The sequence below is a fragment of the Zingiber officinale genome, chromosome 5B, assembly GCF_018446385.1.
Source record: "Zingiber officinale cultivar Zhangliang chromosome 5B, Zo_v1.1, whole genome shotgun sequence".
NCBI classification, from domain to species: Eukaryota; Viridiplantae; Streptophyta; class Magnoliopsida; order Zingiberales; family Zingiberaceae; genus Zingiber; species Zingiber officinale.
This window is the reverse complement of record NC_055995.1, coordinates 137,056,253-137,128,341: the sequence shown is the minus strand read 5'-3', so window position 1 is coordinate 137,128,341 and position 72,089 is coordinate 137,056,253. Positions and strand designations below refer to the sequence as shown.

Here is a 72,089-nt window from a genome sequence, read left to right as displayed (position 1 = left end):
TCAATTCCTCCTTTCGGTCCCTATCGTAGCCTCTTATTTATAAAACCTTATATCCACCAAATACCCATTTCCTACCCACCTTAAGGTTGCCAGCCAAGCTAGCTTGGAACCCAAGCTAGGGCCAACCAAAACAAGGCTCATGGGTGCAAGTTAGTGGCCGACCCTAGCTTGGAGCCCAAGCTTGGTGTGGCCAGCCATATAAAATAAAAGGATTTTTATTTTTTTTAAATCTTTCATTATGTGGAAGCCACGATTTTAAAAGAGAGTTTAAAATTTAAATCTTTCCTTTTATAGCTTTCTACAAAAGATTAAGAGAAAGATTAGATATCTTTCCTTATTTGTAGTTGAAAGGAAGATTTTAATTTTGGTAAAAACTTTTCTTTTTTGTAATCATCCACATATTTTAAAAAAGATATTTTAATTTATAAAATTTCCTTTTATATTCAACCATGAAGGGATTTTAAAAGAAAAATTTTTATTTTAAAAATTTCTGGAAATAAATAAGGTAGTTTTAATTTTGTGTTTAAAACTTGCCTTATTTGGAGCTCTTGTAGGGGTCGGCCATAAGAAGGGTTTAAAGGAATTTTAATTAAATTTTCTTTATTAACCAATAACAAAGAAAATAAGGAAGTTTTAATTATAATTAAATTTTCTTATTTTCCATGACCAAGGATTATAAAAGAAAGGGAGGGGTTGCCCCATGAAAAGGGACATCCTCTATTCCTCTCCTCTCTTCCTTGGTGTGACCGACCTTCTTACTCTTCCTCTTCCTTTTTCTTTCTTCTCCTTGGCCGAACCTCATCATCTCTTGGAGTTTGGAAGGTGGCCGGATCTTGCTTGGAGAAGAAGGAGAGAAAGGAAGCATCCCTTGGAGCTTGGTTAGTGGCCGAAATTTGCAAGGAAAAGGAGGCTTGGTGGTTCTCATCTCGGTAGATCGTCGCCTACACGACATCCGAGATAAGAAGAGGAATACAATAGAAGATCAAGAGGTTGTTGCTTACAAAGAAAGGTATAATTAGTCATTCTATTCCGCATCATACTAGTTTTCTTTGTATGAATTCCAAACACAAAAGGCTAATGATTCTAGGTTTCGAATTTACGATTCATTTTTGTGTTTCTTTTCTTTTTTGATCTTGTGATTTGATTGTTCTTAGTGGTTAAACCTAGGGTTACTATAAAGAGATTAAATATTGAATTTCTTAGAAAGGCTTTACCTAGGCAGTGGTGGATGCTCCAATACCCAAGAAGGCCTAGTGCCTCGCCACGTTTTATCCTGGAAGCCAATCTTAGAAATATATATTTAATCAACTTTGTATCATGGGTGGACTTGGATCAATAATGTTAAGCATCGTTTGCGATCCAAGTCTAAATCTATAAGAACAGATAAGTTGAACTTGGAATCAATAATGTTAAGTTCCATTTGCGATCCAAGTTTAACTTCTAAAGAACACAATAAGTTGTTAGGAAAGGTTTGACACTTGTATAAAATTTTTGTACAATGGAACCGGTAAGATGTTCCGAGTAGCAACCAACACCATCTTCACTCACCGGGACTTCCACCTGCCTGGCTTCACTCACCATAACTTTCAACTACCTAACCTCTAATTAGGACTTTCCCAGTTAAGTATCCGGTCAACCCTTCGACCTACTTGACTCTTCTTCACTTCTAACTGGTCAACTATGACCAAAGGGGAATTGTAACAACAATCTCCCCAACCGGACGATTGCACCTGTAATCTCCACATATTATTAGTCTCCATGTATTGTCAAACATCGAAACTCAAACATCAAGACTCAAGCTTGAGCCAACTCAAGCTTAGTCAACCTGGTCAACCTGACCCTGGGGATATTGCACCAACATTTTGCTTAGTGCCCGATGCTCCAGGACTTTCTACTGGACGTCTGCTCCACAACCAGCCCAGTCTTTCACCTGTTTCACGAATCCAGAACTTTCCACCTAGAGTCCCCGACTTTAGGACTTTTGCCCCAAGCCCTCGACCGTTAAGACTTTCTGCCTAGGGTTACCATCTCTTAGGACCTAGGGTTACTACCCTCTAGGGTTTTCTGTTGGGATGTATACTAAAAGCCTAACTTTTTGTATGAACTTTTATTTTGAAATGAGAATCACATTGGTTAAATGTCTGTATTTATATGCAGTTGTTCATTTAATTTATATTGTAGATAACATAGTGTGTGGTGTCACACAGAAAATCATGTTATCGGTTCCTTATAAATTATAAATAGTAGCTCACAACCAAAGATAGAATGGGACAAACTATTGGAACGGTTGTAGTGTGATTTGGTATTAGTCTATCTTGACTATAAAATCACACTAATACACTATGTGTGTATTGAGCAGGACCATTTGAGATAGTTCCTTTTATACTGACTACATAAAAGGACAGAGCCTCTGATATTATGGATGTACGTACTCTTAATCCCGATATAATAACAAAGCACATATACTTAGTATTTATTTCTTTGACTTATCAATGGGTGAGATTTATTCGTTAAATCAATAGGACTGATAAGTGTTGGATCGAAAGCGCTAGAGGGGGGGGGTGAATAGTGCTCGTGGCTTTCACAAATTTTTTTTGAAAATCGTTGAGTAAATGCAGCGGAAAGTGAAATCACAAACAGACACAGAAGACAGTCAAATTACTTCGTTCGGAGCCTAGCTCGACTCCTACTCGAAGGCCCGCGGTCGTTGACCGCTTTCGATGGGCAACAATTATAGAATCGATGATTACAAGATTAATTACAATTAAGTGTAGTAAGAAAAATTATACCAACGAACAGTAAATAAGGAACTTTGGAGCTTTAAGTCGTTGGAGTAGCAAGGCCTTGTTGAAGCGTACGAAGCAGCACACAAGAGCACAGGTTCTTCTGTCTGAGAGTTGTTGTTTCGAAGCTGCATCCTAAGCCTCCTTTTATAGCCTCTGCAAGTCTGATCCAGATCCCCAAGTCTCGGGATCAGCTTTGACCCGAAGCGGATCGGTCGACAGATCCTCATGTTCGGTCGACCGATCAGATGATCTCCACCGCATCTGATCCATCGATCCATCGCTCCGCTTCGATCTGGTCAAGCTCTATCCCCGGGTTCGGTCGACTGATCCCAAGGTCCGGTCGACCGATCAGTCTCCTCTGACCCGCTCACCTCGGCCTGATCCAGTCGACACTTATCCCAGGTTCGGTCGACCGATCCCAAGTTCTGGTCGACCGATCCCTGGTCGAGCCCGGTCCAACTTCTGAAATCCTGATCTATTAGCTTGGGGGTTCGGTCGATCGATCCCAAGGTTCGGTCGACCGATCCCGGTCAGTTCTAACCCTGCACAAAAATATTAGTTTCCTGCAAAATAGAGTTAGAACATAAAAGATAATATATATTTGACAGTCCCCCAACTATCCGGGTCTGACTTCGGGTTTCCTACTGGAAACCCTAGGTCGACTCGACGCCTACTGTTCCCTCTACGGGGAACGCGCCCTCACCTACTCCACTCAGGAGATTTACCTGTTGCCAGTACGATCCTCCAGATCGATTGGACTTTTGCTCGGTGCTCGATGCTTCCGAACTTTCTACTGGACGTCCGCTTCCCGGCTGGTCCAGTCTTTCACCTGGTTCGCGACACTAGGACTTTCCACCTAGGGTTACCCCCCTCCTAGGACTTTTGCCTGAAGCACTCGACCCACCAAGACTTTTTGCATAGGGTTACCACCCCTTATGACCTAGGGTTACCACCCCCTAGGGTTTTCACCTTGCCTAACCACAATTAGGGCTTTTGCCTAAGTACACTTAGGACTTTCCTGCAATCTCATTCAGACCATTAGATCACCAACCACCATAACTTTGAATCCTTTTCCATTATCAAAACTCAGGTTCGATCGTCGGATGCTTCCCGCACCAACAATAAGTTGGAAGATAGTACCATTTATATGGGGTGTTGTTGATTATAGAAGGAAACTGTGTCCTAAACATTTAGGTTGATGATGTCCCCTTGAGGAGCTCATAAGGATTGTCATGTAAACCCTGCAGGTGGACTTAGTCCGACATGATAATAAAGTTGAGTGGTACTACTCTTGGAGTTAAATGTTAATTAAGTGAGTTGTCAGTAACTCATTTAATTAATAAACATACGATATCTTAAACACAGGGAGATTAACACACTCATGATAAGAAGGAGCCCATAATGTAATATGAGATTGGTGTGGTAGTTCAATAATAACTCTTTAGTGGTATGAGTTATTATTGATGAACTTGAGTTGGGTGTTCGGGTTGAACACAGGAAGCTCAAGTCCATTAGGAGGCCAAAACAAATTCCTCCTCTAGGTCCCTGTTGTAGCCTCTATATATATAAGTCTCGCATCCACCCAAGCCCTGCTTCTTACCCAAGCTAGGGGTCGGCCACATCCTTACTTGGAGCCCAAGCAAGGGGCAGGCCAAGCCTTGCTTAGTGTCCAAGGTCGGGCAGCCACAACCTTGCTTGGTGCCCAAACAAGGGGCCGACCACTAGAGGAATAAAAGCAAGATTTTATTTTTGTTAAAATCTTTCCTTTTATAGCCATCCATAAAGGGATTTAAAAGAGAAATTTTAATTTTAAAATATTTCCCTTTATAGCTATCCACAAAAGGATTTAAAAGGAAAATTTTAATTTTAAAATCTTTCCTTTTATAGCCATCCACAAAAGGATTTAAAAGGGAGATTTTAATTTTAAAATTTTCCTTTTATAGTCATCCATAAAAGGATTTAAAAGAGAGATTTTAATTTTAAAAATTCCTTTTTTATTGCCCAATGAAGGGCCGACCATAATAGGATTAAAAAGGAAGTTTTAATTTTTGTTAGAAAAACTTTCCTTTTTTTGCATTCACCAAGAATTATAAAAGAGAGGTAGAGGGTGCCTCATGGGATACAACCAAAGCCTCCTCTTCTAATCCCTTGGTAGTCGACCCCTCTTCATTCTCTTCTCCCCTTGTTTCTTCCCTTAGGGCTGGCAGCATCAAGGATGGGAAAATCCTTGTGGTCGGTTGCTTGGAGGGGAAGAAGAAGAGAAGGAGTTTTCCTATTCTAGCATCCCTTGGTGGCCGAAGTCTTGGAAGCAAAGGAGAGGTTCAGATGGTATTGTCTTGGTAGATCATCACCCACACGACGTCCAAGAGGAGGAGAGGAATACAACAGAAGATCAAGAAATCTTTATCTACAAAGAAAGGTATAACTAGTTATTTGTTTCCACTGCATAATTAGTTTATGTTCTTTGTATGGATCCTGAAATACCAACACAAGAGGCTAATGATATTGTGCTTCGATTGTGGTCTCTGAAGTTAAACCTAAGGTTACTGTAAGGAGTTTAAATATTAAATTTCTTTGAAAAGCTTTGTTTAGGAAGTGGTGGATGATCTCATACCCAAGAAGGTCGAGTGTCTCGCCATGTTTAACCTGGAAGCCAATCATTAAAATATATATTTAATCAACTTCTGTAAATTGGTTTAATTTTTAAAGAACACATAAGTTAAACTTGGATTAAGAATATTAAGTTTCGTTTGTAATCCAAGTATAACTTTTAAAGAACACATCGGTTGCTAGGAAAAGTTCTGTGCTTGTACAAATTTTTATACAGGGGGTTTACACAGAACGAAATTCTCAGTGCCAACATTTTCCACCTGCCTAATCACAGCTAGGACTTTTCCTCACCTAGGGTTACCACCCCCTAGGGTTTTCCACCTGCCTAATCGCAGCTAGGACTTTTGCCTAAGTATACTTAGGACTTTCCTGCAAAGCTCATTCAAACACATCAGATAACAAGATAACTTAACTTTGAATCCTTTGACATAATCAAAACATAGGTTTGATCGTCAGATGCTTCCCGTACCAACAATTTCCCCCTTTTTGATTATGACAATATGGTTCAAAGTTAAGTAAAAATATAACACTAAATAAAGAAATTTAAACATGAGCATGAATGTAATAATTTAAAAAAAAAACTTATGCTCCCCCTTTCAAATTCTTAATTTGCTTAACTTTGACTTTTCTATCTCCCTTTGACATAAATAAAAAAGAATAAGTAGAGCGAAGTTTGTAAAAATAGAAAAATATTCTATGTAACTCAAAGCTCCCCCTGAAGGGTAGCACTTAGCTAGATTTAGCTTTAAAAATGTTCGTTGCTACTTGGAAGATCGTACCGGTTTCACTGTACAAAATTTTTTTATACAAGTGTCGAACCTTTCCTAACAACCTATTGTGTTCTTTAAAAATTAAACCTGGAATCACAAACGGAACTTAACATTATTAAAACCAAGTTTAACTTATCTGTTCTTTTAGGTTTAGACTTGGATCGCAAACAGAACTTAACATTATTGATCCAAATCCACCTAGGTTACAAAGTCGATTAAATATTTATTTCTAAAATTGGCTTCCAGTATTGCATGGCGAGGCACTAGGCCTTCTTGGGTATGAGAGCATCCACCACCGACTAGACAAAGCCTTTTAAATAAATTCAATATTTAATCTTCCTACAGTAATCCTAGGTTTAACTAAAAGGAACAATCAAATCACAAGATCGAAAAAGAAAAAAAACACACATCGAAAACTAATTCAAAACCTAGAATCTTTAGCCTCTTGTGTTTGGAATTCTTATAAAGAAAACTAGCATGATGTGGATAAATAATTACTAGTTATACCTTTTTTTGTAATCAACGACCTTTCCAAGCTCCATGGAGGGCACCTCGGGTACTGTTCATCCAAGACAAAGATGTCCAGTTTGCTTCCTGCAAGATACGTTAGTCCAACAAACCAACCATACCATACGAAACAAAGTTAGCACAATATAAACATATAAAATAAATTATTTGACAGTCATCGGACTGTTCGGTTCTGACTTTGGATTCCCGACCGGAAACCCTAGTTCAAACCGACGCCTACTGTTCCCTCACCGAGGAATGCGTCCTCACCTACTCCACTCAGCAGAGTATACCTGTTACTAGACCGGTCCTCCAGACCGACTGGACTTTTGCTCAGCGCCCGAGGCTCCAGGACTTTCTACTGGGAGTTCGCTCTATGGCCCGCCCAGTCTTTCACCTGGTTCGCAACACCAGGACTTTCCACTCAGAGTCCCCGACTCTGGGACTTTTGTCCGAAGCCCTCTACTCGTCAAGACTTTCTGCTTAGAGTTACCATCCCCTAGGACATAGGGTTACCACCTCCTACGATTTTCCACTTGCATAACCGTAGCTAGGACTTTTCCTCACATAGGGTTACCACCCTCTAGGGCTTTCCACCTGCGTAACCGCAGATAGGACTTTTGCCTAAGTACATTTAGAACTTTCCCCATAACTTTGATAATGTGATTATTCAGTAATCATATAATCAAAATTATATATGATAATTTGAACCAAATGCACCCTAATGTCTTATTCCTACTAATCACTAATCTAAATAAACACAAGAAATAAAATGTTAAGTAATATGATTTGATATTAAAGTTTTTTTTTAATATGTTGTAAATCTCAACTCTTTCTTTAATTTATAAAGGCAAAAAAAAATTATAGTGAGCAATATAAGAATCATTAAATAAAATAATAAATAAAAATAATATTACTTGCATATTTTAAATGTGAATATATATATTGTTTAGGTTTAATAAAAAATAAATGGAAGGGAATTTATTATTTCAAGATTAATATAGATACACATACCTTATTTTTGTATAAATTCTAGGATCACATTAATAGAGATATGATTGCTTACATTTTATATAAAATTCAAAATTTATTATTTTAACATTAAAAGAGATAAGTTTACATTATTTTTATATAAATTTTAAGATAGTAATAGAGAGAGATAATTTCTTACATTTTGTACAAATTTAAAATTTATTATCCTGACATTAATGGAAATAAACTTATATTAATTTTATATAAATTTTAAGATTTATTATTTTAACATGATATAGAAAGCTCTTATTAATTTTGTATAAAATTTAAGATTACATTAATAAAGAGATAAGCTTATATTTGTTGTAAATTTTAAAAATTATTATTTTAACATTAATAGAGATAAACTTACATTAATTTTATATCAATTTTAAGATTAAATTAATAGTAAATTACATATTTAAAAAAAATCATTTACCTTTTTTTATAATGATTCTTATATCTTACTAATTATAATTTTTTTTTTTGTGTATTTATAAACTAGAGAATGGACTAAGATTTACAACATATCTCAGTAAGAAACTTTCATATCATTTGAATTTGTACACCATGCTTTTTCGCATTTTATTGTTTATTTTGATTGGTGGAGCACAAGCAAGATCGTGGAGCAAGAAAGCTAAATATTCACTTAAAACCATTCAGGTAGTTGTTAATATTTCTTTTAAGAAATTAGAAATAATACTTTTATTGAAATTGTTATTATTATCTTTTTTTTTGTCAGACAATAACAGGAGATCTATTTGATTGTGTTGATATGTATAAGCAACCAGCATTTGACCACCCTTTGTTGAAAAATCACACTCTTCAGGTATCTAGTGAGCATTAAAAAAATAAGTCAAATTAATATGATATTTTTTTATTGCATGGTATAGTTCCTTTGTCTCTTTAATTGATATGATAATCTTAATTTGTAGTTAAAACCAAGTAATTTTCCCAAAGGGATGAAGCTTGCAAAATCTAAACCAGCTTCTTTTTATGGATTCAATGATACTTGTCCTTCTGGAACTGTTCTTATCCACCGTGCTCGAAAACAAGATTTAATTGACTCTCAACTCTTGAGAAACCAATTTAGAGCACAAGCTGTAACTCACAACCCAACTGCGGATGGAAGTCACAACACAACTGTTGAAGGAAGTCACGTGAGTTATTATTTTTATCATTATTATTAATATTATTATTGCAATTTTAATTTATTATTTATAGAGTTTAAAAATAAATAATATTTATATTATATATAGTACGCAATAATGGAATCAATATATGGTCCATTTTATGGAGCATACGCAAAAATGGCGACTTATAAGCTTCCGGATCTACAAGCTGGTCAAACATCATCCAGCACTATATATCTTTTTGGCGATCCAAAAGTTCCAAATAATGAACTCAATGTGATCCAGGCTGGTTGGCATGTAAGTTAATATAAATTATTTACTAATATTATTTTATATAGTCACTAATTTATATCTAATTTCACAGGTTTCACCGATCATGTATGGTACCAGCTATCCTCGTTTTTTTACTTTTTGGACCGTAAGTATAAATCTTTTATATTTTATTCTTTTAGCTTCATATATATTCTCAGATAACATATTTAATTATGTATTTTCAGATTGATGGGTACGAGAAAACGGGATGTGGAAATTTAGAATGCCCTGGTTTTGTTAGCACCACAAATATTTATGGACCGGGAAGTTTTATTCCTGAATTTTCTACTTATGGCGGCGAACAAAAATATCTACCTATACTAATAGCTAGGGTAATTTCTTTGTCTCTTTTTTTTTTTCCATATGTGTTATTTTATTTTTATTGAAGTTTAATCCTTATTAATAAGTTTTATGTATTTTCATTTATAGGATTCTAACACAGGGAATTGGTGGGTTACCTATAATGATCAGCTACCTCTTGGGTATTTCCCTAAAGAATTGCTTCCGAAGATGAATAAATATGCATCCGCTCTTCAAATGGGTGGGCATGTTTACTCTCCCTTGAATGTACCGAGTCCTCCTATGGGTAGTGGACATCCAAGTACCGAAGGATCTAATAAAGCTGCTTATTTCATTCAAGTTCAGTCAGTGGATTCGTCGAATAACTTGATCATTTTCGATGATGAGTATCTTGAGTTTAGGTTTGATATTAGTGACTATTATAGCACCGCTGATGATCATTATACATATAATGCTGATAAATATGTTTTTGCTTACGGAGGAGCTGGAGGTTTCAAAATAAAGTAATATCAATCTCTTTGTGGAATAAATTGTATTAGGATCATTAATACATATATCAGCTTTCTTTTACTTACGTTCCATCTTGTTCGAGAAAATTTTATTAAATTTCAATCTAAATTTTTCAATGGAATCATTCGGCCCAAAATGGATTCTTATATTATGTATTCGCATCTATGGATTAATTATACTCCAATATTAACTAGGGCATATGCATCCATTTGAACTAGGCTCATAGTTGCAATTATCTGTTGTTCCCTTAGATGGGTCTAATGACTAGCACATGAGGTGTTACCATAATGAGATTTGGGGTTCGAATTTCGACAAATCCGAGGTAAATACTTCTCTTATGTGTTAGTCACTATTCCAAAGGCTAGTAGCCGTCCATGATTTACCTCCTCCGTGTTGGCGCTGTGACAGATTGACGGGAACATTAGGGGCGAACGTATTCGTTTTTTTTTTTTTTCGCCACAATAGTTGCAATTATCTGAGCTAGAGACAGCGGAACTTGCACTTTTCATCGATTATGATAGTTTAGTAGTAATAAGGCCAGTTAGAATTTAACTGTGAGAAAACTATTTGAAATCGAATTAGTCGTTCTTTTTTAGCCTATTGAATTTTGTTATTAAAATTGAAACAACCGAATTGAATTTTTAAAAATAAAAAATGTTTTTTGAAAAATTAATCAGTATAATAAAATTTTAAAATATTAATTTTAAAAATTTTATTATATAATAAAAAATCAATTTAATTGATTTAATTATTTTTCAAAATTAAAAAATTACCGATTTAATCAAAATACTGGATGTTAAAAAACCAAACTTTTTAATAAATGAACCAAATTTATGAATTAATTTGATTATTTCGATTTGATTACTCATTCGGTCATTCCTAATTGCCAGTATCAAATTAATCAATATTTTTCTCCTCCTTATAAAACTTACATGTTTTGATAAATTTCTTTTCAGAATTACATTTTCCCCTAGATTTGGAGGTAAAAATCATGTACAGCAGGAGATGTTTTTTTAGGAAAAAAATTCATCATTAAACATTATTTATCTTTATAGTGGTGTTAATAGCAAATGTAAATCTCTCTTTTTTTTTCAAAAAAAAAATTGTTATTAAAACTAAAGCAACCGAATTATATTTTTTAAATAAATAAATAAAATAAATAAAAATTTAATCAGTTTAATAAAAAAATAAAAAATCTTAATATTTTTTAAAACTTTATTTTATTTTATTATTTAATAAAAAATATTGATTTTATTTAACTATTTTTAAAAATTCAGAATAAAAAACCGAACCGATTTAATTACGTTTTTTTAAAAAAATAACCAAACTTTGTTTTGCAGCATCAAATTAACCCGCTAGAATTGGTCAATTGGAGGTAAAAATCAAATGTTAGCATACATTTTGTAGGAAAAAAATTTATCATTAAATTAACTATTTATCTCTATTGTGGTGTTAATAGCCCAAACAAGAGACTCAATGCATGTGATGGCAGCTGTTTGCCATGTAATTAAACTAATTAAATCATAATTAATAAATGATATAATTTTAATTTATTATTTATAAACTAATTAGTTAGGATTTATTTTATTTTGAAAGTTGCGCCTTTCATATATATATATATATATATATATATATATATATGATTTTGATATAATGCGCGATATGCACAGTGCACGACTGTGCACGTCGCGCAGTATATCATGATTTTTTTGTTTTTTTTTTAAATTTTGATTAAAAAAAATAAATAAAATACATTAATTTTGATTAAATAAATAAATAAAATATATTTTTTAAGATTTTATTAGTAGGGTTCAGACATCCTAATTGGGATATAATTTTTCAGTTAATTTTTTTTTAAGATTTTACCTCTGGGGTTTAGATTTTCTAATTGAATTATAATATTTAGTTAAAAAAATTAAAAATAAAATAAATTTAAGTATTTATGGAGTATTGTAATATGTTAAGGGGATATCTTAACTACTTATATAAAGAAATATTATTTTTTTTAATTCAAAATGTTTGTGTTTTGTTATTTTTTTTATAATTAAATTTTCAATTAAAAAAATAATTAAAATATTTTTTTAAAATTTTATTTATAGGGTTCAGGTTTTGGGTTATAGTATCAAAGTTGTTTTTTTTAAAGATTTTATCTCTAGGGTTCAGGCTTTGGATTATAGTATCAAAGCTATTTAGGGTTCAAGCTTTGGGTTATAGTATCAAAGCTATTTTTTTTTTTATATTTTACCTTAGGATTCAGGCTTTGAGTTATAGTATTAAAGTTATTTTTTTTTAGATTTTCCATCTAGGGTTCAGACTTTGGGTTATAGTATTAATGTTATTTTTTTTTTAGATTTTACCTCTGGGGTTTAGGTTTTCTAATTAGATTATAGTGTTTAATTTTAAAAAGAAATTAAAATAAAATAAATTTAAGTATTTATAGAGTATTGTAATATGTTGAGGGGCTATATTAATTTATTAAAGATTTATATAAAAAAATGTTTATTTTTTTAATTTAAAATATTAAAAAATAAAAAAAAAATCGATTGATATCCTGCGCGCACAGTCATGTACAGGCGCGCAGGATATCACGCCTCTATATATATAATATGACCGTATTTTTCGGTTTTTTTTACCACGACAGTACGTAAATTTTTAATCTTGCTAAATTCTTTATTCATCTACATATTTATGATTATTAAGTATAAGTGGTTATAAATTATAATGGGGAACAAAATTATGCAACTATTGCAAATGTAAATCTCTTTTTCTATATCAATTTTTTAAAATTGTTTTTGACCATTTATAATTAATTATTCAAATAGATGTGTACCTTCTACTTTAATTTTTAGTCGAAGCTGTACTCCGAGGTTACACAAAGTACTGCTGATCAACGTGGTGTCGTCTAAATATTATTTTATTTGATATTTAAATGTTAAATAACTGCTTTTTTATTTTTTTTAGATAATTCAGATATTTATTTTTTTTAATTATTAATTTTGATTTTTGAAGATAATCAATTTGATTTTATGGAAATTTTCTTTGATCATTAAGATAAATTAGAAAGTACTTATAAAAATTCATTTAAACAATCAATATTTTTAGAATTGTCTTTCTATTAGAAGAAAATTCAACCATAAATAATTACTTTTTTTTTGAAATAATCTAGATATGTAATTTTTAAATTTATTTGTTAATTTGATATGAGAATGAATGTGACCATTAACATGTAAAAATCTATCTACAAAGTACAGCTCTCTGCATTCGCTCTCTCGATCAAAATCCAACTCAATTCAACATATCAATAGAAATTTGATTAATTATGAGAATCTTGCTTAATTAATTAACTCTTTGTGTACCTACTGTTGATGTTAAGAAGGACGTTTTGGATTCTAATCCACATGAAGAGTACATTTTGGTTGGTCTACTTATTCAGACAATGACCTTAATTAGTTAGGATCCATTCTATTAGGTCTAGTTACTCGATTTGGTTACCTACTTACTTGGCTAGCCCAATATATATAATTGAATGGATTGGTCGAACTCGGATTGCCACTGATCTTATCCACTCGATCGGTACGACTAACACCGGCCACGTCTTGGAACTTCTTTTCATTAATTGCATCATGACACACAGCAACAGCTAACTGATTTCATTGTAAACCAAGTTCACCCACAAATTTACACCAAACCACTTCGATCCACAAATTTCACGTACCTCATTTTTGCAGCTATTTATTTCTCCTTGTCGTTTGTTAATTTCTTCTATACACTGCCATTGTCCTTCCTGATCAGAAACGAACTGTTTCAATTTTTCTAGCAATTAGAAAAAAAAAAATATATATATATATATATATAGTTAGTTAGTTAGTTAGTTAATAATATGACTATTTTTTTTCTAACATCCTCTCAAATTCACGTTGTTATAACTAGAAGCATTGAGAGTTTATTAAATAAAAATGAAAACATGAAGTGGAATGTGTTTTCGTAAACATATCAATAATTTATAAATTTGAAGAAACGAAAGGTAATATGATGGTGTCAATTTGAAGATGATGACGAGTAATGTGATAATCAATTTCAATATATTTCGTTCACTCATGAAAAATTGAATTGCACGCAATTTGAATAACACTCTGATTATCATAATATAACGGAGTAGGTTAATAAAGAGAGATACTCATATCTGCAAGCAATCAACACAACCAAACTATTTCACAAGTGGTTGAGGTCATGACACGGTACTCAGTTTCTGTGGAAAATTTAGAAATAACATCTTGTTTCTTACTTTTCCGGGAAATGAAAGAATCACCAAGAAAAATGCAGAAGTCAGTTGTAGATTTGTGATCTATAAGATCACCAACCCAATCAGCATCAGAATAGACACGCAGCTCAAGAGATAAAGTAGAAGAAAATAAAAGGCTTTGAAATTGAGTGCCTCAATGATACCTGAGAATACGAAGAATAACAACCTAATGGGTTGTAGTTGGTGCAACAATAAATTGACTAACCACATGAACAACATATGTAATATCTAGACGAATCACTGTGAGATAAACCAAGCTTCCAATAATAATTCGGCACAAACTAGCATTCGACAAAGGTGAGCCATTCGATGAAGAATATCGAGCATTAGTCTCAATAGGAGTATCAATGACTCTATTATCAATAAGAGGTGCACCTTCAAATAGATCAGATATATACTTTGACTAAGATAAAACGATAACTTTTTAGGGAATAGACGACCTCAATACTCAGAAATTAGCGTAGTATACCCAAGTCTTTCATAGCAAAATAACGAACCAACTCAGACTTTAAGGAAGTAATTCTATCATAATAATTATTAGTAATAATCATGTTATCAACATATAACATCTAACAAACAATGTTGAATCATGATTACTAGGATGAAAACTAAGCAAAGTAATTACTGTAGAGAACTTCTCAAACCAAGCACAAGGTGTTTGTTTAAGACCATAAAGTGTTTTATGAAACCTGCAAACTCTATTAGGTTGGTGTGAAATACTAGGAGGAGGTGTTATATAAAGTTATTCATGAAGATCACCATTTAGAAATGCATTCTTGACATTCATATGAGATATTCTCCATCAACAAGTCACCTTAGTCATGAAGACTTATATTTTGACATCTTAAGCAAAGTACCTCCTTAAAAATGTGGACCTGAGATAATTATGTATAAGTCAAAGTGTCCGAAAGTGTTTGAATAGCACACAGAGGATTCACTATTCCCTACAGGGAGACATATATCCAAAAATCACTTGTCAGGGTTGTTACTCAAAGCCTTTGCAAAGCATCACATGTTAAGAGTTTGAGACTCTTAGACACATGATTGGAGTAATTTGAATCCACAGGACAAGTAAATATTACTTGGGCTAGGTGTGACATAGTCAGCCTAGTGAGGACAGATACATATGTTGGTACCCCAAGGTAGTTTTGATGTGACCAAACAAGTTAGGTTAAGTCTTGTTCTGTTTAACCTTGTGTCTAAATGTACAGGAACTTAAGAGCACAGGGCGTCGAGCAAAAGACGCAGCTAGCGAGAAGGACAACACGAGAGAGAGCCGACGGGCTCAGTGCGTTTGAGGGAAGAGTTGCTATGGAAGAGTACGCGGGCGGACAAGAAGGAGGCGCGCGATGTTTCCAAGGGACTAGATGTCACGCCCCAGGAGAGTCCCTGTCCGAAGAAATTTCGGCAGCACCTCCCCTGTACGGGTGACAATCTGAAGCATTTCTACAGGCATAATATACATCAGCCACAGGCGGCTGGAATAAACACACAACCACGCAGTTATATATATATCATCAGCCTACTCGGCTGGAACAAAACCAACACAACATAAAACGATAGAAAACCAAATTACATGACATGCTAGCCGGCTAGGCTTACACCACACCACAAAACAACACTCCGGACACAAAACCGGAACACAAAACTAAGTACACAAATACATATACCATAAATAACAATAAACAAAGACAGAGACAGGTCTTCTGATGTGACGTGAGGACCGGCAAGCAGGATACTCCAAACGACTCCATAAACAACCTGGTACCTGAAAAAGATAGTGTCCACGGGGGTGAGTTCAACAACTCAGCGAATACCTAGCTGACATGTATAGTAAACTATAACAAATAGTAATAACTATGGAGTACAGTCTCCTGAACAAAAGAAGGTAATGCATAATAGAAAAGACTGAAGAGTACTGTACTCACCAGGGCCACCAATCAGAATAATTAGGTCGTCAGATCGGAAGTGTCATAAATCCTGTATGCATGTCAAACATATGCATCCATCCAAATGCAGCATATAAGTGCAGCAAACACAAGCAGTAAATGCATAAATGCGTATGATGCCAATGATGCGTCCTGGTCACCCCTGACGCCAGTCAGTCATCTCACACACAATAGTGAGGCCGAGTGGGTAGGGTTGTGACAACCGTGCACTCTACCATCACTACATCTGATGAGTGAGTGAGTGGACGGGATGCTATCGGAGTACTCCTGTCCTTTGACCCCAAATCATAAATGGGGGAGCTCAATGCTCTCATCTCCCGGTATACGATAACGGGGAGGTATCTCTGCCGGCTACCACGCTGAGTCACCTGACCAACGGAGCCAAACAGAGTCCACCGTCTGCCGGCTACTACGCTTCTACACTAAATGCCAGCGGAGCCAAACAGAGCGGAACTGTCTGCCGGCTTCCACGCTGAGTCACCTGACCAACGAAACCAAACAACAGAACCGCCACACACCTGCCTGATATACCACTAATCCATGAGTGGTGGTGTGTGCAGTATATGTAACTGACGATGTGCTCTACCATAGTGGAGCCGACAATCGCGCAGCATGCAATCATGATGCATGACACTAAGCATAGCAATAAACTGATCAGCATAACCATATCCATATATATAACATGAGTATCGTAGTATCGATGGTCAAATACGAAGAACTAAAGTACACAGGTCAGATAAGATATCAAAAACCTAAGTCCTGAACATAACAAGCATGGTATGTCACTACCTCACTGAGCATATATATAATCATATGGATACTAGCATAAATGCATAACAGGTGAGCAAACAAGCATGTAACGGGTATCCGGTAGTGACGTACCGAAATAAGGACGAACATAATTATTACTAAAGGCTATAACTTACTAGACATATCAACATGACAAATCAAAAAGATAAGTCAAGGTACCCGCCTTTAACTGTAGTCTGTGATAAACAATCCTCACATCAGAACAATCGTCCCGTAATCAGGGTCCTGCATACAAATATTCAATTTAGCTACTCTAACAAGTATCATTTAGCTAACTGAAGATCAGGACCAAATAAATAAACTTATTTCCTTTCCGATTAAGGAAACCCAATTTGAATCAATCCCAAGTGATCCCAATTGTTATAACTCAAGAACAATCTCAACTAATACAATTCATTTTATCAACTCAATTCAACCATCATCCATCTGAACCAACCAACCACCAAATAACCATCATGAATCAAACTAAACTTACCCAATAGTGAGTATCCTTTTATCACCTCGCAGTCAGAGAAATGGTGGTCAGAAAATCCTAGTCGGAGCAACCATGAAGCTACCGCCCTCAATGTAAATCATCCACAATCCGCACCTCAATCACATCTGAAATTCCAACCTAAGACAACTAATTACTCATTAGTCATGTTATCACATATTAACATCTCAAATATAATATGTTACCAATCCATATCAACCTAATACTAACAAGAGATCAACCAAAACAATATACATAGCCTACCTTGAATAAAAAATCTCCAATTCAAATCTAAAACCTTCACATTTCACATGCCAATGAATTTTCAATCCAAGCTCCCTCCAAGGTTCGGCTAGGCACAGCTTGGCACAATAAATCAAGCATATAGCTCGGCACTGGTCTGCGGTCGGAGAAGGTGGCAGTAGTACAGAGGGAAGGGATGTCCGGCGAACCAAATTCAGGGCTCGGCGATGTGTGGAGAGGCTAGGGCACAGCCTCAGTTGCGACGACCGTCGGGGTTCCCCTGTGGCTGGCAGAGGAGATTGCGATTGGCGTAGGGTTCGGCTGTAGGGTGTCAATGGTAGCACAGGGGGGAGATGGCCTCGGCTAGGGCACGACGTCGACGATCAGCGTTGGCGTTGGCGTCGGCGCCACGCAGAGGAGAGGAGAAGAACTCGACACAGAGGAGGCGGTCGGCTGTCGTCGCTAGGGCAGAGGGAGAGGAGGTGACAAGGTGTCGCGGCGGCGCTGTCGGATTGGCGACGGCGATGGTATGGAGAAATAAAGAGAAGAAACCGTGAGGGGAGGAGAAGAGGAAAGAAGAGAAGTTAGGGAAGTGATCGGGCACGGCGTGGAATAAGGGAAAAATAAAAAGGAAATGGAAATAAGAAAAGAAAAGAAAAAGGAAAATTTAACTTTTCCTCGTTTAAATGGGGTAGCCTAAATAGGCTTTTCCCGGGACCCTATTTTATCCCCGTAAACTCGTCTATACGAGCTCCGAAAAATTCCCGAAAAATTTCTAAAAATTCCGGAAAAATCCCTTATCATTATTCGCTAATTTTCAGTATTTTACATTCTCCCCCACTAATAAAAAATTTGGTCCCCAAATTTCGTTATCTACCATCAACAAATACTAGCAACAGGTAAAGAGTATAAATGCTGAACGGTAAATAATATCACACACCTCAAGTGAAAAGATGGGGTATCGAGCTCGGATAATATCCTCGAGCTCCCAAGTAACCTCCTCGTCCAAATGATACTGTCATCCGACTTTAACCAGTCGGATCATCTTGTTCCACAGCTGACGCTCTTTCCGGTCCAGAATCCGTACCGGAATCTCCTCATAAGTGATGTCGAGCTGAACAGAACTGAGATATCTGTCAGCGCATGTGTCGGGTCGGGTAGGTATCTCCTCAACATAGACACGTAGAACACATCGTACACGCCTACCAAGGACAGTGGTAGTGCTAGCCAGTCAGCTACCGCTCCAATCCTCTCCAAGATCTGGAAAGGTCCAATGTATCGCGGAGCTGGCTTACCTCTGAGACCAATCTCTTCACCCCTTTCGTGGGTAAAACCCGCAAAAATACATGGTCGCAAATGGAGAACTTAAAAAAAAAAATCTCCGACTCTGGTCAGCATAACTCTTCTGGCAGTCCTGTGCCTCTGGCATTCTCCGTCTAATAGTACGGACCAACTATGTCCCATACTGAGCTCTATGAGGTCCCAACAATTGAGCCTCCTCAACCTCATCCCAGAAGGTGGGTGTCCGACAAGGCTTACCCTACTACGCTTCAAACGGTGGCATCCGGGTAGCCGAATGCAAACCGTTGTTGTAGGTGAACTCTACCCATGGAAAATGGTCCTCCCAACTGCCTCCATAATCCAATACACAAGACCTCAGCAAGTCCTCTAGAGTCTGAATGGTCCGCTCTAACCGTCCATCTGTCTGCGGATGGAAGTTGTATTGAAAAAGAGCTGCGTGCCCAAGACCTGCTGCAGACTTTGTCAAAAACAAGACGTAAATCGGGGGTCTCTATTCGAAATAACAGTCAACGGAACACCACGTGATCTGATAATCTCCCGACAAAATAGATCTACCAATCGATCCAGGAAATCAGTCTTCCGGATCGCTAACGAATGCGCGGATTTGGATTAATCGATCAACGATTACCCAAATCGCGTCATGACCTCGTCGTGTCCTCGGCAAACCCACCACAAGTTCATGGTAATGTGTTCCCATTTCCATTCGGGAATTGGAATCCGCTGAAGTAACCCTGCAGGTCTCTGGTGCTCAGCCTTCACCTGCTGACAAACAAGACATCTAGCTACGAAATCCGCGATGTCTTTCTTCATGCCGTTCCACCAATAGGAACGCCTCAAGTCTCGATACATACGGGTCTCGCCTGGATGGATCGCAAATCGAGAACGGTGTGCCTCCTGGAGTAGCTCCTGTAAGACCGGATGAGACTGAGGTACGCATAATCTGCCTCGGAAGTATATAATACCCTCCTCGTCTCGTATAAACTCGGTCTGCTGCCCAGAAGCTATCTGACTGCTAATGAACTGCAAATGCTGATCACCAGCCTGGGCCTCACGGATCCTCGTCCTGATCGACGACTGAGCAACCATGGTAACAAGAATACCCCGCTCTGTCTACCCCTGCTCCTCAAGGCCCAACTCGAAGAAACCCTGAATCAAATTCGTGACCACAACTCGGTGGCAAGCTAGAATCCCTCTGGACTTCCTGCCGTGTGCATCGACAACCACATTAGCTTTCTCCGGGTGATAGCTAATGGTACAATCGAAATCCTTCAGAAATTCCCTCCATCTCCTCAGTCGGAGATTAGGTTTCCTTCTAAGTGAACAGATATTTGAGACTCTTATAGTCTGTGAGAATCTCAAATTGTCACGCCCCCAAAGGAGTCCTTACCGAAAAATTTCGGCAACATCTCCCCTGTATGGGTGACAATCTGACACATACATACATACAATATACATCAGCCACATACGGCTAGAATATATCTACACAACCACGCAGTTATATAACCAGCCCACTCGGTTGGAACAGAAATAAACACAACCACACAGTTATATAAATATATGAATCAGCCCACACGGCTGTACTAAAATGAACACAGCGGAAATCACAAACAACGATCACAAAACATAAAGTAACTAACTGTGAGCCGGCTCGGCTTGACACAATAATATCAAACCAAATACAAGAGAATACAAATACATAAACAAATACAAAACCCAAACTACAAATAACGTAAGAAATACCAAAATCGTAAGGTCGTCCTCGAATGTGACGTGGGATTGGCGGACAGGATCTCCAGGCGACTCCATAACTCCTTTACCTGTTACCTGGTGAAATTACCAATATGCGGGGTGGTGAGTATAAAAACTCAGCGGGTAATAGACAGATAGTGCATGAGTATGGTAAAGAACTAGAGATGCAAAGGTATACAGTCTCGTATGGAAATAGCAGATACTACAGTGATATCATAATAAGTGTCCATACCTGAAATCATATCCTAGGCTAGTGGTAGAAGGTAAAGTGTAGCAAAGTCCTGCTACAGTACTGCTCATAACTACATGGTATCATGTGAGGTATATACATGTCAACAGTAAGTAGGCCAGTGTCTAAACACATATCACGGTATAAATCTCAACCTATGTAAGCATATCAGCATAAATAAACAACAACAGTATAATCTAGTAACAACAACATAAGTAAACAACCAGCAGATATAATAACAACAGCGTATGTACGGATGGTCACCCCGCCCACCTCTCTGCACCACGACCCCTGTATGGTCGAGAGGCCGGATCGATGACAAACTGTACCACCCCAAGGCCGCCACTACTCTCGAGTGACCGGATGGACAGGTGCATAGTAGCTGAATAGCTACGTCTGCGACGGGGGTCCCTGCTGTCTCAACTCCAGCCGCCACTACCCATGAGTGACCGAGTGTGGCACGACAGGACAAGCGGCACGCTCCAGCTACCACTACCCATGAGTGGCCGAGCGTGCGGCCCAGGCCAACAACCGCCTCAACCACAAGGGAGACAGGATCGTCGGCAATGCATGCAATGACATGATGCGAACAATGCAACAGTCATCATATATATATAAACAGAAACAGGTATGCTACATGAAGCCAGCATGCTCAGTAAGGAGTGTAAATAAACAGCAACCAAAGCATGTAAACATGGTATCAGGTGTCTATATATCCAATACCTAATATCTAATGTCTGGCATCTGGTAACTGGTATCTGGTATCTGGTATCTGATACCTAGTAATATAGTATCTGCTAAATATCATCGATAGCAACAAGAGACTGTATAGAAACAGACATGAGTAGCTCAAAGATTGAGTGGAAGTATCAAGCGCAGGAAAAATAAGAGTGGAGTCAAGATAGATACAGCAACTATCTGAACATAATGCTCATGCACTAGGATCAAAATACTAAAGAGATAAAGCAAGAAGTACCCGCCTTGATACGTAGATCACGTCCTGAAATCCCACGCCGAGACTCTCGTCCCGAATCCAAGTCCTGCGATCACATAGTATATTTAACTAATTACATACGAAGTAAATAACTAAGTAACTTCCCCCACCTAATTAGAATAATCCTAATCATACATGATTAAGGATTAATCCTCCAACTAACCTTAATCATAATACAACCTAATTAAATTAGGTTATACATGTTACATCTCCAAAACTCCTCCAAGTCACTAACCCAATTTTATCCAACATCGTATCAATATCTCCCAATTCGATAATCATCCAATCAACCTATCAACCAAATCATCAAACCACAATCAACCACAAACTCCAACATGATTCATCTTTAAATTCTCACCCACATCCATAGTTTCCAATCCAAAACCCCCTAATCTAATATCAACATGGATTCAACAATGCACGCTAATATATCTAAGCAAGAACAAAGTCCTACAACCCATAAACAGACCTAATTGAGTAACATACTACTAAGAATCAGAAGTACATCAATGAAATACACTCACCTTGAGATAAGGCAACCAAAACCAGTAGCTCATAGCACCTAGATCCCTGTCCATAAGCTACAAAAGCACCCACACATCTGTTCTTCCAAGAATTAATCCATAGCTCAGTTTGTACAACAGTGTAGATGCTGAAAACCCTAATAATTCATACCTTACCTCAATAGAACCCTCACCTCCTCACCTGCACAGCTTCAAGAAGTGGAGTTGGCAGTGACCGGCAACAAGGAAGACCCACCACATACTGGTCCAATGCTTCCTCAACAAAGCTGGCCAGAGCTACAAAGGGTCAACCAACCTAATTAACACAATCTTCCATTCTAAAATGAGAATCCAAATCTCTACAATCCAAATCAAAATGCCTTACCACAATCTCCTATCGGTAGATACCTTTCTGACCGAAACCAACCGAATGTGATTGTCGAGATGAATGAAGAAAGAATCAACGGTAGCTGACGCAGTGGAAACCGCTCGGTAAAGAGGGCAGATGCAATCCAGAGAAGAGTGATGAGTCAAAACTAGGGCACAACGGCAGTGTGGCATCAACCCAACCAAGCGACGACACCAAGCTTGAATCTGATGAAGAGGAGGTGCTAGATCTCCTCACCGACCCTCAGCCGAGGCCCTGGCTGAAGACTCAAGTGCTTCGCGGATGAAAAGGAAGGCTCAGACGGAGGCGGATTGCACAGCGCTGGCACATCGATTTCCTTGTGGCATCGACGTCGGCTATTGGCTTGTGGCAGCCGGCGCTAGGGCAGGGACGGAAGAGGAGTGGTTCGGAGCCCAGGTTGCTGGCGATCGGCGTCGGGCTGAGGTGGTCGGCATCGACGCGAGAGAGGAGATTGGCGGGCCGGCGATGGATTTGGGGAAGAGGAGAAATGGGGTTTCGGGTAGAGATGTGTGCGGCGATGAGGGGAAGAGTTAGGGCAGGGTTTATAACTTATATACATAGGATTTAATTTATTAAACCCTAAGTTAATTCCTCAATCAACTCCCGCTTAAATGGTGTTTCAAACAGGTTTCCAATTAGCCCCACCGGTTCATCCTCTCAACACGTGTCATACGAACTCCGTTTAAATCCCAGAAAATTCCTAAAAATTCCTGAAAAATCCAATAAGATTATTTATCCAATAACCTTATTATTTAAATATTATTTGGGTGCTGTATTTTACACAAATGTAACATCATACAGGTAATGCTGCCAAATCTTCAAGGCAAACCTAATAACGGCCAACTCCAGATCATGAACTGGGTATTTCTTCTCATGCTCCTTCCACTATCGAGAAGCATATGAGAATACTCTACCGTGCTGCATCAGAATAGCACTCATCCCCTGTTGAGACGCGTCGGTGTAGAGAACAAATCTGTCCTCTCCAGAAGGTAAAACCAAAAATCGAAGCCGACACTAGTCTCCGCTTCAGCTCCTAGATGCTGGTCTTGCAATCCACAGTCCAAGTGAACTTCACGCCTTTCCTGGTCAGGCGTGTAAATAGCATAGCAATCCGTGAGAAATCCTCAACGCATCTCCGGAAATATCGGCCAAACCAAGGAAGTTGCGAGCCTCTTCTATAGACTCCATCTACTCCCAATGGTAACATCCTCTATCTCCTGTGTAACCACGGTATACTCCTACTGGTGACCGTGTGTCTCAAACATCTCACAGAAGACAACCAAAATACGCACTACTACTGCAGCTTGAGTACAAGTTTCCATCAACTTGAGGTATCCAAGTCATCTTGGTCATGGAGACTTATACTTTGACATCTTAAACAAACACCTCATTAAGGTGTGGACCCGGTATAATTGGGTATAAGTCAAAATGTCCGGAGATATTTGGATAGCCCACAGAGGATTCACCATTTCTTATGAGGAGATGTATATTCTATGACCACTTGTTAGGATTATTACTCAAAGTCTTTGGCCAAAGCATCACATGTTAAGAATATGAGACTCTTATACATATGTACGAGTAATTTGAATCCGTAGAAAGAGAAAGTATTACTTGGGTTAGGTGTGACGTAGTTAGTATAGTGGGGATAGACACATAGACCATGTTTTGAACCAAGTGGGTATAAGACAAGTGAAAGGAATAAGACATGACTCACTGTAGCTGCTGGAGGGTTTAGAATTAGTTCCAAGATTAACTATGATTTTTTGGCTAATTAGAGATCATGATATACTACTAGATGTCACTCATGATCATTCTATAATTAAGTAGTTAATTATGGATAACCAAAATAAATTGGAAACCTATTGGGTCACACGCACTAACGACTCTCTAAAGGACGTAAAATAAGTTAAAGAGTAGGATTCTTAGATCAAGAGATAAATGTTTGATTGGACTGTATATAGGACAAATATGGAAATATTTGTCATGATGGAAGTGTGGATGTGCTACATCTCTTATGGTAGAGATGAACCATATTTGGTTTAATCATGAATTAGTCATGAACCAACTTGGTTTAGTTGTGAACCAAACCAAGGGGATAATGGGCTAATTTTTTGTTAAGGGATAATGGGTTGGATTTGAGTTTTCTAATTCGACTCATTAAAGAGGATTATATATAGATGTCATTAGGAGAGAATTAGATACAAGTTTTATTATTTGGTTGATTGGACTTTTGGAAACTCAATCCTCCTCTCCCTCTCCTATCTCTCCCGCCGCCAACAAGAGGGTGCTTGCTCTTGTTGTCGTGACCACCACAAGGGAGAAAAATTCTCCCTTGTGTGCTTTTGTTCTTCTTCCTCTTGATCTCTCTTCTTCACTCGTGACTAGTAACTTCCTAATGAGAGGCTTGTACTCACGAAGTTGTCTTGAGGAGCTCAGCGTGGATACGAATAGAGGTGAGGTTCGACAACGTTGCTACGATTGATGCCCTTCTCATCACAGGCCATCCGTAAGGTATACCTATCGTAAATTTACTTTCCATAAAAATTTTAATTATGTGATCATGTTTGGCATGTTGTATCCTTGTATGTGTGTGGTGTGTGAGATGTAATAATCAGGAATTGTTATTGTTTTATTTCTGCTACGCATGCTTACAAAACGTGTTCTAGCACGCACTTGCATCGGGCATAACCCAACAGAATATCTATGGTCACTTGATTGAATTTTTAATGTAAGCCCTCAGTGTTTCCTTCGGCCCTTGCTTAAGGGAAAATAGATTCAGCGTCGTCTTATGGTAGCGACGACTGTTGGTAAAATGATGGAGGAACGTCCAAAGAAAATCTTTGAAGCAAAAGATGGATTCAGATAGGAGCTTGTTAAACCATCTTTGTGCCAAGCCAAAGAAGGTGGTGAGGAACACTCGACACTTGACTCTGTTTATATACTGATGGAGGATAGATGTGTTCTTAAATTTGAGTAGGTGATCCTCAGGGTCGGTCGCTCCTCCATATTCTTCAATCGATAGGGGTTGGAAATGAGCCGACAATTTATCTCCCAAGATTTCTTGGGAGAACGACATGCTCTCCTTTATGAAGGTCACAGGCGAATGCATTTTTAGAAGATGATCCCTCAGGCCTTTCCGCTCGGCCCATGTCATTAAGGGGCGTACCAACAACACCCAATGATATTCAATCGGTGATGGGGGGGCACAGGAGGAAGGCTAGTCGGCTGAGCAAGTGCTTGTGGGAAGGCGACTGGGGGAGGGTGGATGGCTAGAACTCGGCTGGCCCTTCCACTCGAGTCCCACGTTCGGCCTGAGGGTTGGTCACAAATATAACAGGGTCATTTGGAAGAGGGTACTCGGTCGCTGCTTGTTGCTATTGCACCAATCTAGTCACTTGGGTGGCTACTAGTAGTTCTAAATTTTCTTGTGACAAAGTTACAGTAGTAAGTTGTTCAGTCTCATCTATCTTCACGTTTTAGATACAGACAAAGTTTCCACAAACAATGCCATTATGATCATGTCCAAAAGTAGAGAAGATGGCTGGCTGGGAAGGTGACTCTAATGTTGATTATGTAAAGAATCTGACTTAGCAAAAAGTGGCCCTGAGTGATCCTGCGTGTCAAAAGGAACGTCAATAACCGGGTCAGGAAAGGGGTCCCCGGTGCAAGCACTCTGATGCTCAAGTCAGTGATCGAGTCAAGTATAATGAACAGTGATTATGAGTGTGTAAAATTGTGTAGCATCACATATCTACACTTGTAGATGAAGACCCCTTTTATAGTGTTCCTGTTTGTTTGTGCATGAATCGCAAAGCATTTCCAAAAAAGGATAGACCATAAATATGCTTTGACACTTTTCCCAAAATAAACCCGCAATCTCTGCATTTGGCATGGTGGAAGCTTCTAATGTACAACTAGCATATGGAATATTCTCTGTACACTACAAAAATATCCAAGATTACCGACGGTCTTACCGACGGAAAACAAGTTCCATTGGTAATGTCTGAAAACCACCAACGGAAGAGTATCTTCCGTCGGTAATTTTTACACTACCGACAGAATTCTTTAATTCCGTCGGTAATGTTCTGATATTATCGACGGAATTTTAAATTCCGTCGGTAATATGTTTTTTTTAAAAAACATAAATTACACCGACGGAAAATACTTTTCGGCGGTGTAATTTTTTTTTAAATAATAGCTTTACCGATGGAATCTAGATTCCGTCAGTAAAGCCGACTAAAAAACCCTAACCCGCCCTTTCCTTTCTTTCCATGCGTGCGCGGCAGCAAGCTCCTTCCTCCTCCTCCCCGATCTCGCCTGTAAGCTTCGATCCCCTCGTTTTTCTCTTCCTCTCTTTGTGGTCGCCAGCGCCCTGGTGGCCGTTGTGCCGGCCGCCAGCAACCTCCTGGCCGCTGTGCCGGCCGCCAGCGGCGTCCTGGGCGCCACGTGTCCTCGCGGCTTTACCGACGGAAATATATTTCCGTCGGTAGTTACCGACGGATATATACCGTCCGTCGGGAAAATAGATTATGACGCATATTCTCGCAACAGATTTCTTTCCGTCGAAAATATGTCGGTAAGCCCCTCTAACGACGGAATACCGACGAAAATTTCCGTCGGTAAGCCTGGATATTTTTGTAGTGGTATTCCATGGTACAAAACGCCAAAAAAGAATGTGAAACCGTTGGGTTGGCAGGTTCATTATATGCTTAGCTAGCAAACTGACCGAGACCCTCGTATAGTCTGACCGGCTAGAGCCATTAGGTCGGATTTGAGGGATGTTGTGAGAGACTCGGCCTTCACTCAACATCTCTGTCTGGCCAGAGAGTTTGGTGACACTACAAGAAAATGGAAATTTAGCAACAAATTTTTTCGTCGCTAATATATATATTTTTGTCGCTAACATTTATTTGTAACGATAAATTTTCGTCGCCAGGGTCGTCGTTATAAGCTTGTCGCAAATACATTTTAGCGACGAATTTTTAACAAGCGTCGCTAATAATTTAGCAACGTTGCATTATTCGTCGCTAAATAATTATATATCGTCGCAAAGATATTTGCGACGATTTATACAATTTCGTCGCTAAGATTCATGTTAGCAATGAAACAAATTGTATCGTCGCTAATATCTTGGCTACGATGTGAGTTTGTTTGTCGCAAAACACATGAAATCTTTTGTAGAGAATGGTCCATTTAGCGACGAAATAAGAACTATTCATCGCTAAATACTTTGCAACGACTTGTATAATTCATCGTAAATAAAAATATCCGATCGATTTGTACAGAATTTAGCGGCGAAATGTTTAGTTTCATGGCTAATACGGAATATTAGCGATGAAATAATCAACATTCGTCGCTAACAATTTTTCTATGAATAATTATCGTCGTTAAACAATAAAAGTTCGTAGCAAAGTTTATGATGAGTTTCGATATACCAGAATGGTTAGCGACGATTTATAAAATATCGTCACTAACCACTATTTTTTTTAAAAAAAAAATTGATTTGGTTTATATCTTGTATACATATTTGCAAATATACATTGTCATCACAACTATAACAACAAATTCACAAATAAACCAACAAATAACTCATACTTCAGCACAAACAAAATCACAACATTCACAAACCAAGTTCAAAACATGTTCACAACTAACAATCCAAACAAGTTCAAAGCATGTTCACAACCAAGTTCACAACCAAAAATACAAACTAGCTCAAAACAAGTCCAAAACAACATAATGTTCACATCCAAAAATCTACACCATTAATGTCTAAGACCGAGGAGGAGGTGGTGGAGTTGAAGATGAATCATGGATCAAGGAATCTAATGCTCCAGGTGTCAATCGGTTAAGAATTTGTTCAAAGATATCTTGCCTTGATTTTATTGATGCTAACTCATCTTGGGTGTTTGTTAACTGAACTCTGGTGTTCGCTAACTCATTTTGGGTGGATTCAAGTCTTTCTTGTAATTGAGCGTTAGTGGATCTGGATGAAGATGTGGCATCTGAAGAAGTAGACCGAACTGACTTCGGCCCACTTCCAAGTCCTCTGATATATCCAGACCGAGTACCAAGGACCTGATACAAAATTTTGAACATAATAAAACATATGATATGATATGATATGATGATATATTAAGCATATGAATACGAGTTTAACTCAACAGTAAGTACTTCTATATGAATCATATTGAAAAGCATGATTCTAAAGCATTGCCTCTTTTGACTCTGCAAGTTTACATCAGTGTGTAGCTCTAAGCTCACTAGTGAAACTCGTAAGCTTTTCAAAAGTTGCTCAAGTTTCTAAGGCTGCACCAAAGCTTTGCTTGATGTGATTTCATTAAGTGGCAACTCAGAGTATTTAAAAGGTCTACTTCAATCTTTTTATTTTTTATTTTTTATTTTTTATTTTTAAATATATAAGTGCACTTAGAAATGGCTTTAGAACCAGTACAATTACATACAATAAAAAGTAAATTGAGTATAAGAAGGGTAAATATATTCACTAAAAGGTCCAAATTCTTTTATAGGTTTGTCAGAAGTCTCCTTCCACGTTTTTACAGATTACTAAAAAAAAAGTGATAACTATGTCTACGGTAATTAAATAATACTCTCACAGACCTGATCACAAACTATATATGTAACTTGGACTATATCGATGTGCTCTTCTAGATTTTGTGATATTATATACTTATCGCGTAGTCTCACTATATCATCCTAGAAAAAACAGACATGTTAAAAAGTTTATAAAAAATAATTATGCACTGTTAAGAATAAATTCATTAAATAAGATCATAACATACATATGCAGTTTTTACCGTATCCCCAATCCACCTTTTCTTGAACTATAATGAGTTTCATTAAAAACAGTAATCCAATCTTTTCTTTGTAACTGATCGGTCTGAAAATGAATGGGTCATCAGCGTACCATGTTTTAAAAGTGCCAATAGATAAGAGACCAAACTCCTCAACTATTGATTTTTTTTCGGATTACATTGGAACCATTCACACCATAATAATTGTACTTTATATCTGAAAGAGTAAAATAGTTGAACAACATCCTTCAATACTCCAAAAAATTCTAAATTATCACCGTCATCAGATGATGGTACGCTAACCCTGCTATTCTGAGTAGTTCTGCGAGAATCACAGGACCTTGTATGGTATTGAATACAATTTACAATGCAGGTTTCATACAGTTGAACTTCAACATCAGGTCTCATTGCTAAATAATATAACTCGTTTGTAATTTCTGAATTTGTTAAATTCTTTAACTTTATCATTCTATCCTTAAACCATTGTGGAAAATCTCGCTCATGATATTGGAGAAATTGATTTGAATGAACTTTATGTGATAGAAATTGTATATGTTCACTGCATAAACAAATAATTATGTTACAATTGTATAGTAAAATATAAATAATAAAATTACATAATGTAAAAACTTACTTCCTATATTGATCATCTTCTTTACAATTGTTGAGAATATACTAATGTGCTTTTTATACAAAGTCAAAGGCAACTTCAGATTATGTGGGTTTCCAAATACTCTTGTTTGTTGTGAGAAAATACTTAAATTGCATGTTATGGGTTGAACATCTTGGTTTCGTTCTGGCCTACTAAATCTTGTCTCAATTTTACTCATATATAAGGAACTAAAAGTAAATGCCTCATTTATAATATACCCCTCTGATAGATCCTTCAGGCACTGCTTTATTACGAACATATTTTTTTAGTCTGCCCAAATATCGTTCAAAGGGATACATCCATCGTGAAGAAACAGGTCCAGCTAACATCGCTTCACGGGGTAAATGAACTGCCAAATGAATCATAATGTCAAAAAATGCTGGAGGAAATATTCGTTCCATCTTACACAAAATGAAAACTATTGTTGGATAGAAAGCGCTAGAGGGGGGTGAATAGCGCTCATGGCTATTTCGTTCGTTTCGTATTCGGAAATCGTTCGATTTAAAACACTCGAATATATATTGTCAGTTTTGTACCTTAGAGTAATACAGTAAAATATTAAATTAGCTTATACATTGAAATTTTAAAATAAATAATTTTTTTACATTACATAGGTTGAACCAAACAACATTAGGTTATGCTTTATTCTTTATAACCATGATTATGTGATTATCTGGTAATCACATAGCCAAAGTTATATATAATCTATGTCCGATGATTTCTCATAACTTTATTTAGTTTAGGTAATCGGTGATTACCAAGTAATGATCCATGTTCGACATGTCACCAAAAAGGGCATTTAACCCAGAATTAGAAAACTTTAAAAAGGTGAGGTTTTGTTTGATTTCAAGGTTAGACGAATTTTTTTTTAATCAAAAATATCCTCCGATATTTACACTTTGGATAAAAATATCCATAAAATTTTCATAACAAAATTCTTATTTTAAATTATAAAAACTAAATAGAAAATAAAAATATGTAATAATTTATTATATATATATATATATATATATATATATATATATATAACATAAACTTAAAAAAAAACTAAAGTTCAAAAATAAAAAAATACATATATATTATTATATATTAGTTTTGTAACTTGGAATAATGCAGTAAAATATTAAATTAGATTATATATTAAAATCTTTAAATAAATATATTTTTTTACATTATCTAAGTTGAGCTAAATAATATTAGGTTATATTTTATTTCCCATAATTTTAATTATGTGATTATCCGGTAATCATATAACCAAAATTATATATAATAATTTGAATCAAACAAACACTAATATTTCATGAGAATGTTTAACTTTCCTATTCCCACTAATCACTAATCGATATAAACACAATAAATAAAATGTTAAAGTAATATTATTTGATATTAAAGTTTTTTTTAATATGTTGTAAATCTTGACTCTTTCTTAAGTTCATAAAAGCAAAAACAATTTATAGTGAGCAATATAAGAATCATTAAATTAAATAATATTATTTAATCACTAATCGAAATAAACAAAAGAAATAAAATGTTAAAGTAATATTATTTGATATTAAAGTTTAATTTTTTTAATATGTTGTAAATCTTGACTCTTTCTTTAGTTTATAAAAGCAAAAACAATTTAGGTTGAGCAATATAAGAATCATTAAATAAAATAATATTATTTGCGAATTTTAAATATCTAAAATTTATATAGTTTTTTGTTTAGGTTTAAATAAAAAATAAATGGAAGGGAATTTATTATTTCAACATTAATATAGATACACTGTAACGACCCACCTTCTGGGTACTGACTGTAAGGCCGATCGTCACAATAATGCTAAACTATACTGTGCGGAAAACTGATCAAATTTAAAATTTTGCTAATCTTATTGCTGGGAACGCTGAAACTGAATGTTCTACATGTACCTAATAATTGTACACACGCCAGGGAAGGTATTTACCACTGTTATCAGTCTTCTGATCGGTCCACGGACCGGTCCATGACACTGGCACGGGGAAGAACCTTTGGATCAGTCGACTGACCGATCCATGATTCACCAGAGCTTCTGTACGCACCTGGATCGGTCTGCCGACCGATCCAGGACCTCACTGATCGGTCGAACTGACCGATCTAGTGGCTCGCTGATCGGTCAGCTGACCGATCAGTGGTGTGTTGTTCGCGATCCAACTATCGAGATTCTTTCTGTTCGCGGCTGGACCGATCTGCCGAACGATCCAGCTGCGAACAGAGAGTTATGACTGCCGAAACCAGCTCCCTGATCGGTCTACCGACCGATCAGAGGCTTCCCCAGCTCCTGATCGATCCACGGATCGATCAGAATACGAACAGAGAGTTTCTGTTCGCAGAAACCGGGTCCCTGATCGGTCTACCGACCGATCAAAGGTTTCTGATTTCGTGTCAGAAACTCTGATATCAGCACTTTGGCGTGCCAAAACCTACACAACAATTCTAACAAGGCTAAGAAACACTCTAACAATGGAAACTAACATTCTCACATCATAAGAGAAGGGTTCTAAGCATAATGGAGTGCATAGCTAACTAATTCATAGTGATTAACAACTAGAGTGCAAATAACAAAACACTGTAAAGTTCTGATGCTTAAGTAAAACTTGCTAAAATCCCTTGGAGTCTTTTATTCCAGTTCCTGCCACACACATCTTGATCTGCAATGACCCCCAGCCTCCGCTACTGGTCCACTTTTCCTTTACCTTTATCTGCAGTATAAGAAAAGTAGTATCTATAAGCTAAAAAGCTTAGTAAGAAACCATCTACCTCACTAAAACATGCAACGATGCAAACATGCATGTTTTTAAAGAATGTTATTTGAAAACAAGTACTGGCATGGCATACTATGGTTGCAAGCATAACTGAAATAACTGAACATGTAAACTGAAGCATGGCATAGCAACTAATCATATGAATCAATAAAGATAAACTGACCGAACATATAATAAGCTAAACTGATACTGAATTCAAACTCAACTAACATAACTAATTCTGAGTTTTGAAAACTAATTCATAATAAGTAAAAATACATAATCATGCTGTTTGGGCCAGGCAACTGTACTTGCTGTGCGCGCATCCCTAACTAGACCCGGGTTTGCAAGTCCCGAATTTAGTAGAGTTAACTAGGTTATCTAAACCTAGGGACGACTGTGGGAGTCCAACCCAATGGATATCTGATCCAGTACAGTGCCACTGAAAATAAAATACTGAATATAGCTAACTGTTTTAACTTGCTATTTCTAGGTTATCTGAAACTAGAGCTAGGTTATCTGAACCTAAAGGCGACTGTGGGAGCCCACCCATTGGACCGTAGTCCCATAAAACTGAACTAAACTAATGTGCTGTTTTAAATGCTCCTAATGCATTTAACTGAGCTGTTAAACCTAACTGAGGTGGCATTTAGCTACACTAACATTTTACCGAACACTTAGTGTGCTCAAACTCTCTCCTCTAATAGGGAGATCACCTCTAGGCACCCGACAACGTCTAGAATCTCCAACTAAAGGAGAACAACGTGTCTGGCCCGTCTAGAGGTGCTCAACTAGATCCCTAATCCTCGAGGAGGGTTAAAAGCACACCCTATGTGCCGAAAAACCTGCATATAGCTAAAACTAAGAGTATGCAATCAAACAAAAGCTATTATACTGCAGGTGAGGGGTTTCTTACCTCCTGTTCGTAATTTCTTACGATTCTATTCGCTAGAATTCCGGTGGAGATGACCTTCTCGACGATCCGCTCGCGTCTACGTGTTCTTCTCGCGAAGGGGAACGTCCTCGTATCGAAGGTCTCGCCGGAAGAAGTTCCCTTGGCCCTTGGGGCTTGGTGTGCTGTGCGTGAGGAAGAGGAGGAGAAGGGAGAGGCGGCGGTGGTGTTGGGTCTCGGCGTGAGGGTTTTGTGAGGAGAGGGCTGCCGAACCAAAATCTTAAAATAAACCAAACCCTCTTTAAGTTTCCTATTTATATTAAGTGGATTATTGAACCCAACTCCAATATAAATATAATTGGTTCCTCATTCTTTCAGCATGGCCCTGCTGGGTTCAACTGGTTCCCAACATTATCCCTAAGCCATAGGTCTCGAGTTCGATTCCCGCCTAAGCTATTTTGCGGTTCTAATTATTTTTGTTGCTTCCGCTACTCGGAAAATTCCGGAAAAATATCTAAAAATTCCATAAAAATCATAGAATATTTATAATGCAGTTTCGAGAATTTTCGTTACATACACTTACCTTAATTTTGTATAAATTCTAGGATCACATTAATAGAGATATGATTGCTTACATTTTATATAAAATTCAAAATTTATTATTTTAACATTAATAGAGATAAGTTTACATTACTTTTATATAAATTTTAAGATAGTAATAAAGAGAGATAATTGCTTACATTTTGTACAAATTTAAAATTTATTATTTTGACATTAATGGAAATAAACTTACATTAATTTTGTATACATTTTTAGATTTATTAATTTTATATAAAATTTGAGATTACATTAATAAAGAGATAAACTCGGATTTGTTGTAAATTTTAAAATTTATTATTTTCACAGAGATAAACTTGCATTAATTTTAACATTAATTTTGTATCAATTTTAAGATTACATTAATAGTAAATTACATATTTAAAAAATGAAAATCATTTACCTTTTATTTTTTTTAATAATTCTTATATCTTACTAATTATAATTTTTTGTGTGTGTATTTATAAACTAGAGAATGGACTAAGATTTACAACATATTGCAATACTAAACTTTCTTATCATTTGAATTTTTACATTATGTTTCTTCGCATTTTATTATTTATTTTGATTGGTGGAGCACAAGCAAGATCATGGAACGAAAAAGCTAAATACACACTTAAAACCATTCAGGTCGTTATTAATATTTCTTTTGAGAAATTAGAAATAGTACTTTTATTGAAATTATTATTATTATTTTTTGTTTTAGACAATAACGGGAGATCTATTTGACTGTGTTGATATGTACAAGCAACCAGCATTCAACCACCCTTTATTGAAAAATCATACTCTTCAGGTATTTAGTATTCAAAAAGAAATAAGTCAAATTGATATGATATTTTTTATTGCATGGTATAGTTCCTTTTGCTCTTTAACTGATCTGATAATCTTTGCAGTTAAAACCAAGTAGTCTTCCAAAGGGAATGAAGCTTGCAAAATCTAAACCAGCTTCTTTTTATGGATTCAATGATACTTGTCCTTCTGGCACTGTTCTCATCCACCGTGCTCGGAAACAAGATTTAATTGAGTCTAAGCTCTTGAGAAACCAATTTAGAGCACAAGCCATAGCTAATAACCCAACTGCAGAAGGAAGTCACGTGAGTTATTTTTTGTTAATCACTTTTATTAACTAGTACTATTACTATAGCAATTCTAATTCATTCTTTATGGAGTTCAAACATAAATAATATTCGCATTCTACACAGTATGCAATAATTGAAACAGAATATGATCAATTTTTTGGAGCATATGATCCATTTTATGGAGCATACGCAAAAATGGCGACTTATAAGCTTCCAGATTTACAAGCTAGTCAAACATCATCCAGCACTATATATCTTTTTGGTGATAAAAAAGTTCCAAATAATGAACTCAATGTGATCCAGGCCGGTTGGCATGTAAGTTAATATAAATCATTTACTAATATTATTTTATATAGTCACTAATTTATATCTAATTTCACAGGTTTCACCAATCATGTATGGTACCAGCTATCCTCGTTTTTTTACTTTTTGGACCGTAAGTATAAATCTTTTATATTTTTTTCTTTTAGCTTCATATATATTCTCAGATAACATATTTAATTATGTATTTTCAGATTGATGGGTACGAGAAAACGGGATGTGGAAATTTAGAATGCCCTGGTTTTGTTAGCACCACAAATATTTATGGACCTGGAAGTTTTATTCCTGAATTTTCTACTTACGGCGGCGAACAGAAATATCTATCCATATTAATTTCTAGGGTAATTCTTTTTTTTTTTTAAATGTGCTATTTTATTTTTATTGAAGCTTAATCCTTATTAATAAATGTTGTGTATTTTCATTTATAGGATTCTAACACAGGGAATTGGTGGGTTACCTATAATGATCAGCTACCTCTTGGGTATTTCCCTAAGGAATTGCTTCCTAAGATGGATGATTACGCAGATGCTATTCAAATGGGTGGGCATGTTTACTCTCCCTTGAATGTACCAAGCCCTCCGATGGGCAGTGGTCATTCAAGTAATGAAGGACCTAATAGAGCTGCTTATTTCATTCAAGTTCAGTCAGTGGATTCCTCGAATAAGTTGACCAATTTTGACAATGGATTTATTAAGTCTAGGTCTGATATTGGTGATTATTATAGCATATCTGATAATCATGAATCTGGTAAAGATAAATATGTTTTTGCTTACGGAGGAGCTGGAGGTTTCACAAAGTAATATCAATCTTGAGTGGAATAAATTGTATTAGATTCATTAATAAATTCATATCAGCTTTCTTTTACTTGCGTTCCCTCTTGTTGGAGAAAATTTTGTTAAATTTCAATCTAAGTTTTTTAATGGAATCATTCGGGCCAAAATGGATTCTTATCATGCCCAAAACCAGCATTCCACTGTGATAATGAACCCATTCTACATCCCCGGAACATTTCAATTATATATATATATATATATATATATCTTACTATTTTATTAAAAATCTTCCCCTTTACTAATTAACTTTGGTGAAGCCTAAAATGCATTTACGTTAATGTCCTTTTTTCTATTTACACTAAAAATAATTCCAAGGTTTATTAGTAATTTCACAAGCGAAACAATCAGTGATCTAGAGTTCAAGACTCAGTTATTATGAATTGTTCTCATCATTAATTTTCTCTGATTATTTTATATAAAAAAATATATTTCTCTTTAGTCCCATATCTTAGAATTGACAACACTGTGATCAAAGAAGCTTCTATAAATATTTTAAGCCGACGATGTTAAAAAATATACTTTTATTAGTTTTTTTTACTAAAACAAGTATAATATTAAATTAAAATAATTTTTTTGCATAGGGAAACCTGACCCTATTGCATGGGTCTGACAAATCTTACACAAATAATTAATTTTTGGTTTATAAGCGTGACACTAGAAAATCCAAACAATTTGGATTTTCAAAGACCCAAATAATTTATATATTATTATATTACTTTTCGAAGACCCAAATAATTTATATATTATTATATTACACGCAACGCAACGCACGATCAGTTGTGATATGCTGCGTGACTGTGCGTGTTGCGCAACATATCAACTTTTTCTTTTTTTAAAAAAATATTTTTATTTAAGATTTTAAATTTAAAAAATTCAACATTTCCTTATATAAAATCTTAATACATAAAACACATTACAATACTTCATAAATACTTAAATTTATTTATTTTTTAATTTTTCTTTTAACTAAACACTATAACCAATTGGGGAATTTTTCTTTTAACTAAACACTATAACCAATTGGGGAGTTTGAACCTATAGGTAAAATCTTAAAAAAGAAAATTAGTTTAAAAATTATAACTCATTTGGAAAGCCTGAATCTTAGAAATAAAATCTTTAAAAAAATTTAAATGATTTTTTAATTCAAAATTAAAAAAAGAAAGAAATTTTAATTAAAAAAATCAATATTTTTCATATATAAATAGCTAATACATTAATATATCCCATCAACATATTACAATACTCTGTAAATACTTAAATTTATTCTATTTTTAATTTTTCTTTTAATTAAATACTATAATCTAATTTGGAAGCCTGGACCTTAGACGAAAAATCTTTAAAAAAAGAATTATCTTAAAAATTATAATCTAATTGGGAAGCTTGAATCCTACAAATAAAATCTTAGAAAAATATTTTAATTATTTTTTTAATTCAAAATTAAAAAATTTTAAAAAATAAAGAAATATGATATACTGCACGATGTACACAGTTACACACTGTAACATCACACAGTGTATCATTATCACGTGTGTATATATATATATATATTTATATATACTAACTAGGGCCTGTGCATTGATTTTTTTTAAAAAATGATTTTTTTAAAAAAATAATTTAATCAGTTTAATAAAACTTTTAAAATTTTAATTTATTATTTAATAAAAAATTGATTTAATTATTTTTCAAAACTCAAAAAGGTCCCGATTTAATCAAAATAATAGATGTTAAAAAAACCAAACTTTTAATAAATAGGACCAAATTTATGAATTAATTTGATTATTTCAATTTTAATGAAGTTTTACTCACTGCTAATTGTCAGTATCAAATCAACCAGTATTTTTCTCCTCCTTACAAAAACTTACTTGTTTGATAAATTTCTTTACAGAAATTACATTTTCCCCCAGATTTTGAGGTAATGGTCAGGTACATGTTGCAGGAGATTTTTCTGTAGGAAAAAATTTATCATGGAACACTATTTATCTTTATGGTGGTGTTAATAGCCCTAACAAGGGACTCAATGTGATGGACGCTATTTGCAAATAATTAAACTAACTAAAAATCATAATTATTAAATGATACGACACGATCAGCATGACTCAGGGAATCTGACGAAGATACGACAGCATTACTGAGGGAATCTACAGTTATATGTAAAAATCTACTCTCTGGATCAGAACCCAACTCAATTCAACATATCAATAGCAATTTATTTCAAACCAAAACTGAACTCGACTGTCAAACTTATGCCCTCATCCCCTCAATCTAGAGAGTCATATTTACATCCATGAGTAACAAAGCTGGACCAAATTTCAAACAAATCAGCAGATACTGTCTCTGGCACGCAGACAACAGATACTACTGCACACCAAATTCAGTCATGATCATGAAAGGCCACAATGAAGACACTCACTCTCGTAAATCCAGCTACTGACACCACCAGTAAGCTATTCCCCCTCCAAAAGAAAGGCAACAGCACAAAACAGCAAAAATCTGTTGCTCCGATTACTGAAAAGCTTGTACATGCCACATACACTGCATGCACCCCTGATACGGTGCATGATAGTGCGACCTTGGGAAGTGAGGTGGAGGTAAGTCAAAGGGACGTGGCGGTCAGAAGTTAAGGGGACGTGGTGGTCAGAAGTCAGGGGGACGTGACAGTCAGAAGTCAAGGGGATGTGGCGGTCAGAAGTGAAGATGACGTGGCAGTCAGAAGTCAAGAAGGTGGAAAATACAAGCCTACATGCTCAGGTCGGGATTTACAGGGCTACATATACAGGTCAGGATTTACAGGGTTGTGCACGCAGGTCGGGATTTGCAAGACATCACATACACACAGGTTGGGAGTTACAGGTCAGGATTGACAAGCCTACACACTCAGGTCAGGATTTACAGGAAAACACATACACACAGGTCAGGATTTACAGGAAAGCACATATACACGGATCAGGATTTACAAGGCTGAACTCTCAAGTCAGGATAAAGCCAACTAGGTCGGCTAGGCACTATACGACAAGCAAGCTATGGAATCGTAACTGTCTGTCAGGGAATAATCAGCACATGTCAGGGAATATGCTAACGGTCTTAAGCTCATTGCCCATTGATCCTTCTTCTGGCCTATGGGAGAAGGCCACCTGTCATTCACCGTCAGACAAATTCTGACACCCGACATTCCCTGACGCCTGTCAGGTCCAAAAGTACACCAAGTCATATAAAAAGGGAGGACCTCTGCCTTACGCAGGTACGCTCACTCGTCTTTTTGCATTCGTCCTTTACTTTTTTCCTGTTTTACTGTTATTCTGGGGAAAAAGTACCTGACTTGAGCGTCGGAGGGCCTGCTGTTAGAAGAATAATAGGAAGAGGTGGGAGCAATAAAAAATCTTATTGTTCATTATGATATTTGCCAGGCAATACAATAGATAGTATTTAAACAAGTACTTGGTCAATTAACCAATTAATAAATAATAGAGTAATTCTAAAAGTTATTCTGAGAATTATTATAATAATTATAACAGAATTATTAGAATAATCCTAATACTTAATTTGATTTGATTTGGTGATTTGATCCGGTCAATCCAGGTAATTCTCCTTTATCTCTTTTACCCCCCCCCCGACAAACTTAACGGGAGATCTTTAACGTTGAGTTTGCTTGTTAACTTATTGAAACAGTGTCTAGATAATGGCTTAGTAAAGATATCAGCGATTTGATCTTCAACAGAGATGTAAGAGACTGATAACTGTTGAGTTGCCACACGTTCACGAACAAAATGAAAGTAAATTTCTACATGTTTTGTATGAGCATGGAAGACCGGATTTGCTGAGAGATATGTTGCTCCAATATTATCGCACCAAATTTTTGGTGCAATATTTGATGCAAGATGAAGTTCAGAGAGAAGTGATTGAAGCCAAATAATCTCAGACGTTGTATTTGCTATAACTTTATATTCTGCCTCAGTGCTTGAACGAGATACCGTAGGTTGTTTTTTTAATTCCATGAGATAAGACTTCGGCCAAGAAATATCGCATATCCAGTAGTAGAGCGTCTATCTTCAGGAGAACTAGACCAATCCGCATCACTATAAGCATGTAAATCTCGAGACGATTAGCGATATACAAGAAGACCATGTAGAATAGTACCTTTGAGATAGCGAAGTATTCTTTTTACATTATCCCAATTTTGTTCAGTTGGAGCATGCATGAATTGACAAGCACGATTTACTGCAAAAGTAATATCAGGGCATGTGATAGTGACATATTGTAAGGCTCCAACAATGCTTCGATAAATCTGTAGATCAGACAGAGCAGGAGAGGATGAAGATGGAGAGTTGTTTACAGCAATTGGTGTAGAGACCGGACGTGCCCCATCCATTTTGGCTCTTTGAAGAAGTCCAATAATGTATTTACTCTGAGAGAGAAGATAACCATCCTCACGTGGAATAAGATCAATACCAAGAAAAAAAATGAGCAACGGCCAAATCTCGAGTAGGAAATTCTTGATTGAGAAGACTTAATAAAGTTGTGATACCCTTGTGATAATTATCGATTATCAAGATGTCATCCACATAAATAAGAAAAAATATCATAAAACCATAATTATTTTTGTAAAATAAAGACGAGTCAGTCTTTGATCCAGAAAATCTTTGAGTTTGTAACCAATTAGATAATCGATGAAACCATGCACGAGGAGCTTGTCGAAGATCGTATAAGGATTTCTTGAGTTGACAAACATGAGATGGAAATTGTGGATGAATGAACCCCGGGGCCGGTGGTTGCTCCATAAAAACAGTTTCCTCAAGATGACCATGGAGAAACGCATTTGAAATGTCTAATTGTCGTACGAGCCAATTAGAACTAACAGCTATTGATAACAATAGTCTGACAGATGTAATTTTGATGACTCGGCTAAAAGTGTCATTGAAGTCAATACCTGGTTGTTGACTAAATCTTTTGGCTACGAGTCGAGCTTTGTGTTGTTCAAGAGAACCATCAGCTCGATGCTTAAGACGAAATACCCATTTAGAGCCCACCACATTCATGGAGGGAGCACGCGGAACTAGGTTCCATGTTCCATTGCGAAGAAATGCATCAAATTATATAGTCATTGCATTACGCCAATTTGGATCCTTGTTTGCCTGTGTAAAACAAGTTGGTTCAATAGACTTGGAAGAAACCAATAGAGCTCGAGGAAGGGGATGTCGAGTTGTTATTTGAGGGCATCGTGCATATATGTCACTTAAGGGAAGCAATCGACGAGGAGGACCATCATTCAAATCACTTGTTGACGAGGAAGAGGAAGTAGATTGATTTGGTGATTCCGATGACGGACTTGTATTATTTGACGATCCAGAGTTAGACAGTATATTATCCATAGCTAGCGAGGCTTCCGAGATTGGACACGGAATAGGTTCCACAGCATTATTCCTCTCATCAGTATGCCCTGTTCTTAATGGAGTAGCCACTCCGGACAATTCTGGTGATCTAGGAGAATATGTAGAGAATTCTGGAGCAGGACCCAGGATGTCATCTCTTTTTACATTGCTAGTGTGTTTAATTGGATGAGCAAATTGTGGTAATTCAGATGGGATATTAGGTGGTGGTAAGAAGGTACCACTGCTTGAGGATAGAGTTGTTGTTGTGGTTGCAAAAGGAAACATAGATTCATCAAAAATAACATGCCGAGATATATATATGCGCCCTGTCGGTATATGTAGACAACACTACCCATGGTGCAAATTACTATAACCAAGGAAAACACATTGTTGAGAACGAGGATTAAGTTTATGTTTAGAATAAGGTCGTAGCCATGGATAACATGCACAACCGAAGATATGTAAGAAGGTATAGTTAGGAGACTGATTATGGAGTTTTTCCATAGGACTTTTATGGTGAAGCAATGGAGTAGGTAGACGATTAATAAGATAAACATCAGTTTGAACCGCGCCATCCCAAAATTTGAGTGGAACTGATGCATGATCGAGAAGAGCTAAGGCAGTTTCAATTATATGACGATGTTTCCTTTCTACAGAGTCATTTTGTTCGGGAGTGTGAGGACATGAGATTCGATGAAGAATACCCAAAGAGCCCAGATGGCATTAACTATGTGTAAAACCATGTGAGTTTGCCTTCCCCAAACAACAAAATGTAAAACCACTACATGCCCTCTTCCTTCTCTTTCTCTGTACTTGACATTAACTACTCTCAGTCATCTTCCCATAAAAACCAGGTGAGGTTTAGAAGGTTTTGAGTTTCAATCCATGCATTCTTATTTCTGCAAAACTAACATTGTCTTCTTCTGTCTACTATGTACTTTCGAAATAAATCATAAACTAAGGGAACCAGAAGCAGAACAGTGCACGTGGTTTGAATGAAAAAGAGAAAGCTTTGATGCAGAGAGGTATGAGTATAATAAATACTACATTACGAACCTATTTCGTGGAGAGAATTGATGCGAAGCTCTATCAAGAGGACGAACACAAATCCACAGCAATAACAAACAGGGCGACAATTATCGGAGTAGGGAGGAGGGAAGAGTCGCCTCGCTGGAAGGAGGGAAGACTCGGGGCGTCCATAGGAGACAGGCTGCCGGAATAAGGGAATAGTCGCGGAGGTGAGTGAATTGGGAGAAGAAAGGTGCGGTGCGTTGGGTGGGGGGATGACTTAGGGTAAATAGAAAAAAAAAATCTTAGCGATGATGTTTATAATTTTCGTAGCCAATATCAGAGCGGAGAATTAATTCACTGCTACATTCGTCACCAACATATATATTTTAAAAAAAATTGCGTCGATACTACATTTAGTCTCAAATAACGTTATTTAGTTACGAAATTTAATTTCGTCGCTAATAATTCGTCGCTATTTTCTTGATTTTTTGTAGTGTGAATCGAGTATTCAGTTTGTCCGATCGGACCATAGGTCTGATTCGATCGGCTGGATTACTCAACTGAGCTAGCTAACCATGCTATCTCCAAGTGACAAAAAGGAGTGGGTTCTAAAGGATACTGACTTGACTCGGAGCTTCATTAATACTAAGGGACTCGACGTCCGACCGGCCCAACTGTCCGGCGAGATAACCTTTCGGCCGAGACGATCGGTTGCGCTGGCTTCAAGGATTAACAACACCTTGACTTTGACCGTCCTATCAGCTGATCTCCTGGACTTTGGCTTGACTCGGGGCTCCACTTTCTTCACTGTATCACTAATGATAAATATGTTTTTGCTTATGAAGGAGTCGGAGGTTTGACAAAGTAATATCAATCTTGTGTGGAATAAATTGTATTAGGTTCATTAATAAATTCATATTAGCTTTTTTTTTTACTCGCATTCCATCTTGTTTGAGAAAATTTTATTAAATTTCAATCTAAGTTTTGCAATGGAATCATTCGGCCAAAATGAATTCTTATCGTGGCCAAACCCAACGTTCCACTGTGATATTGAATCCATTCTACATGGCCTGGATCATTTCAAGTATATATATCCATATAAAAGAGATCCTCTCTTTTATATAGAAGAATTATATATTCACATCTATGGATTATACTTCAATACTGACTAGGGCATGTACATCGATTTAAACTAGACTAATAGTTGCAATTATCCGAGAGTCCGCTAGAGACAGTGGAACCTGCATTTTAATCGATTATGGCAGTTTGGTTTGGTGGTAACAAGACTAGTTAGAATTGAACTGAATGAAAACTATTTGAGATTGAGTTAGTCGACTTTTTTTAACCTATTGAAGTTTGTTATTAAAATCAAAACAACCGAATTGATTTTTTAAATAAAAATGATTTTTTTTAAAAAAAAATGCTCCCTGAAAAATTATTTAATAAAAGAACCAATTTAATAGTGCCCGATGGTGTGCAGAAAAGTGCTCGATGGCATGGAACTGGCGAGTAAGATCTACGCCAGTAGCAGATGAGCGGGACCTTCCTCCCTGACTCCTCTCTCCCTCTGATGGGTTGTTGTGGATGTGACGGGATTTGGTAGTGGCGTAGTACCACCAATACAGCTATTTGTTGCTGTTGCAATAATTTTTTCGCTCGGGCATTGATGAGCAGATCCAGATCTTCTGACATTAAGGTAAAGGTGGTAAGTCTTCCAGTTTCTTCCATCTCTAATCTGTAGATTCAGGCAAAAGTTCCCACAAATAGTGTCAAATTTGATTTTGTCTGAAAACTACAGAGATGACGCGATGGGCACGGTGGCTTGGCGGTTGACTAATGGAAGATCTTTTACTTTACGGAAAGGCTTTCTTCTGCTCCTGTGCACAAGGAGACGAGCCAACAAGATGTTAGCGCCTAAAAATAATAGGGAGAGTCCCTGGTGAAAGCCCTCTGACGCTCAAGTCAATACAAGTCCAGATGGGTGAATGAAGAAAAGCAAGAACATGTGCATGAGAGTAAAGTTACAGATATTTAGAGAATGTACCTTCACCACATAGAGGACTCCTCTTTATATACCTCCTCAATCGTGAGGTGGGAAAATATGTCAGAGTTTGTTAGGTAAAAGGTGGCAAAAGGAATCTTTCATTTATCCATATGTATACCTCTTTTATTTTTTATAGTTTCTGTTACTATTCAGGTTAATAAAGGAATATGTTGTTATAAATGGTTTGTTGATGGGAGACACGATAGTCTTCAAAGAAATTTTCAGAAGAATATTCTCTGACATAGTTGTTATTCTGACAAGTTGTTAAGATATTGTCTGCTGAGTATATCTTGGTCGGTCCTTAAGGTCGGCCTTCTCTATTGAGCTGCTCAGTTACATTCTATATAGTCTATTCTGGTATGTATTATACTGCATGTATCTTGGCCGGCCAATATATCCACCTTTATATCTGTCTCGGCACTAAGCCGCTCAGTTATGCTCTACATAGCAATGAGACATTCATTCGAAGAATAATATAATGTCTTGGTCATGTTAGAAATTCGTTTGAGAAATAATATGATGTCATGTGCTTCTTGGAAGTCTATTTGATAACCTATGCTTTGTCGGAAATCCGTCCGAATAATAATATGAGGATAAGTGCTTCAAATCCGGCCGACCTTTCGCCTTGCGGGGACTTTGATAGAAATCCGTCCAAGTAATAATATGGGGCTAAATACTTCAAACTTGGCCAGCCTTTTATCCAGTCGGGTGTGCATACAGAGATTCGTGAGTATCGAGGAGGCCGACCCATACTCTAACTAACTCTATGACTGGTTGATTGTGAGATGGATTGGACATGCCGGCCAGCCTAGAAGGCCAACCGCTTCAAGACCCAGTCGACTATTGAATGACCAGACGTGTTATCTTTTAGGTAGAGTACTATGCTCCATATATTTGACCGGCTTAAGGGCCGATCGGTCACTGCTCACCCGGCTTGTAACCCAGCCGGGCTAGACTTGACAGCCCTAATGACAGGTGAATATGGGAAATGTTCTCTTCTATTGACTTTGCCGCTACGTCACCTTGGCCTTATCATCATCACTTTATCTCTTGGGTTCGCTCGTTATATCCCATATAAATGACCAAACTAAATTTCATTATAATGCAACTAAGATAAAAAGAAGCAAGATTTATTTTTTCCAGACGAACTTGTGATAATTACTTGCAAAAAGGCTTCTCAACCAGCTAGAGACAGCTCTTATACGTTCTTGCAGTTTGATCGTTGTGTCTCCTTAGTCACTATTTTTACTACTACTTCTCTCCGATTAATTCTTCCAACATGCCTTTGCGCTCTGACTTATGATTGAAAAGTTCAGAGAGTTGCATGGTGGTTGTTGAACTCTTATAGTCCTGCAATAGAACTGTTTTCATTTATCAATAATTTGATTGCACTAATGTAGTATACGAAGAAATGACATACTTTTCTGCCGTGAAATTCACTTGGTTACAGGTCTTTATAAATATTTAAGGTGTCTCTGGGACTATTATATCATGGTAGGACATTTAAATTATCCCTAACTATAATATATTTATAAAAAAATTTCTTCTAAATAGAATACGAAATCAAAGGATATTTGGACTATCCACCATGTATACTTTCTAATTTACTTTGATAATTAATAAAAAAATTCTATAGAACCAGAACTAGCGTAAACTGAATTTTTAAGATTATGGAATGTACTTAGAATTGGAAATACAATGTGATTTGAAATAAAAAACATTGTGTGAATTTTTTTATAATCCAATAAAAAACATTTTTTTTTTATAATCCAATAAAAAACATCATATCAATTTGATTTATTTTTTATATCAATAAAAAACATCATATCAAACTTATATTCAATATAATCCATACAACTAATACTCCGATTGAAATAAAAAATATCATATATATCAATTTGACTTTTTTTTTATAATCAATACAGCGTCAAATGTGGGTTGTTTGTATATATCAACACAGTGGTATCCAATTATTTAGTGACAAAAGTTATAATAAAAGTATAATTTATAATTAAAATGCTAATAATACTTCTAAAAAAGTATTAATAAGAATCTTAAGTGCATTTGGATTGGAATTATCCTGGAGAACTTTAGTTATCCATCTAAAGTAATCAACAAAATTTTTATCTATTTTAGATAATTGATGATTACCAAGTAATGATCCTGTATGATTGTTGCGCTAGAAGGGGGTGAATAGCACCCGTGACTTTCACGTTCATTTGAAATCGTTCGAGTAAAACACAGTGGAATAAGAAAGACAAGACAGAAAGAAAGCAATCGCGAGCACTAAGGGTTATTTGGTTCAGAGCCTGTGGCGACTCTTACTCCAAGGCCCGCATATGAGAGTGCTTTCGATGGGCAATCCATTAATCAATCGAAAGTTACAAAGAGATTTACAATTGTAGTACAAGTAATTTTTAAATAAAACAATATCAATGACTTGGAGAAATAGATCTTCAGCGTAGTCGTCGTCGGAGCAGCTTTCGGGCATCGAGAGGCTTTATCAAAGCAACGCGCAAGGGCAAAAGTCATTTTGAATATTGTTGTGTAGCCCCTGGTCGAATGCTGCTTATATAGGCTGTTCTGGGATCCTGGAATCCCTCTGAATGCCTGGACCATGTGTCACGGCTAATTGACGCACTCCATGTAGACTTATGGATGATTTTTTGGGTCCGGGCGCCCGGACCAACTTTTTCAACCTCCCTTTTTTTCTTGCAAAACAAAGTTAATTCAGGCAATATATAATATGAATTTGACAGCATCGACTGTCCAGTTCTTATTTTGAGTTTCGCTGAAACTCTAGGTCGAACCGACGCTTACTGTTCTCTGTTCGGGGGAACGCGTCCTCACCTACTCCTCTCAGGAGAGTTTATCTTTTGCCAGATCGGTCTTCCACGACCATCTGGACTTTTGCTCAGCATCCGAGACTTCAGGTTTTCATGTTGAACGTCCGCTCCATGACCCGTCTAGACTTCCAGCTAGTCCGCCACCACTAGGATTTTCACCTAGAGTCCCCAACTCTAGGATTTCACCCAAAGTGCTTGACCCGCCAAGACTTCGTCTTACCAAACCGTAGTTAGGACTTTCCACCACTTAGGGTTACCTCCCCCTAGGATTTTCCACCTGCGCCTATGAATACTTAGGACTTTCCTGCAAGCTCATTCAACCTTGTTAGATATCTAGTAACCTTAACTTTGGACTCGTTCCCATAATCAAAACTTAGGTTCGATCGTCTGGTGCTCCCTGCACCAATAATCTCCTCCTTTTTTTATTATGGCAACCTGGTTTAAAGTTAAGTAAAACATAACAATAATGTAAAGAACTTAAGCATGAGCATAAGTGAAACAATCAAAAGAACTTATGCAATTTTGAAAAAAAAAAATCTCCCTTATACTCCCCCTTAATCAAAAGTTTTATGTTTAACTTAACTTTATCTTTCTAACATTTAACTTGCTCTCCCCCTTTGACATAATCAAAAGGATACTAAGTTAGAGAGAAAAGCAAGAAGAAAAAAAAATACTAACTCTTAATTCCTTTCGAAATTTTAATTTGAAGCTCCTTTTGAATTTATCGCTTTAAACAAATTTAGCCTAAAAGGGATTTAAAATACATAGGTTTTGAAAGAATAAAAAGTTTAACTAAGTGCTTAGTTTTAGAAAAGATTTTCTTCTAATAAATTTAACTAAATACTTAGGGGGCGTTTGGTACGCGCGTTTTTCATTTTCATTTTCTGGAAAACGCGCGTTTTCTGGAAAATGGTGTTTGGTTTGCGTTTTCCGCGCGTGTTTTCTAAAAAATTGGTTATCGTTTTCTAGAAAAACAGAGAATGACAAAAAGTCGTTTTCTGTTTTCTAGAAAACGCGCATTTTTCAGAAAATAAAAATGAAAACGGTGCAAACCAAACGCACCCTTAGTTTTTTCAAAAAACTTGGATAAATCTTAGCTTTAAAAAAATTCCTTCTAAAAATACTTAGCTAAGAAAATGAATACTTAAAAATACGTAGCTTTATCAACATTTAGTTAAATACTTAGTTTTTTTTAAAAAGATTTAAAAAAATCTTAGTTAAGTATATAAAAACTTAGTTAAAAGTACTTTTTCAAAAACTTACTTTCATATAGAAATATTTGAACTTCATTTTTTAAATAAAATTTTTAAAGTTGCTTTTCAAAAATAGTTAGACTTTCTTTCCAAAAATAATTAAACCAAAAAAAACTAACTTAAGGAAATTGCTTTAACTTAAAAGAATATTTAATTTTGAGAGTAATTAAAAAACTTTAATTTTGAGAAAATATTTAACCAAAAAATATTTAATTGAACCTAAGTCCTTTCACTCCCCCATGATTAATGCTAAAAAAATTATGAAATTATTTAATTTTTTGGGTCCTAGAGTCCAAGCATGAGAGTTCAAAGTAAAAAAAAAAAAGAAACCTTCAAAACATTTATTTACTTTCCTTAAACAAGTGTCTAACCTTTAGCTACTAGCTATTCACCATGAGATAAAGCTTTCACTTGGTTAGTCAAGTTAAGCAAGTATTCCAGTTAGATTGACTAAAGTGGATAACCTAACTTGATCAATTTAACTTGGTATTTATTGCCCGAACTTATCTTGATGCACAGACATAAGCATTCTGAAGTCTAGGCAATACCCTATGCATCTCACTTCATTCTAAGTATTTTTCATACACAAGCAAGGTATTCCTAGTGTGCTTGTGAGATGCTTGGGCTGAACCCTATGGGTACATACTTTCTAAGGGGTAAATATCTAGGCTAAGTCCAATCTTTTGAAAATACTAGTAAAAATTGGGAATTTTTAATAAAGTAATTTTTTCTAGAATTTTAAAACTAAGCTGATTAAAAAAAATCATAACTTTTTGAAAAAAAAAAAAAGTAATATTATAAAGAAATAATTTTGACAGTTTAGTACCTATTCTACTAGGCACATGCCTAATTGTCTTCTAAGTGTACTGAACTCAAGTTCAGGTAATGATTTTGTGAAAATATCAGCTAGGTTTGACTTGGACTCAACATAGTCAAGTACAATGTCACCCTTAGCTACATGATCCCTTACAAAGTGACGTTTGACTTCTATGTGTTTAGTCCTTGAGTCGTGGATTGAATTTTTATTTAAATTGATTGAGCTTATGTTATCAATTGAAATTTTTATATTTTTATATTCTAATTGATAATCTTTTCATCCATAATAATTGAGATGCACATTCTCCCATGGCTATGTACTCTGCTTCAATAGTGGATAATGCAACACAGTGTTGCTTTCTACTTGACCAATTTACTAGGCATTGATCTAGAAATTGACAACTTTTACTTGTACTTTTTCTATCTAGTTTATACCCAGCATAGTCTGAGTCAGAGTACCCAACTAAGTCAAACGTGCTAGTTCTATGGTACCAAAGGCCTACACTTAGGGCTCTCTTTATGTATCTAAGTATTCTTTTTACATTAGTTAAGTGTAATTCTTTTGCATAAGATTAGTACCTAGCACACATACCTACTGGAAAGAAAATATCAGGTCGACTTGTAATTAGGTATAGTAGACTTCCTATTGCACTTCTATAATATTTTAAGTCTATTGATTTTCCTTTTAAGTCAAAGTTAATTTTAACATTAGTTGTCATTGGGGTATTTATATTTTTAGAATTTTTCATTCCAAACTTCTTAGTTAATTTCTTAGCATATTTGGTTTGAAAAATATAAATTCCTTCCTTTGTTTGTTTTATTTGTAAGCCTAAGAAAAAATTAAGTTCTCGTACTAAGCTCATTTCCAATTCACTTTCCATTAATTTAGTAAATTCTTTTAAAAATTTAGTATTGACTGAGCTAAAAATTATGTCATCTACATAAATTTGAGCAACAAAAATACCTGTTTCTAAGGTTTTAACAAATAAAGTTTGATCTATTTGACCTTTGTTAAACTCTTTGGATATTAGGTAGGTTAACAGTCATTTATATAGGCCCTAGGTTCTTATTTTAGTCCATATAAAGCTTTCTTTAATCTAAAAACATGGTTTGGATTGTCTAAATCCTCAAAACTTGGGGGTTAATTTACATAAAATTCTTCTTTGATGAACCCATTTAGAAATACAAATTTTATATTCATTTGGTATAACTTGAATCCTTTATGTGCTGCATAGGCTAACAGCATCCTGATGGATTCAAGTCTAGCCATAGGTGCATAGGTTTCATCATAATCTAACCCGTCAATTTGGCTGAACCCCTTTGCTACTAGTCTAGCGTTGTTTCTTACTATTTCACCTTTATCATCTAGTTTGTTTCTAATACCTACTTAGTGTCAATTATGGATTTACTTGTGGATTTAGGTACAATTTCTCAGACTTGGTTTCTTTCAAATTGAGCTAATTTCTCTTGCATTGCAATTATCCAGTCTTGGTCCGGTAAGACTTCTTCTATAGTCTTGGGTTTAATTTTGAAAATTAGAGTTATTTGACTTAGTTTTCTATATGTTGATTGAATTCGAACTCCTAGGGTTGGATCATCCAAAATTTGGTCAGATGGGTGATTGGAACTTATTCTAGAAAGTCTTAAATTAGGGTCAACAATTAGTTCTTATGATTCTTTTGGTTCAGGTCTAATTTAATCATCTTCTGTATTTCTTATAATTTGACTATTTTCTTTGATTAAGTCATGTAGGTTGTTTTCTTTATCAAAAATTGCGTTCGTTGTTTCTTCAACTTTTAAGGTATTTTTATTATAAACTCTATAAGCCCTACTGGTTATGAAGTACCCTAAAAAGATTCCTATTGTTAATTTTGATATAAATTTACCTAAATAATCTTTAGTGTTTAGTATGTGGACTTTACACCCAAATATTTTTAGATAACTTAAGTTAGGAATTTTATTGTAGTATAATTCATACGAAGTTTTATTTTAAAATTTATTGATTAATATTCTATTTTGAATATAACATGTCGTATTTATCGCTTTAGCCCAAAATTGGTTACTTAGGTTATATTCGTTTAAAATGGTTCTAGCGGCCTCTTGTAATATTCTATTTTTTTGTTCAATTAGACCATTTTGTTGGGGGTTTCTAGGACATGAAAATTCATAATTGTATCCATTAGTTTGATAAAATTTGTTAAACCTATGGTTTTCAAATTCCCCTCTATGGTCACTTCTAATTTTTTTTAATTTTGATGTCTTTTTCATTTTCTATTAACTTACAAAAGATCTTAAAGATCTCAAGGGTTTCATCTTTAGTTTTTAAAAATTTTACCCAAGTAAATCTTGACTAATCATCAATTATGACTAAGCAGTATTGGTTTCTGTTTAGTGACTTGGCTCCATGTAAATCAAATAGGTCTAAGTGTAGAAGCTCACGTATTGAGTTGTTCGATTCAGGTTTATTGATTTGTGGGTTGACTTAGTTTGTTTACCTTATTGACAAGCATTAGAGATTGTATTTTCTAAATTTTTAAATTTGGGTAGACATCTAACTAAGCCATTTTGACTCATTTTTGAAATAAGTCTGACATGAGTGTGACCCAATCTTTTGTGCCACAACTTAGTTTTCTCTTGTTGTGTCAAAAGACACTTGAGTGAGGAGGTTGGTAGGTTAATTGTGTAGAAATTCTTTTTCCTAATTTTCTTAAATGATATTTCAAGATTTTCGACATTCTTAATTAAGCATTCATAGTTTTAAAACGTTACTAAGTATCCAGAGTCACACAGTTGACTTATGCTAAGTAAGTTAAAATTTAATTTATTAACTAATAAAACTTTTCAAAAAACAAAATTGGAACTCAGTTTGATATTACCTATTCTGATTACCTTAAATGTTCCATCATTGTCGAACGTAACTGACGCTAGGGTTTTGAATTTTAGCTTGGTGAACTTCAATCAGTCTCTAATCATGTGTCTGGAGCATCTACTATCCAACATCCATTAGTCCAAATCGTTATGTTCCTACACATAAAGTATTTGATTTGGATCCAATTTAAAAGGATTGTAAAATAAATTGATTGAGTTTAACCCCTTATTCTTCATCTCACCCTGTCTAGGTTGTTAATCATGTTATACCTATGGGTGATAGTGAGATAGTTGATTGGGTTTCACTTAAGTTTGATTTAATTTTAATTTTAATTTTAATTAATTTTGAGTTTGATTTAGTTTTATTGATTAATTTTAAGTTAATTGATTATATTTGAATTAGGTTAATTGATTAATTTATTGAGTTTGAATTTGATTAATTTATAGATTAACTGGTTAGGTTTGAACTTGATTAATTAGGTTAATTGATTAATTGATTAAGTTTGAGTTTGATTAAGTTAATTGATTAAGTTTGAATTTGATTGATTTATTAAGTTAATTGATTAAGTTTGAACTTGATTAATTGATTAAGTTTGAGTTTGATTAATTAAGTTAATTATTTAAGTTTGAGCTTGATTGATTTATTAAGTTAATTGATTAAGTTTGAACTAAATTTTACCTAAGTCCATCTTACCCTTTTCTAAATTGTTAATCAGGGAACCTTATAAGTTTTTGTGAGATGGTTAATTTTATCTTCAATTTAGATTATTATCTAAGGATTGATTAACATTTGAGTTAGACTAAGGTTTAACAGTTAGTCAATTAAATATTTATTTCAATGATTGACTTTCAAGCTGTGGTGAGGCACTAGACCTTCTTGGTTGTTGGATTATCAACCACTTTTAGACAAAGTCTTTCAAAGAAATTGAATATTTAATTTCTTTTATGAAAATCCTAAGTCTAACTAGTCAAGTGTGAATCAAGTCTAGGTCCTTTTCTACCATAATCTAAACATGTATAGTATAGTGAAAGCAATAAAGCAAGCATCAAATAAGTCTATCTAATGATAAAAATGGTCTTTCTATTGGCTTCCCCTGGATCATAGCCTCGATACGGTCTATCAGATCCTTGGGAATCCAATATTGACCAAGTCCAACTTGATTAATCAAGTTCGACTTGGGGACCCATGCACGAACTAATCTTCTATTGGTATAATTAACAAGAGATACATATGATTTAAATTTATGTTTAGCCTTATATCCAAGTCCGGATCGATTGTATACGGTTCTTTATTTTTTACAAGAATCAGATCAAGATTCTTGGAACCCAAGGTGAATCGTTCCAATGTATCCTTCAGTTCCTTGACTTGATATTTCAGACTCGAATTTTCTTCCTCAAGTAGTTGGACTTGAATTGAAGTTCTATTCTAAAAAGATTCAGTCAAAGAGCTTGGGTTAGTCACTTCCTTAAGGGTTGTTATCTCCTTTTGGAGTGACTTGACCTAGACGTTGGATTTGGTTAGCTTATGCATGAGATAGTTTACTAAGTTATGTAGTTTATTTATTTGAGAAGAACTTACAATGGGGTTAGGCCCTTCGAAAACGGATATGGATCCGTGGCTTCTCTCGGACTTGGTTTCCAACTCGCTCTCGGTTTCAGATTTGTCGACTTATTCTTAGGCCGTAAGTGCGAGGAAGCTTGTTGGTGTCAACCTTTTTGCATGTCACGAGGCACCCCAAATTGATAAAGATTGGAACTCGACTGAACTAAATAAAACTCGTGTAGTATGAAGTCCCAAGTCATATTTTTCCAATGATAACTAGTAAATGTGTGAAAATCCTAGAATTGGTTCCAATCAAAATCTAATTCTAACTTGAATACATCTAGGTTACAAAAGTTCATTGGAACAAATTAAAATGAATATAGAAATGTAATTCTCATCTAAACATGATACACTCATTTCAACAACCCTGTATCAATTAAATTCATATTCAAATGTATCACTAAATCCAATCAATTGATTCTCACATCTTCAACTCATCATAATAATAATAAGGAAACTCAATAGTAAAAACAACTTGTAGATGTCTAAATTTCATCCAATACACAATTACAATCTAATTCAACAACTAAGCTCAAAGGCTCATTCTCTACAACATTGGACAAAGGTAAACAATCAACTCCTCAAGTTGAGCATACACAAATTCAACTTCATCACAGCAATAATAGATTCCATGCAGATAATAAAATCTTGCTAACTAAGTAACCGAAACTAATGAACTTGCCAATAAGAACATCTAATTTAAAAGCACAAACTGGTTGCCAACTAATCCAGTAGTTAAACAAGATTCAGATTGAAGAAATTCAAAGAAATCAAGTAGCAAAACTGAGAAATCAAATCTGAATTGCAAAACTAGGTTAGTATCAGAACATAACTGGGATTTCAGTAAAGAAAATCAGATATAAGTTGCAATAAACTGAATCAAAGAAGAGATGTAAGGAAAAGAAATCAGATCTTCAGATCTGAGCAAATTCGAACACAATTGAAAGACAAAATCAAAGAAATCTAAAACCCTAAACATTCCACAAACCAAAACTGGATCAGATCTTCCTCATTCTGCCAGAAACAGAGCCACCTCTGGAGAACACCCTTCGGGTGACCACCGGCAAAGAACTGAGCTTCCAACTAATGCATCCTCTCCAATCACAGCCTCTGGAAACCGCCCTTCGGGCTCACGGATCGGGTAACACTCACATCGCACGAAATCAGTAGCTCGACTCTGGAATTTTGCATCACTCGGCCAATTGATCAGATCGGTGCGAATTCAGCAGATGGAATGAAGATGGAATGAAGATGGAATGAAATCTGAATGCTTCTAGGATCTCCCTTCAAGCTCCGGTGGCTGATGAGATAGCAGAGCATGGGAAACGCCCTCTGCCTGGATCGTGGAAGGAAAGCAGAATCGAGCTCACGAACTGAGAAACACCCTCGTTTGCGATCTGACATCGGACGACGAACGTTGGTAGCTGGATGATCGCCGGCGACGAAGAAGGACTGCTCACGGATCTAGAATGTGGAAGGGAGCTGCGGCCGTCGCGCAAAGAAGAAGAAGAATGCACAGTAGAGAAATCGTGACGCCGAGCCCAGGAAGCACTATAGCTTCTCGCGGGGTTTAAATCTCCTCAGATCTGATCCAACGACTGAGATGCTTCAGAGCTTGATCAACGGTAGAAAATCGCCTAAAATATGATCCAGAAGTACTGATCTTCATCTACGATCCAGATCTACTAATCATTAGGTTGAATGAGCCGGATCTTCAATGGATGGCTCCGATCTACTTGATCTTCAATGGAAGGTCCAAAACACTCCAAGGCTTAATCGCCTCGTTTAGCCCTAGATTTGAGCCCAAATGTGACCTGATCTGATCGGGTCCATGACCCTTTTGATGCCTACAAAATAATAAACAAATATTAGCATCAAATACCATGAAAATAGACTAATTTACAATTAGGTCCAATATCACATGCAATTTATGAAATGTAGAGTAATCATGAGTTTAAGCTATGAATAGACCAATAAAAACATGCATTATGAGTCAAAATAATATAACAAAATCATGGTTATCACTTGTCTATTCAACCTCTTCACCAGAATCTTCTGAAAAGGATTCATCCCATGTTGCCTGTAGTGCCTTTTTCTTCCGTTGCTTCTTTGTTTCCTTCTGGTTCGGACAATTGGCTTTGATGTGTCCCTTTTTTTTTTTTTTTGCAGCCATAGCAAGTTACTTTGGACTTAGCTTTTGGACTCGGTTGCACTATTTTTGATTGGATCACCTTCTTGATGTCCTTTTTGGTGAATCTTTTCTTCTTCTTGTAGAGTTTTCGTACAAGGTTGATGAGCTCGGCAGTGATCTCGTCATCGTCATCTTCTAAGTCCGGTTCATCTTCGGACTCGGGTTTGGTTCTGCGCTTTACTTTTGGTTCCCGCATCTTAGTTGTACCTGCGACCAAAGCAATACCTTTCTCGACCGGTAGTGCATTAGTCTATTCGTGAAGTTCAAATTCAGAAAATAATTCATCTAATTTAATTTGCAAAAGATCTTTAGATGTAAGCATCTACCATGGATGCCCACAAAGTGTTCCTCGGAAATGCATTGAGTGCATACCCAATGACGTGGTAATTTTCCACCTTTTGTCCAATTGCATGGAGACCGTTGAGGAGGTCTTGGATGCGTGAAAAAAAAAGTTGACTTGCCGATTCACCTTCCTACATTTTTATATTATAAAGTTTATTTAATATCTAATCACGTCTGCTTACCTTCGTGTCGGAAGTTCCCTTGTACAGCTCAATCAACTTTTCCCATAATTCTTTCATGCTTGAAAACTAACCGACTTGGTTCAGCTCTTCTTTTGTCAGGCCGAATTGTAGAGTCTTAGTAGCTTTGGCGTCAGCATTGATCTTCTTTCTAGTTGGTGCATCCCATTTGTCGCACGGGACGAGGTCTCCATCTTCGGTAGGATATGCGAATCCCATCTAGATGATTATCCACATCTCGACTTGTGTCTTGAGGTGGTACTCCATTCGGCTTTTCCAGTAGCCAAAGTCTTCGCCGGTGAAGAGGGGAGGGTGTGCAGTGCTATACCCCTCTTTGTAGGCCATAAAAAATATTCTTGCACAGACAACAACAAAGAACTCATCCCAAGACTAGATCTGGGCTTAGTAGTGTGGAATAAAGTATTAATCAAATAAACGAACTCGAGTGGTGTTGCACTAGTTTCGAGAAGAAAGCTCGATTGTGATAAAACGGATCTGAATGAGACAACTGTACTAATTCCGATCGACTCCAAGAAAATTTAAAAACTAATACGACGAAAAAAAACTTGCTTGAATGGTAGTTTCACCAATTCAAAGAGACCCCACTCTGATACCAATTGTAAGATCATTGCACTAGAGGGGGGTGAATAGCACTCGTGGCTTTCACGTTCGTTTGAAATTGTTCGAGTATAACACAGCGGAATAAGAAAGACAAGACAGAAAGAAAGCAATCATGAACACCAATAGTTACATGGTTCGGAGCCCGTGGCGACTCCTACTCTAAGACTCGCGCGTGAGAGTGCTTTCAATGGACAATCCACTAATCAATCGAAAGTTACAAAGAGATTTACAATTGTAGTACAAGTAATTTTTAAATAAAACAATGCCGACGACTTAGAGAATTAGATCTTCAGCGTAGTCATCGTCGGAACAGCTTTCGGGCGTCAAGAGGCTTTATCGAAGCAGTGTGCAAGTGCAGAAGTCATTCTGAATGTTGTTGAGTAGCCCCTGGTCGAATGCTGCTTATACAGGCTATTCCGGGGACCTGGAACCCCTCTGGGTGCCTAGACCATGTGTCCCGGTCAATCGACGCGCTCCATATTGGCTTATGGATGATTTTTCTGGTCCGGGCGCCTGAATCGCCTGGGCACCCGGACCGCTTGGGCGCTCAGACCCAGAATCAGAAAACTTTAAAAAGGTGAGGTTTTGTTTGATTTCAGGATTAGACAAAAAAAAATTTATCAAAAATATCCTACAATATTTACACTTTGGATAAAAATATCCTTAAAATTTTCATAACAAAATTCTTATTTTAAATTATAAAAACTAAATAGAAAATAAAAATATGTGATAATTTATTATATATATATATATATAAACTTTAAAAATCTAAAGTTCAAAAATTAAAAAAAAATTACATATATATTATTATTGTAACTTAGAATAATACAGTAAATTATTAAATTAGATTATATATTAAAATCTTAAAATAAATATATTTTTTTTATATTATCTAAGTTGAACTAAATAATATTAGGTTATATTTTATTTCCCATAACTTTAATTATGTGATTATTCGTTAATCATATAACCAAAATTATATATAATAATTTGAATCAATCATACACTAATATTTTACGAGAATGTTTAACTTTCCTATTCCCAATAATCACTAATCGAAATAAACACAAGAAATAAAATGTTAAAGTAATATTATTTGATAGTAAAGTTTAATTTTTTAATATGTTGAAAGTCCTAGGTTTACCTCCTCTTAGGATTTTCCACCTGCGCCTAAGAACACTTAGGACTGACTTTCTTGCAAACTCATTCAACCTTGTTAGACATCATATAACCTTAACTTTGGACCGTTTGTCATAATCAAAATTCCTTTTATATATATATATATATATATTTATATATATTAGGAAAGTAAAAAAACATAAACTTAAAAAACATTAATTTTAAAATAAAAAATATATATATTGTCAGTTTTGTAATTTAAAGTAATACAGTAAAATCAGTGGCGGATTTAGTACAAGACTAGGGGGGGGCCCCCCCCCCCCCCCCCCCCCCCCCCAAGCAGTTGATCACGATATAATTCGTCAGAACGGATGCGGAACGCTTGGAATGGCATGAGCCGTGTCAAATATCTGGTATATAACGTTTTAGACCTCACGATAGCATCTTGTCCGGCGGCATTTCACGGCGGCGGCAGCAACTTTTCCAGCGATATATCATGGCGGCAAGGCAATGCGGGCGGGAGAGGTGAAAAGCTGCAAAGGAACTGAGGAAGGAAGTGGTTTGGACTTTGGTGGCAACGACCAAGACGTGCGAAAAGGGAAGACGGCATAAGAAAAAAAACTTAGGTAATTAATTGGGAGTCCATTAGCTTAGGTTATATTTTGATTAATTCTCAATTTAAATAACTTAATTAAATTTTAACATAATTATCTTCTAAAATATTATATAAAATATATTTTAAATTCTAACAATTCCTAAATAAATTTTATATATTTAAATTTATTTATTGTACAAGTCATTAACTTATTATTATTATTATTATTTAATTATTAAATTCATTATAATAAAAAAATTAAACAATAAATTTTATTTATTTATTTTATAAATATGTGTCGTGACCGTTCCGTGAAATAATATTTAAATTGGAATGGTAGAGTTTGAGATGACACCAAGATTATTCTTGCAAACCATGGATCACGCCCTGCGATGGCACCCTCATGGATTAAATCATCGTACAGTCAGGAGATGCATCAACCCAGCCTCCAGTCCTAAAACCCCCAAGGTAGAGAAAGAGTTTAAGCTATCGGTCGCTGACCATCCAATCACGCTGCCTTGTGACGATGCCTTCGAGCAAGTCATCACATAGCCCAGAAGACGTATCAACTCGGCCCCCTCAAACCTAAAATCCTGGATCCGCCCCTGAGTAAAATATTAAATTAGCTTATACTTTGAAATTTTAAAATAAATAATTTTTTTATATTACCTAGGTTGAACCAAATAACATTAGGTTATGTTTTATTCTTTATAACCTTGATTATGTGATTATCTGGTAATCACATAGCCAAAGTTATATATAATCTATGTCAGATGATTTCTCGTAACTTTATTTAGTTTAGGTAATCGGTGATTACCAAGTAATGATCCATGTTCGACATGTCACCAAAAAGAGCATTTAACCCAGAATCAGAAAACTTTAAAAAGGTGAGGTTTTGTTTGATTTCAGGGTTAGACAAATTTTTTTTAATCAAAAATATCCTCCGATATTTACACTTTAGATAAAAATATCCTTAAAATTTTCATAACAAAATTCTTATTTTAAATTATAAAAACTAAATAGAAAATAAAAATATGTAATAATTTATTTTATATATATATATATATAACATAAACTTAAAAAAAAATCTAAAGTTCAAAAAAAAAATACATATATATTATTATATATTAGTTTTGTAACTTGGAATAATACAGTAAAATTTTAAATTAGATTATATATTAAAATCTTAAAATAAATATATTTTTTTACATTATCTAAGTTGAGCTAAATAATATTAGGTTATATTTTATTTCTCATAATTTTAATTATGTGATTATCCGGTAATCATATAACCAAAATTATATATAATAATTTGAATCAAACAAACACTAATATTTCATGAGAATGTTTAACTTTCCTATTCCCACTAATCACTAATCGATATAAACACAATAAATAAAATGTTAAAGTAATATTATTTGATATTAAAGTTTTTTTTAATATGTTGTAAATCTTGACTCTTTCTTTAGTTTATAAAAGCAAAAACAATTTATAGTGAGCAATATAAGAATCATTAAATAAAATAATATTATTTAATCACTAATCGAAATAAACACAAGAAATAAAATGTTAAAGTAATATTATTTGATATTAAAGTTTAATTTTTTTAATATGTTGTAAATCTTGACTCTTTCTTTAGTTTATAAAAGCAAAAACAATTTAGGGTGAGCAATATAAGAAACATTAAATAAAATAATATTATTTGCGAATTTTAAATATCTAAAATTTATATAGTTTTTTGTTTAGGTTTAAATAAAAAATAAATGGAAGGGAATTTATTATTTCAACATTAATATAGATACACTTACCTTATTTGCGAATTTTAAATATCTAAAATTTATATAGTTTTTTGTTTAGGTTTAAATAAAAAATAAATGAAAGGGAATTTATTATTTCAACATTAATATAGATACACTTACCTTAATTTTGTATAAATTCTAGGATCACATTAATAGAGATATGATTGCTTACATTTTATATAAAATTCAAAATTTATTATTTTAACATTAATAGAGATAAGTTTACATTACTTTTATATAAATTTTAAGATAGTAATAAAGAGAGATAATTGCTTACATTTTGTACAAATTTAAAATTTATTATTTTGACATTAATGGAAATAAACTTACATTAATTTTGTATAAATTTTTAGATTTATTAATTTTATATAAAATTTAAGATTACATTAATAAAGAGATAAACTCAGATTTGTTGTAAACTTTAAAATTTATTATTTTCACATCAATAGAGATAAACTTGCATTAATTTTAACATTAATTTTGTATCAATTTTAAGATTACATTAATAGTAAATTACATATTTAAAAAATGAAAATCATTTACCTTTTATTTATTTTTAATGATTCTTATATCTTACTAATTATAATTTTTTTTGTGTGTATTTATAAACTAGAGAATGGACTAAGATTTACAACATATTGCAATACTAAACTTTCTTATCATTTGAATTTTTACATTATGTTTCTTCGCATTTTATTGTTTATTTTGATTGGTGGAGCACAAGCAAGATCATGGAACGAGAAAGCTAAATACACACTTAAAACCATTCAGGTCGTTATTAATATTTCTTTTGAGAAATTAGAAATAGTACTTTTATTGAAATTATTATTATTATTTTTTGTTTTAGACAATAACGGGAGATCTATTTGACTGTATTGATATGTACAAGCAACCAGCATTCGACCACCCTTTGTTGAAAAATCATACTCTTCAGGTATTTAGTATTCAAAAAGAAATAAGTCAAATTGATATGATATTTTTTATTGCATGGTATAGTTCCTTTTGCTCTTTAACTGATCTGATAATCTTTGCAGTTAAAACCAAGTAGTCTTCCAAAGGGAATGAAGCTTGCAAAATCTAAATCAGGTTCTTTTTATGGATTCAATGATACTTGTCCTTCTGGCACTGTTCTCATCCACCGTGCTCGGAAACAAGATCTAATTGAGTCTAAGCTCTTGAGAAACCAATTTAGAGCACAAGCCATAGCTAATAACCCAACTGCAGAAGGAAGTCACGTGAGTTATTTTTTGTTAATCACTTTTATTAACTATGACTATTACTATTGCAATTCTAATTCATTATTTATGGAGTTCAAACATAAATAATATTTGCATTCTACACAGTTTGCAATAATTGAAATGGTACATGATGAATTTTCTGGAGCATATCATCCATTTTATGGAGCATACGCAAAAATGGCGACTTATAAGCTTCCAGATTTACAAGCTAGCCAAACATCATCCAGCACTATATATCTTTTTGGTGATAAAAATGTTCCAAATAATGAACTCAATGTGATCCAGGCCGGTTGGCATGTAAGTTAATATAAATTATTTACTAATATTATTTTATATAGTCACTAATTTATATCTAATTTCACAGGTTTCACCAATCATGTATGGTACCAGCTATCCTCGTTTTTTTACTTTTTGGACCGTAAGTATAAATCTTTTATATTTTTTTCTTTTAGCTTCATATATATTCTCAGATAACATATTTAATTATGTATTTTCAGATTGATGGGTACGAGAAAACGGGATGTGGAAATTTAGAATGCCCTGGTTTTGTTAGCACCACAAATATTTATGGACCTGGAAGTTTTATTCCTGAATTTTCTACTTACGGCGGCGAACAGAAATATCTATCCATATTAATTTCTAGGGTAATTCTTTTTTATAAAAAAAAATGTGCTATTTTATTTTTATTGAAGTTTAATCTTTATTAATAAATGTTGTGTATTTTCATTTATAGGATTCTAGTACAGGGAATTGGTGGGTTACCTATAATGATCAGCTACCTCTTGGGTATTTCCCTAAGGAATTGCTTCCTAAGATGGATGATTACGCAGACGCTGTTCAAATGGGTGGGCATGTTTACTCTCCCTTGAATGTACCGAGTCCTCCTATGGGTAGTGGTCATCCAAGTAATGAAGGACCTAATAAAGCTGCTTATTTCATTCAAGTTCAAGCAGTGGATTCCTCGAATAAGTTGACCAATTTTGACACTGAATTTATTAAGTCTAAGTCTGATATTGGTGATTATTATAGCATATCTGATAATCATGGATCTGGTCAAGATAAATATGTTTTTGCTTACGGAGGAGCTGGAGGTTTCACAAAGTAATATCAATCTTGAGTGGAATAAATTGTATTAGATTCATTAATAAATTCATGTCAGCTTTCTTTTACTTGCGTTCCCTCTTGTTGGAGAAAATTTTGTTAAATTTCAATCTAAGTTTTTTAATGGAATCATTCAGGCCAAAATGGATTCTTATCATGCCCAAACCCAGCATTCCACTGTGATAATGAACCCATTCTACATCCCCTGGAGCATTTCAAATATATATATATATATATATATATATATAGTTGTGATATGCTGCGTGATGCTACAGTGCATGACTGTGCACGTCGCGCAACATATCAACTTTTCCTTTTTTTTTTAATTTTTTTTTTATTTAAGTTTTTAAAATTTAAAAAATTGAACATTTCCTTATATAAAATCTTAATACATAGAACATATTACAATACTCCGTAAATACTTAAATTTGTTTATTTTTTAATTTTTCTTTTAACTAAACACTATAACCAATTGGGGAGTCTGAACCTATAGGTAAAATCTTAAAAAATAAAATTAGTTTAAAAATTATAACCCACTTGGAAAGTCTGAACCCTAGAAATAAAATCTTAAAAAAAATTTAAATTATTTTTTAATTCAAAATTAAAAAAACAAAGAAATTTTAATTAAAAAAATCAATATTTTTCATATATAAATAGCTAATACATTAATATACCCCATCAATATATTACAATACTCCGTAAATGCTTAAATTTATTCCATTTTTAATTTTTCTTTTAATTAAATACTATAATTTAATTTGGAAGCCTGAACCTTAGACAAAAAATCTTTAAAAAAAAATATTTTAAAAATTATAACCCAATTTGGAAACTTGAACCCTACAAATAAAATCTTAGAAAAATATTTTAATTATTTTTTTAATTCAAAATTAAAAAATTTAAAAAAATAAAGAAATATGATATACTGCGCGACATACACAGTTCACACTGTAACATCACACAGTGTATTATTATCATGTGTGTATATATATATATATACTAATTAGGGCCTGTGCATTGATTTGAATTAGGTTAATAATTGCAAACTGCTAGAGACAGTGGAACCTGCACTTTGCATCGTTTATGACAGTTTGGTGGAACCTGCACTTTGCATCGAATTAGTATATATTTTTTTTAACCTATTGAATTTTGCTGTTAAAATCGAAACAACCGAATTGATTTTTTTTTAAAAAAAAATAATCAGTTTAATAAAATTTTTAAAATTTTAATTTATTATTTAATAAAAAATTGATTTAATTATTTTGCAAAACTCAAAAAGGTCCCGATTTAATCAAAATAATAGATGTTAAAAAAACCAAACTTTTAATAAATCGGACCAAATTTATGAATTGATTTGATTATTTCAATTTTAATGAAGTTTTACTCACTGCTAATTGTCAGTATCAAATCAACCAGTATTTTTCTCCTCCTTACTTGTTTGATAAATTTCTTTACAGAAATTACATTTTCCCCCAGATTTTGAGGTAAAGGTCAGGTACATGTTGCAGGAGATTTTTCTGTAGGAAAAAATTTATCATGGAACACTATTTATCTTTATGGTGGTGTTAATAGCCCTAACAAGGGACTCAATGTGATGGAAGCTGTTTGCAAATATTAAACTAACTAAAAATCATAATTATTAAATGATACGACACGATCAGCATGACTCAGGGAATCTGACGAAGATACGACAGCATTACTGAGGGAATCTACAGTTTTATGTAAAAATCTACTCTCTGGATCAGAACCCAACTCAATTCAACATATCAATAGCAATTTATTTCAAACCAAAACTGAACTCGACTGTCAAACTTATGCCCTCATCCCCTCAATCTAGAGAGTCATATTTACATCCATGAGTAACAAAGCTGGACCAAATTTCAAACAAATCAGCAGATACTGTCTCTGGCACGCAGACAACAGATACTACTGCACACCAAATTCAGTCATGATCATGAAAGGCCACAATGAAGACACTCACTCTCGTAAATCCAGCTACTGACACCACCACTAAGCTATCCCCCCTCCAAAAGAAAGGCAACAGCACAAAACAGCAAAAATCTGTTGCTCCGATTACTGAAAAGCTTGTACGTGCCACATACACTGCATGCACCCCTGATACAGTGCATGATAGTGCGACATCGGGAAGTGAGGTGGAGGTAAGTCAAGGGGACGTGGTGATCAGAAGTCAAGAGGATGTGGTGGTCAGAAGTCAGGGGGACGTGACGATCAGAAGTCAAGGGGATGTGGCGGTCAGAAGTGAAGATGACGTGACAGTCAGAAGTCAAGAAGGTGGAAAATACAAGCCTACATGCTCGGTCGGTATTTACAGGGCTACATATACAAGTCAGGATTTACAGGACTACACATACAGGTCAGGATTTACAGAGTTGTGCACGCAGGTCGAGATTTGCAAGACAGCACATACACACAGGTTGGGAGTTACAGGTCGGGATTCACAAGCCTACACACTCAGGTCAGGATTTACAGGAAAACACATACACACAGGTAAGGATTTACAGGAAAGCACATATACACGGATCAGGATTTACAGGGCTGAACTCTCAAGTCAGAATAAAGCCAACTAGGTCGGCTAGGCACTATACGACAAGCAAGCCATGGAATCGTAATTGCCTGTCAGGGAATATGCTAACGGTCTTAAGCTCATTGCCCACTAATCCTTCTTCTGGCCTATGTGAGAAGGCCACCTGTCATTCACCGCTAGACAAATTATGACACTCGACATTCTCTGATGCCTGTCAGGTCCAAAAGTACACCAAGTCATATAAAAAGGGAGGACCTCTCCCTTACGTAGGTACGCTCACTTGTCTTTTTGCACTAGTCCTTTACTTTTTTTCCGTTTTACTATTATTCTGGGGAAAAAGTACCTGACTTGAACGTCGGAGGGCCTGCTGTTAGAAGAATAATAGGAAGAGGTGGGAGCAATAAAAAATCTTATTGTTCATTATGATATTTGACCTAAGGGCAATACAATATATAGTATTTAAACAAGTACTTGGTCAATTAACCAATTAATAAATAATAGAGTAATTCTAAAAGTTATTCTGAGAATTATTATAATAATTATAACAAAATTATTAGAATAATCCTAATACTTAATTTGATTTGATTTGGTGATTTGATCCGGTCAATCCAGCTAATTCTCTTTTATCTCTTTTACCCCTGACAAACTTAACGGGAGATCTTTAACGTTGAGTTTGCTTGCTAACTTGTTGAAACATTATTTAGATAATGACTTAGTAAAGATATCAGCGATTTGATCTTCAGTAGAGATATAAGAGACGGATAACTGTTGAGTTGTCACACGTTTACGAACAAAATGAAAGTCAATTTCTATATCAGACGGATACCGTATGTTGTTTTTTAATTCCATGAGATAAGATTTCAGCTAAGAAATATCGCATATCCACTAGTAGAGCGTCTATCTTCAGGAGAACTAGCTCAATCCACATCACTATAAGCATGTAAATCTCGAGACGATTGGCGATATACAAGAAGACCATGTAGAATAGTACCTTTGAGATAGCAAAGTATTCTTTTTACATTATCTCAATTTTGTTTAGTTGGAGCATGCATGAATTGACAAGCACGATTTACTGCAAAAGTAATATCAGGGTGTGTGATAGTGACATATTGTAAGGCTCCAACAATGCTTCGATAAAGCTGTGGATCAGACAGAGCAGAACAGAACAGAACAAACCACGACAATCACGCGTGTTGTGTGTCAGTGACTAATGAAGAGAACAGAACTCGGTGTCCATACATTGCCCTTTGACGCCTTCTGTCGGCCGGCGGACACATGTTGTACGACATGCATTCTGGTCTCCTGGTGTGGCCACACTCCTTCGGCCCTTGGTCCCCTGGGTGGCTGGTGGCTTCATGATGGTCGACGCTCGGTCGTTCAGAGGATTCGGTCGACGCCTTGTTTCTTCTTGCCGCTTGGGCTTCTTCCATGTTTATATACTCGTTGGCCTTCTTGAGCATGTGGTCAAAGTCCATGGGCAGCTTCCTGATGAGTGATCGGAAGAAATCTCCCTCAATAAGCCCCTAAGTAAAGACGTTCATCATTATCTCGGATGAGACCGAGGGGATGTCCATGGCTACCTAATTGAAACATTATATATAGGCTCAAAGTGTTTCTTTTGGTCTCTGCTTCAGGGTGAAGAGGCTGACGTTCATCTTCTGATAGCGTCGGCTACTGGCGAAATGATGCAAGAAGGCTGCTCGGAAATCCTTGAAGCTGTGTATCGATCTGTCCGGCAACCTTCTGAACCAGCACTATGCCGAGCCGGAGAGAGTAGTGAGAAAGACTCAGCACTTCACCCCATTCGTGTATTGGTGTAGGGTAGCTTCATTATCGAACCTATCCAGATGGTCATCTGGATCGGTCAATCCTTTGTATGACCCAATCACTAGCGGGGTGTAGTGCCTGGCCAGAGGGTCCCGTAAGATCTCCTCGGAGAACTGTCGGTTGATCAGTTCGGGCGATGTGTTGCCTCGGGGAGCCTTGCCTCTTCGTGCGTCCCAAACGGGCATGTCGTCTGAAGATGATCCCCGTTCTTGATTCGCTTAGGCTATTTCCGAGGGAGTTTGGAACAAGGCCCGATGAAAGGGGATCGGCGCGGGCGGCACTTCCCCCTGAGTGTCGGTCGACCTTCTATTCTGCCACCATAATGAGATTTGCTCTGCTCGATCTTCACGCTCCGTTCGGCCTCCTGCTGCCGATGTCGCTGGTAGCTGCGCTTGCCGATCGGCTAAAGTCTGTTGTTGTTGCTGCTCAACTATCTTCATTACTCGGGCTTGCACGAGCATGTCGAGCTCTTCCTTGGTGAGCGTCACGGTTGTGAGTCGTCCAGTGTCCTTCATCTTCTCGGCTCGGATGCAAGTTGTATTCCCACAGACGTCGCCAAATATGATCCTGTCCGAAAGTCGAAGAGACGGATGCTGGGGATGTGGCGCTCCTGCTGACCGCATGTAGACTCCGCTCGGACCTGAGCTCCTGTGGCACGCGTGCACGCTTCTCAAAGCTTTCTCTGAAAAGACTTGTCAGTAAAGTGTCTCTGACACAATACCTTAACGGGTCGAGCATATATCTGAAGTGACAGTGGAAGCTTTTGCCGTATGATCTTCTGTCTGACCATGCCGTCTGTCAGCGGCACTAGCTCCCAAAAGGATGTCGAAAGATGGTGTCGTGTCTGTTACTGGGCCGAGCGGGATAGTCGGTCGGCTCGGGTCTCCACTGTCCGCTCAGCCACAATTATTGGCCTTTCTTCTGTTACTGGGCCGAGCAGGATAGCCGCTCGGCTCGGGTCTCCACTATCCGCTCGACCACAATCATTGGCCTTTCTCCTCCTGCTGGGCTGAGCGGGATAGCCGCTCGGCTCGGGTCTCCACTGTCCGCTCGACTACAATCATTGGTCTTTCTCCTCCTATTGGGCTGAGCGGGTTTAGCCGCTCGGTATGTCTTCCGCGTAACCTTGGTGACTTCTCCCTTATTGAGCATTGGGTGCTCGGCGTCTTGCCGAATCAGAGGTGATGTCGGATCGGGCCTTTCTCCTCCCGGTCGCGACATTATCGTCTGACCGGCCGACAATGTGTTGACCGCCTTGACTTTTGACCTCCGCCGTGACAACGGTCCTCCACAAGATGGCTCCTTCCTTATCACCGCATCAGGTACAAATGGCAAAGTAAATTCAGCCTCTCAAATGATCCCATCTTGGTTGTTTGAAAATCACAGAATGCATCAATAAGCATGTGTGACATGGAAAATCAGGTTTTAGACTTGACCCTTGATTTTGTTCACTTGCATTTTCAAAATTTTGTAAGGAAGATAGGAACTGATATACTTACTGTCATGAAAAAGAGGCCTAACAGAAGGCCACGATTAGGAGTAATATCTGATTCAACCTGTAAGGAAAACTCAGTCTCCGCAAGGGGGAGACCAACCAGAAAAGCTCCCAATGCCATAGAGAGTCCAGCCTGTACAGGAAATTTCATTTGTTGTCATTTAAAAATATAAAGATTAGTCAAAAATCATTAAAAGTAGTTGTGCATACCCGTGCTGTGAGAAGACTTGTTCCTAGGATAATATTTGCAGAGAATATCTCAGCAATTATGGCAGTAATAGCAACTATTGCTATTACAGCAGCCAACCCAAGAGCCTCTGCTATTGCTTGAAATCCCACCTATGAAAAGAAAAACAGTGATCACAAGGATTGTACAAAACTGCAAACAATCTATCCACAACAACCTGCCTTATAAGTAACATGAAAAAGAAGGCCAGTCTAAGAATCACTTGCAATGCAATATTAACTCAAGAAAACAGAAGTTAAATAAGCTTGGCATGCACAAGAACAAATATCCTTGTCATTTGCTCATAGATGATGAGCAAGATGGTCCAAATTATGCAAAGAAAAGTTAAGCTACAGTGTGAACCAAGTTTGATGAACGAAACAAATTGTCCACAAGGTTAGGTAAGACAACATCAAGAAGATTGATTGTAATTTCTATATGAAGTAATTGTACAAACTCTAGATGATGTCAATAAAGAACATGGAGGAGCATCACAATCATGTCCAATTTTTTTTTAAAAAAAAACATCAATCTTCTATTTGTTTGTAATAACCCATCATGCGCCATGTTTGCTTTTGGAAGATAGATAATTGTTTTGCAAGGCAATTAGTAGAAGCTATTGGTAGTACAATCAAGTTACTTTTTTGCATAAGTAGAGTTCTCAAAAGTTCCCACATGATTCAGAGGCAATACCAGGAAAAATGCATCAAATTGCAGCTCTATGTTCCTCATTTGTTAATACAAGATTTCTCTTGCCAAGTAATTTTCCCACCTACTTTCTCTATCATTTATTTCCATCTTTTCTCGTATCTTTCGGACAGGGATCCTCTGGTCCAGGATCCCTGGACCCATAGATATTCATTGGTGGAGTGATCTGGACCCCACCTGTTTAACAGGTGGGGGTCTAGATCACCCCACCAATATATTTGTAGGGTTTTTTTTGGTCCAAGAGATCCTGGACCAGAGGATCTGAGCTCTTATCCTTCCCCTTTCCTTCCCTCCCCTTATCTTCCTTCCATTTTCATTTGTTCTTTCTTATTGAAATGGATTGATTTTCAATTTAATTATGACTAAAAATTATCTCTACTTTTCACCTCTGCCGTTAGCTGTCGCTGGAGAAAATGTTGAACATTAAAACAGGGTTGCAGGTTGTATTTCCAGAAAACAGGGCTTCCTCTCTCCTTAAAACGGGACTAAAAACAAAAGGATGGACTGGTTTCTGTCCCCTGCCATTTTTTATTTCAAAGATGATTTTAATCCCCCTTCACCCCTCCAATCAAATCCACCAATACTCCGAAGCAATGGCCACCACTCTCCCATCGCCGCAGTCGCCCTCCCCAAGCTCCCCCTCGTTGCAGTCTCCGCAGTGGCCCTCCCCAAGCTCCTCCTCGCCGCAGTCGTCGTAGTCATGCTCCCTCTCGCCACATACTCCCACCACCGATATCTCCATAGCTGTAGAGGAAACTACAGTCCCTTCCTGCTACGGTCCCTACCCTCGCAGAAGCTACAGCGTCCAATAGGGAGCAAGAAGGCTACGTTTTCCCCCACCGAGACGATGCCCACCAGTTCAATTACATTAACACGATCTTTTTTGTCGCCATATTCTACCTCTCCTTGCGGATGACATCAGTGATACCAGAATCGATAGATAACGATGGAGTATATTTTTTCACCGACCAGCATGGCTTAATATTAAGCATTGCGATAATAAGTGGCTATTATCTCATGCGTGCTTCTAGTATCCGCAGCAATACCATAAGGGGAAAATGATAAATATTATGGTGCACTTGCTTCCTTCGTCTTTAGTCATATCAACCACACTACATATGAGAATGACATTGACCCTTAATGTTTTCATGCTCTCGATTGGAATCGGAGTAACAGAGGTACTATTATTTTTATTCCTAAGCTACTATTTGAGCGGCAGCCTATATAGCTGGTTAGAATTTATTAAAAATCCTATGTAATTCTTGTTAGAGTTCATCTATAAAGTTTCATTTGTGTTTGATTTCCTGCTCAACTATCCGAACTAGTTGAGTTTAAAATTTGTACTTGGTAAAGTAAAAAAACTTCCTTCAACTTTTTAAGCATAGTGTGATGTTAGTTTTTATCTAAGAATTCTTGTGATGGCAACCTCATTATTGTTGTAGAGAAAG

The 72,089-nt window shown here is 35.9% G+C and overlaps 2 protein-coding genes across 2 annotated transcripts; both read left to right on the top strand.

Moving 5' to 3' along the window:
• Positions 1-8,254: 8,254 nt before the first annotated feature.
• Positions 8,255-9,936, top strand: LOC121987109. Its single transcript, XM_042541011.1, has 7 exons — positions 8,255-8,347; positions 8,427-8,513; positions 8,620-8,844; positions 8,944-9,114; positions 9,182-9,235; positions 9,315-9,461; positions 9,559-9,936. The coding sequence occupies exons 1-7, from the start codon at positions 8,255-8,257 to the stop codon at positions 9,934-9,936; spliced, it is 1,155 nt and encodes a 384-aa protein (XP_042396945.1).
• Positions 9,937-39,247: 29,311 nt separating this feature from the next.
• LOC121987108 lies at positions 39,248-63,847 on the top strand. Its single transcript, XM_042541010.1, has 7 exons — positions 39,248-39,439; positions 62,352-62,438; positions 62,539-62,739; positions 62,848-63,039; positions 63,107-63,160; positions 63,240-63,386; positions 63,476-63,847. Exons 1-7 carry the CDS (start codon positions 39,248-39,250, stop codon positions 63,845-63,847), a joined length of 1,245 nt encoding a protein of 414 aa, XP_042396944.1.
• Positions 63,848-72,089: the final 8,242 nt, after the last annotated feature.

What these genes read in the sequence shown, in the direction of transcription:
- LOC121987109 (XM_042541011.1), top strand. Translation starts at nt 8,255, where the DNA reads ATGCTTTTTCGCATTTTATTGTTTATTTTGATTGGTGGAGCACAAGCA. An exon ending in CAACTGTTGAAGGAAGTCAC is followed by an intron (nt 8,845 to 8,943) that starts GTGAGTTATTAT and finishes TATTATATATAG; the next exon opens with TACGCAATAATGGAATCAAT. An exon ending in TGATCCAGGCTGGTTGGCAT is followed by an intron (nt 9,115 to 9,181) that starts GTAAGTTAATAT and finishes CTAATTTCACAG; the next exon opens with GTTTCACCGATCATGTATGG.
- LOC121987108 (XM_042541010.1), top strand. Translation starts at nt 39,248, where the DNA reads ATGAAGACACTCACTCTCGTAAATCCAGCTACTGACACCACCAGTAAG. An exon ending in TGATCCAGGCCGGTTGGCAT is followed by an intron (nt 63,040 to 63,106) that starts GTAAGTTAATAT and finishes CTAATTTCACAG; the next exon opens with GTTTCACCAATCATGTATGG. An exon ending in GTTTTTTTACTTTTTGGACC is followed by an intron (nt 63,161 to 63,239) that starts GTAAGTATAAAT and finishes ATGTATTTTCAG; the next exon opens with ATTGATGGGTACGAGAAAAC.